Below are 72089 nucleotides of genomic sequence, written 5' to 3'. Positions count from 1 at the left end.
AGTCTGATTATCCAATTATATTCAAAACACTTCCAGTTAAGTTTTGATTCCAAGCATGTGACTGGAACATTTCCATAAACATAACTTGTTGCATCGCTGAGCTAGCCTGTTTTGCATCTCTCCCATGAGGTTTTGACAGGATGCCTGTCAATCAAGACTCGGAAGTTAAGTCTTGCAAGCTAAACAGACATAATTATATAAAAAAAGAGACAAAACAGACAAGCAAGGGCTCCTGATATCACTGTGGGTCATTTGTAGCATTGTTTCTAGCATTAGAATATGGCAGAGCTAATGTCAGATAATCAGCAGCAGATATGTTCCTTTTGAATGGCTTGTTTTCTCTTTATTAGATAGAGAGGACAGATAGACAGGAAAGGGGAAGAGGAGGAGGAAGAGAAGAAGACATTCAGTAAACGGCCATGGGTCGGATCTGAACCCGATGCGGAATAAGGACTTGACCCTGGAACATGTGGCGCCAGCAGGCAAGCCACCTGCGCCCCATGAATAATCTTTAAAAAGAGATTTCTGGACCATCCCCACCGAAATCCAGCCTCACAGTTTCTGAATCAAAGTGCATATGAGACTGTCTGATGTTTCTTTTTTTTATAAAGGAACTGGTTGTTCTGAGGGAACTACAGAGAGAGTTTGAATTGTTAGTTCCTCAGTTAACTGGGCTACCGTTGTGTGCAGGTATAGTCATTTTTCCAACTCCCAAATATTTGTGTTGCAAATAATGAGAAAGGTTACCTCTTACTGAAAATGAATCCAGTTTAATTCTACACCATATAGCTGCAATGTAATATTTACATTAATATATTCTGCAACATAGGGGAAGTAGGACTATTATATTACTATACAATACACTAAAATACCTTAAGCATTGTTGGGAAAATACTGAATGTACTCTTCCAATATCAGAGTAGCACATGATAACAAAGGCCCTACGTAGCTGTGTACGTAACAGGATGTATGATTACCTAGAAGAGCGTCAGGACACACTGTTTTAGGAATATGATAGCTATACGATTAACATGATGATTCAGCCTCTATGGAGATAGACATATGACAAGCATGATCATTTCTGACGTGGGCCTTAGCTAATCTAAACTAAACATTGTATACTGCTTTGAACCAGTATTCCTCCATCTTGTGAAGTGTAACACCCTCTCTTGTATATGAACATGTGAAGGACACTGTTCAGGAACTAGTTGTACCATATGCTCTGTATGTGATGACTATACTTCCATTCTTGCAAGGATTAATAAATACATCCTGATATTGAAGCTCAAGCCGGTGACGAGTGATATTTTTCTAACAAGCATGGGTACCATTTTACAATAAGACTACCCTTATAAAGGATTCATAAAGGGTTTATAATTAGGTTATGAATTAGGTTGTAAACACTTTATTTATCATCAAGAACCATTTATAAACCAGTTCTAACATAGTTTTCATACATCAACACAGGAGTGATTCTACAATTTAGGGTACATTCCATGTCCATTGATGTCCATTGATGATAATTATAATTATTCTAAGTATTTTCTTCAAAAATATCATATTTTGCCTATTATTGGAAAGCATGTTATAATATCACACAAACATTATGTGTATCCTATGCTTTATTTAGCTTGAAATGTGTCATGATGTTCTTAAATTGTCAATTTTTGCTCTGTCCGTTTTTCAGTTGAGGGTGTCTTGGTTTCAAAATAATGAATAAAAACCATTAAAGTAAATTAAAAAAAGTATTCATTTATTTCAAAAGTCTAAATACTAAAGAATAATAACATCTTTTTAATTGATTTCCTCCTTTAAATAATTTAAATATCTTAATATATGAATGTCCGCAAAAGTTCTGTCAACTATGTTACTAAGAGAACTCCCCCCTTTAACTCAAAAATGGTTTGTCCCAATACCATGTCACCAGCATCACATGATGCCATGTTCCTCTTTGGCAGACATTTTGAACACACTGTGGTGATTGTCCTCTAATTTTTTTACAATATTTTATGTATAATAGCACATGGTCAATTAATATACTCATTGACAATCAACAATGTTACGTACATTGTTATGGTTTACAATTGTTTAATGATTTTAATTCAATTATATGTTCAAATGTGATGTTAACCTGTTCAAGAAAATGACATGTGGTCATCCAAGCAAGGCCTACCATTGAAATGATGGGTCAAAATAGGGAAATTGTCAACTAAGTTACCTGTCAACTGAGTTACCCAGTACTGTAATAACTGTAGTAACTTAGTTGACAGGTAACCTAGTTGACAATTTGTAGGACATGTAGACATCATTACACATCATTATCAATGGAATTTTGCACTTCTGCCTTGAAATGAACATAGTGCTGATGGTTAATAATGTGTCCAGTCAACTATTTTATTTGCGTCAAATGTTTGACTTTCATTGTCAACTATGTTGCACCTCATTTTTTCAAATTTAAAATATCTAAAATAGTGCTTCTGATATCCTTTATAGTATAATGTATATCTACACAGGTTGGAGTTTTACATGACATCTCTTAAAACTATCAAAATGACCTGTATGGTAGTTTTATAATACAAAATATCCCTAAACTTAATGACAGTGCTGAACATATCACATGAAAAAACAAAACTTTAATACGATTATTTTTTAAACTTTAAAAAATCTTAGGATATATGGTAGAATAGACTCAAGAGCCTTTCAAATGTGATTTTACTTGAAGTGCAGGACTTAATCAAATGATTGTAATGACATCAAGTTTGTCCGTAACATAGTTGACAAACTGAGTAGTGAAAACATCCTTTCCCTTAAAATAAAATAAAATAAAAAAATGTTTAAGCTTTGCAACTAGTGGATATGTTACACTGAAGAATATACTAACTTGAACCACTGATTGTTCTATTGAGAAAGAACACTTTCTTTGTACTGTTTTGTTGATGTGAAATGCACCCTAAATTATAGAATCACTCATAGGCTCACTATTTGGCAAGATGACTAAGCCTTACATTGGCTTAGCGAGAATCAACTCAGTGAGCAACAGATACCAAGGATGCTGGCTGATGAAGAAGACAAAGTAAGCTAAGTAGCCAATATAAGACTTAGCAGTACAGATAAATGTGGGCTCACTATTTGGCAAGCAACCGGTCACAGTTGCCCTGTTTATCTCATGTCTTATAAAAGCTTATTAATGATTTATAAAGTGTTCACAACCTGATTAATAAATTAATTACAAACTATTCGTAAACTCTTTATAAGGGTAGTCTTATTGTAAAGTGGTACCCAAGCATACCAGTACACTGCATTCATTTTTGTAAAGTTGTGAAAACAGCTTTAAAATCCTCCTTATCGGAAGCCTCACTGAATCCTGAACGCTGCAGACATGCATGTTACATTCATATTGTGCTTTTATCTGTATGTGCGTCTGGTCATTTTGCCTCATTTGCTCTCTTTCACCTCAGAAACACGTGAGTCTGCAACCCCATTGGAGCTTCTGAGCGAGTGGTAGAGAAAAAGTGAAAGCCTGCTTCCCGCTCGTCTTTCCAGTCTCTCAGTGTGTTTACAATTCCACAACTGCTGGTTGCCTTGGAGACATGTCAATGAGCTCCAGATGCCAGATACGAGAGCCAACCACGGAGAAGCAGTGAGTCACCGTCACCAAGGCCCGCAAGTCCCGCCCTCCGCCTGTTCTCCGGGCACGCTCCTCCTGTTCCTCCTCCAGGCCTCCAGATTTACTGTTAGCACTCCACTTCCCTGTGCTCTGCTCCAGTCCTCGGCCTGCCTGTAAAACTATAAATCTGCGCCTCCATCTTTTATTATTTGATCCTGAATCCTTTGCCACTTCAGCAGCTCTTTTTGCAGACTGTTTTATCACTGTTCTGCGTTGCCTCAGAAGAATGCCTTCCAAGCAGAGAAGAGAACAAACTGATGGAGCAGGAATAAATATGAGGTAATGCTACAGTACATAATTAGAAAGCTCTGACGCAATTGTGCACGAGCTCTTGTGGCAGTTTCCAAAATAACCATGGCTATTTATGTCACAAGGATCCCGGATTTCAAGTTAGCATTACACAAAGAACATATAGGCAAGGCAAGTTCATTTATATAGCAACTTTCAACACAAGGCAATTCAAAGTGCTTTACAAAAATGAAAGACATTAAGAGCATTTAAAAACACTCATTTAAAAGCAAAGATAATAAAACATGAATAACAAAGGTACATGAATACAGATTACAGTGCAGTGTGAGATACACACATCTGAAATGTTTAGGTCTGACTCTCAATCATTGCTAATGTTTTAGCAGAAATAGTTTTCTTTGACCTCCCTTTCTTTCTACTTTCTTTTTTTAACTTATCCTTTAGTTATTTCAAGTGTTTCATGCTAAACGCCTTTGGAAAATTCTGATCTGCAACCCAATATTCTCGCGTTGCTCGCTTCAAAAGTTGAGAAAAGAACCAATCACATTAATCTCCCGCCCCGGACACACCATGCGGCTTGTATTGGCATATGATTTGATTGGCTGACGCTTCCGTCGAAGCTTGAAAAGTTGAACTTTTCTCAACTTTCAGCGCGAGCAACGGAGGCAAAGTGACGCGACGGAACCACAATGCAGTTCGGCAAAGTGTGACGTCACCCCATTCAAAGTGAATTGGAAGCGGCTCCGTTGAAGCAACGCGTGCGTTGAAGCTTGCTCCATTTTTTGGAATATGAGGAAATGACCTGCGGTGTGTCTCTCCCAGCATACACACGGTTTGATTGGCTGCATAAATGGGATTTGATTGGCTGACGCTTCCACCGAAGCTTCAGAAGCTTCAAAAGTTGAACATTGCTCAACTTTTGCAGCCTGAAACGCCAGCAAAGCTCCGCTCTGCTTCCCACAATGCAGTTCGGCGAAAAGTGAGGCAAAGTGACGTCACCCCATTCAAAGTGAATGGGCAGAAGCGTTGGAAGATTTTTTTAACGCTGCTGTGTGGACGTACCGTTAAGGTCCTTTCAGTATTTCTACTAATCACTTAAGCATACAATAGTGACTTTTGACTTTAGCTTTGTCATTTTTTTTGTTTTGTTATATTTAGACTAATATATATTAATTATCAAGGTCGTAGTTAGCATGTTTTTGCTATACTGAATGATGTATAAATATTTGACTGGAAACCAGCTTCACAAGTATCAACAGGCCACCTTGGTAATTTGACTCTTGTTACACAATTTGTTCTTTTAGGATGGGTTTGACGTAAAGATCCTACTTTGAGTCACACAATAGCCACAATCACTCTGCGTCACAGCGTGATACCACACACCTTCACAGTGATCTAACACTTGGCACATTCAGCACAGATATCCTCTCTGGGTACAGTGTGACCAGATAAGGCATTTATTTTGTTTCATTAGTACAAAGTCAGTTCAGGTAAATCAGTTCAGGTTTTTCTTTCTTTACTGCATTTCCTGAAACTGAAATAACAGTTGCAAAGCTTGTTATTGTGAAGTGGTGCACTGAAAAGTAAACAATGTCAGCTGAAGAGAAATCCCTAACAGTCCTCCTACTCTGCCGGGAAACACCCTCTGAGTCACTTCTACAAAAAGCTGCGTGGTTTAACGTAGCAGTACACAGAAACAGAGCAGAGTGACGTATTCCTGGGGGTTGGTTACTGCACTATATACTTAAATGCAGTGTGCAAACAAAGCCGTCATTATTTTAAACATAGGAGATAGCAGGACACCCATACACGTCATGATAAGCTACAAAATGCAATCCGATTACACTGAATAGCATATGTGATACACGGTAAAAAAGATTGGTGTGTTCTTCAACAAGTGTGTGTGGTGATAACCTGACTCACATCCTGCTCATCTTATCTGAGTGGGAAACACTTCGAACAATCAACATTTGTTGCACATCTCTGGTTATCAGTATACATCCAGACTAATAAGCAAAAGACTACTATGCAGGCCAGGATACTTTTATCTCTCTTCTACCTGTTGTGTCTGATGGAAATAAAAAAAACATAAATTTCTTCTGAGTTATAAACACTTTTATTGTAATACACTTTTTGGCTGACAACAGTGTTTATTCATTTGTTCTAAAATGAATACAATGTTTATAATGAATATAAACAACGTTATGGTTGCTTTTGTCCTTGAATGTAATAGGAAACCACTGTTTGTGTGTGTGTGTGTGTGTGTGTGTGTGTGTGTGTGTGTGTGTGTGTGTGTGTGTGTGTCAAATGATGGGAATAGTAATCCATCCCTGCAGGGGTCTAATAATCAACTATTCTTTCAAGGTCTGTGTGAGAAATCATGCTGCGTTGCTTAAGATTTTCTCAGAATGCGATTACAATTATTGCAAATTACAGTGACAAACATTAGAAGTGTGTGTGTGTGTGTGTGTGTGTGTGTGTGTGTGTGTGTGTATGTGTGTGTGTGTGTCTTTTATTGTTGGAACAGGGTCAGTCTCTGTCCCGTAATGATGCTTGACTCAGGTTGTACTGTGACGTATTTGAAACTAATGCTATCCCGGTTCTTTGTGCAGCACAGGTTGTTATCACCATGGAAACCAGGTAATGCAGTATGGGAAGTGCATGCTCTATGTTGAGAGATGTGTCCATGCAGTAAAGGTTCAGGGGTACATACTGCCCACATTTACCACAAATGGAATCTGTTTTTATTAAAAGTACTTCTCTTATTTGTAAAGAGAGAAGTGGGAACTTTTGCAGTTTTATTTGCATATAAATAGAGGGAAAATAACACAGAAACGTTCTTTCTCTTGTGAAACCTCATAGTTTGCCAAGTATTTTTACCTCAGAAGTTCGCAAGTACTTCCCTCAGGGATTTCTTCTTACTTTTCTTGGGTATCATTAAGGCTAGATCTTGTTCTGTTTAAAGATAAGGACCACCTCTACGTAAAGCATGCCCACACAACCCTAACGGAGAATCATACATCACACACTCCTGTAGCTGTCTGTGGTTAAACAGAAAGTAAAAGCTGGCAGATGTACAGTCATGACATGAGGGTTTACCAAGCTCCTCAGAAATTTCCTTTGAGTAATAATTCTGATCTATATCAAATCGTTGTGGCAAGTTATAGATTAACCATGTTATCGTCACTGTGTTTTCTGTAGCATTTCGCATGATGTGGGCTAATAAGTGTGTTGGGATATGTTACATTTGTACTGCCATCAGACACAAACATTTAATTCCAGTAAACACCAAAAAAGTAACAACTGTAAGTCGTAAACATATTGACACTAATCAGACATTACACTGAATCGTTCACCCGTTGCATCTTCTTATCAGGTGAATGATACACTATATAACTCTTCCAAGTAAGCGTCAATACTGAATAAGCGTATCCATTGTCAGTGGAGTGTTCCTCTTAAACTATCTAATCTCATGCTTTATGATAAAAGGGAATGATCATTAGATGAATGGTCTCAACTGTAAACCAGTCAGATCAAAAGCAGGCGCAAGTGAAGTAAAATGGTTTCACACTGTGATTTTTGGCATTTAAGACTCATCATTAATGTCATCAAACTATAGCAGCACTAATTTTTCCTCCTTAAAAATGTTGTCTTACAGAAATCAATTGATTTTTTCTTTATTTCCTTTTGTTCTACATTTCTGTGCTGACAACCCTTCTGATTGTCCAATGTGGAAATTGATGTTAAGATGCACAAAGTGACTCAACATTTGACATCAAAATGATCCAAAGCCACATTCTCGGAACATGTGTGGATCACAAGCCAGCAGCAGGAGCTTTACTGGAAACCCTCTAATCATTTGACACACAGTTGAGCCATTCAATATATCAAGCCACTTACTTAGTATACAAAGACAAGTGTGTGTGTGTGTGTGTGTGTGTGTGTGTGTGTGTGTGTGTGTGTGTGTGTGTGTGTGTCTATGTGACCTCCTCGTGTGTGCGCATTAGGCAAGAACTTTACGATAAGAGAACAAAACGCTGAAACCAGAGTCAGGTGGAGTGAACAGGTCTTTCCTGTAACAGAGGTCATCCGGTGACCAGAAGTGACCCTGAATGCCCCCGGGGAGTGCCGGGATGGTGCGTCAGCAACACAGAGCAGCAATTACTGGATCTCTGCTAAAAGAAAAATACACAAAACCAGAAAGAGTCAAAGCAGTCTAGTGTCATCAATGGTGTAAAAATGTTCATTTTATCAATTTGTACTTGAACATATAATGTCAATGCATTTGATTTTTGGACTATAATATAAATTGCCAGCAGCAGAGTGCCACATATTAATATTAAGACAGAAGTGTGCAGTGGTGGAAGAAGAAGCCAGCCTAGATTGTCTACTCATCAAAAGTAGCTTAGCAATCTAAAATAAATACTCTAACCCAATGAAAACATTTTTTATCCTCAAAATATACTTAAAGTACCAAAAATGTTTTAACTTGTGCTATCTTTGCAGTTTAGCCTGTCACAGTCATTAAAACTGCAAACAAACAACTACGTCAGAGTGTTTACGAATGTTCATTAGTTCAGTATAATAACAGAAAGGCAGAATATAATATATTATAATACAAAACAGTAATAGCACAAGAAAAATGTGCAAATTGTAAAAAGACCACTGGCACAGCACGATGGGATTGTTTTGCAATCATATATGCTCAGACTTTTGTGAAGTGATCAGCATATCTGCAAAACAAAACAGGGAAACATAGAGGAAGTCATATTCCATTTAAAGCAAACAATGGATGTTGTGGGTCACAGAGGACATTCATTGGAAATAGGTCGGTTTTTTTCATTCCCAGCTCTGCCTGTGTTTTGTTTTTGAAGAGTGTTGTGCTGCAGTCCGTTAAAAAAATACCTTATTGTTTTTCAACCATAGTGCATCCTGATTTAGTTTTAATTTGAAAGTGCTCAGCAAATAGAATCCTGCAATGCATGTGCTCCAAGGCTTGTAGTCTCTACTATTTTTCCAGAGGAAGTGTTGGTGTCAAACTGTGTTCATCACTTTCCATTGCATGTCCTCTACATACATTGTGATGAAATGTCCTCCCTTGTACTTTTTGGAAATCTGATGCAAATTAGCAGTTGCTTTGAAAAGGCACACATTGAAACCTGTGGGGCTTTCTGTAGAATCTGGGAATGCTTATGAAAATGAGTCATGATAATGCATCCCAAAGAAATTTTTTAAACACATTACAAGTGGTCCTCACAATAAGTCAAAACTCAGGACTGTACCCCCCTGTACTCTGTTTTCAGTAGAAAATTCCTGTCAGTACATGAAAGGTGTCCCAGGAAAAACAAGCGGCTGCCATGGAGATGTCTGCTGAAGACACTAAGATCTCTGACGTCACAGGAAACACTTCCATGGAAACGTAGCACAACGAGCAGGGAACAATCTGATACTATACACTGTACCAGCGGCCTCACACAGGCCACACACCGACTCCAAAGCACATCTAGCGGCATGCTGACTTTCACAACCAAACAAACCTCAAATGTCACTGCCATGGCAATAAAAGCCCTCATTATGGGCCTGCAGGCCTAAAGAGATTTGAATCTGCCTGTTTTTTTTCTTGATGGGAAAACCCTACTTTAAATGGGCTTCAATTTTGGTGCTTTCCAGTGAAATAAAAAGTGTGTTCGGTAATCAAAATGTTACCTTTAAAAGGGAAACAAAAGTTACATAAAGTTACCAGTTCTCCTTACAGTATATGTGATAGATGTAACTGCATTTTAGAATGGTCCTGGCCTGTACTACGAAGCAGGATTTCCGCTTAGCGGGCTAACTTCAGGGAAAACTCGGGTTTCTGGTCCTACGACGCTGGTTCTCTTTTTAGCGGGCTAGATCTCCATGGTAACTTATGCTGAGCTGCTAACCAGGGGCCTATACTACGAAGCAGGATTTTCGCTTAGCGAGCTAACTTCCTGGATTTCCGGTCCTACGACGCTGGTTCACTTCTTAGCGGGCTAGATAACTTATTCTGAACGGCTAGCCTCCGGAGCAGGATAGGTTCCAGGATAAAAGCACTGCCTGCTGACCAATCAGAGCTCAGTGTGCGGAGTTTAAAGCGATCAAGTTATATTACAGGAGAAAGGAAATACAGTTTAAACTGCCGTTGCAGGAAAGACGGCCGGCAAAAATCACCAACTGTGTGAACGTGAAAATTAATAGAATATCACCTCCCATCTTCAGAGCAATCTGACTATTATAACATTAGCGTTAAGAAAGCTTAATTAAATATCTGCCACAACATAAGTAACCAGATCAAAGTTACATTACGTACAGTCCGCGGCACTGTGAGTGCAGACGTCGATGTGTCCCATTATCATTCATATCACATCATATCACATCATAATGTATCATATATTTCCTTATCTGAGTCAGCTTATTGAGCCGTATCTGGCCGTGCAACACTCACAGTGTCACATACTGTATGCAGAAGTATTATTTTAAGCAACACATTAAGTTGACGAAACACTCGAGTCAAATTCTCCTAATTAAAGTCAGATCCACTCGTGTCTTGGACGGGGCAGTGATATCATAAACCTGTTAATGTACGCATTCAAACACTTTTTCTTTTACCAGCTGTATTCACCTTGCAGGTGCAGCTATGTGGCTTTTATCCTGGATAAAGTGTTTAAGTCATGGATGTTTAAAGTTTAACTTCTTCATATTTGACTAATATTAAAGTTCACTTTTCATTCAGGAAGTATGACGCGCTGCGCTGTCAGTACGCTTGTCCATGTTTGTGATTGGTCGAATGCTCCAAATTCCACCCCTTTCATGTGAACGTGCACCTAACTAGATAGGACACGGCTGGCTTGAGCGATCCACTTGATAACCCGCGTCGTAGTACAGCTTAGCGAGAGCGTGTATGTTTTGGATTAGGCCAACCGGCTAACTCAAACATATCCAGGTTATGTTGAACCGGCTTCGTAGTACAGGCCTCTGGTCCTATCCAGTAAAAGCACATATGTGTTGGTAAAACATGATGAGAAAAAGGAGGTTTGCGATCATGGTAATAACATCTTTGTCAGGGTTGAGAGAAGCAGGCAGGACCCAAATGCAGATTTAACATAAAATACCTTTATTTCAAGGCTACAAGTAACATACAGAGCTCTCCCCCGTGAACACAGTCAACAACAAACAAGGATCTCACAAAGACTAACAGAAAAAGCAGAACCTAAATGCACACAGGACTAATGAAACAAAGAAGACACAGGTGAGGAGGGAGGAGAAAACACAAGGTGAACACAATGGGGTAATCAGGTAGGAGGGAACACACAGACAGGAAGCAACAGGCAAGACGGGGGGTGAACACTTTTCAAAATAAAACAGGAAACCAAAGACAGATCTAGACAAGACAAAACACAACACAGACAGATCTTGACAAAGAAATCAATGCGTTCAAGATACATTTTCAGTGTAGGTAAAATGGGAGTTTTTACTTTGTTTAGTAATCTAAAAACAAGAAATAAAGTATTCACTGCATGATTACCATGAACGATTGAAGAGTGAAATAATAAATCATTCAAATGAATGTTATTCTTGTAGCCACATGCTAAAGGCACAGTTCGATATAAACATAACACAGACTCCTGCCAGGCATGACTTCAGGTCCAATGGGAGGGTTTAAGGAGTGTCTATACCATTGGCTACGTAAATGAGGCTCATTTGCATGTTAGCTTGAAAATAATGTGTAGGTCTCAGCATGTCATCAGCTCAAAAGACTCAGATGGAGACAAGCAGCTATCTTTTTTTATGATCACTGGCTTTGTTTTTCTCCAAGAGGTTGTTAACTCACCTATCCAACAAAAACCTCACGGCTGAGGAGGTATGATATATTTCGCATGACTGATCTGCAGAAAGGAACACAAGAACTGCACCAGCATTTCTGTCTCGGTGGCTTGTTTCTTTTCCAATTTGGTCTGTTCTAATGGGCAACATGGGCCTCATATTACAGTAAAAATATAGCAGTGAGGTATATTTCGTGTAATTATTCAATACTAAGCATAGTGCTAAGAATATATTTATTTAATGTAAGTAGTGTGTGAATTAATGTAGGAAATGGAATTAATGACTTGACTCAGTCATGGAAACAGAAAGTTCCGAAATGACAAAATGTTGTTAAGTGACGGATGACGGAAAATAAAAAACACGGATTGAATTTACGTGTTGAATATTTAAACTTTGCTGGATGTCATTTCCACACCAGTGTTGTCAATTAAACATCCAGTCCAGGGAAATTAGCTCACAGGTCAGAAGAGGACAGGACATACGCACGCACATTCATTCTCAGTAGGATGACTCATGTGTTTAATATGACGATTTGGAGTACAAAGAAACTTGGATTCAACACTGTCCCTCCCTCTTTATATCTCTCTTTCTTCAGCAGTGTATGAATAATTGTCTGGATTCATTACATGCCATTATTGTTAAGCAATTAGCGTAATGGCACAATAGTGTTTCCCGTCTTGCCACTGGTTTGTGCTGTGGTGTCAGTGGTTGTTCCAGCTGGCTAACCAGAACGGTATGAAGTCCTTGAGTTTCTTAGACAAACAAAACCACCTTTTACCGTGTATTTTGGCACAATACCATCCATCAGCTTTGGTATCAAGTCCCGCAAAACACCAGTGTGTATTGAGTGTTAGGTATACTTACAAAATACTTCCCTGAGGACACGATTAACAATGCTTCTAATGTTTGTCACTGTAATTTGCAATAATTGTAATCGCATTCTGAGAAAATCTTAAGCAACGCAGCATGAAAGAATAGTTGATTATTAGACCCCTGCAGGGATGGATTACTATTCCCATCATTTGACACACACACACACACACACACACACACACACACACACACACACACACACACACACACACACACACACACACACACACACACACACAACACACACACACACACACACACACACACACACACACACACACCGACACACACACACACATGTATACACAAATCCTCAGGAACTGAAACAACATTTTGTGAGTCACTCAGGGTCTGTTATATCTCGTCTGAGATAACACTTGGTCGTCACGATGAATATCCATGTGGGAAGTGCAACTGCAGAAAGACTGGAACTGTTGTAATATTTGCAATGATTGCTCAAAACAGGAAAATACATTGCTACATAGCATCTGCAGTATATTCCGGCTAAAGATGCTACAATGTACAAAACACTCTTGCAAAATGCGTCTCACTACAATAACACTTGCTCAATTTAGACGGCAGAGGATGTGCTGAAACATAGCTCTGTTTATTAAGAAGTAAGACATATCTTGCTGAGCAGCGGTGAACGGATCACTGAGAAACACAGCTGCAGTGAACTCAGGCACGAACACCCTATGTTGCAAATGCATCTGTGGGTGTTAGGTGTACTGTGCTTATTTTTTCACACCATGGACAGAGAGGGGGAGGTGGATCACTTTTACTGAAAAAACTACTAAAATAGTAATCAATGCTCACTCATTGTTGGAGTGTCTGTAATTAACTGGAAATGGACAATTGTGGTAAAACTATATAACCCTGCCATGCATCACTGGATGAGCTGGATAGCTCAATCTATATGAATTCATCTTGATGTTTTTTTTGTTAATTATAATTTGTGATAATAATTCGAAACAACAAAGCTTTGAAATCATTTAAATTAGTGAAAAGTGCAGTATTTGCTTAAGATGTGTGAAATGTATATGAGTAGGAGTATAACGTTATATAGAATGGAACTTCTTAACTATAATTACCTTAAAATGTAAAACCTGTGGTCTGGAAGTTAGACCTAATAGACACATTTTATGTAATCAAATCAAATCAAATCAGGTTTTATTTATAAAGCACATTTAAAAGCGATTTTTGGTCGAGCCAAAGTGCTGTACATGTAATAAAAAACACATTACTACAAAACACAATAAACGACAATAAATTACAACAGATATAACTTAAAAAACAAAATAAGAATAAAACACACGGAAAAGTCAGGAGTCATGCTCCGCTCTAATTAGAAAGCCAGAGAGAAGAAGTGTGTTTTTAATGTGGATTTAAAAACCCCTAGGGTCTGGGCCGACCTCACATGGAGGGGCAAAGTGTTCCAGAGCCTAGGGCCAGCTGCTGCGAAGGCTCGGTGCCCTCTGGTTTTTAGCCTGGTCTTGGGCACTACCAGCAGCAGCTGGTCAGCAGACCTTAAAGCTCTGGCTGGGGTGTAGCGCTGGAGCAGTTCAGCTATATAGGCCAGAGCCAGCCCATTTAGGGCTTTAAAAACAAATAAAAGGACTTTAAAATCAATTCTGAACCGAACTGGAAGCCAGTGTAGTGAGGCCAGAATAGGGGTGATGTGGTCGCGCTTTTTGTGACCAGTCAGCAAACGTGCAGCAGCGTTTTGGACTAGCTGTAAGCGTTTGATTGAGGCCTGGTTCATACCCACATACAGAGCGTTACAATAGTCCAGTCTCGAGGTTACAAAGGCGTTGATAACCCTTTCTAAGTCTTTAAAAGATAAATACGACTTGGTTTTGGCCAATAGTCTTATTTTAAAAAAGCAGGATTTTACTACGGTGCTAACCTGCTTGTCAAATTTTAAAGTGCTGGTGAATGTCACTCCAAGGTTCATGACCGAGGGGAGGATGTTTTTTTTGATAGAGCCCAGAATATCAACCGGAGAGGCTGGAGGTTGCGGTCCAAAAAAGATGACCTCAGTCTTGCTCTCGTTGAGGTTGAGGAAGTTTTTGCTCAGCCAGGATTTAATCTCTGCTAAGCAGTCCATCAGCTGCTGTAGTGAGTGTGTGACATTTGCTTTTAGAGGCAGATATATCTGTACATCGTCGGCGTAGCAGTGGAAGGGAATGTTATGTTTTGTGAGTATTGAACCTAGGGGCAGTATGTACAGTAGGAAAAGGATGGGGCCCAGAATCGAGCCTTGGGGAACCCCACAGGTAAGAGGAGCTTTGGCAGAGGAGAAGGCACCTAGCTGTACCGAGAAGCTACGGTCTGTCAGGTAGGACCTGAACCATGCAAGGGCAGAGCCTGTGATGCCAGCGGACTGTTCAAGCCGTGACAGCAGGATGCTATGGTCCACAGTGTCAAAGGCAGCTGTCAGGTCTAACAGCACCAAGACAGCTGGGCTACCTGAGTCGGCGGCTAGGAGCAGATCATTAAAAACTCTTAAAAGGGCTGTTTCAGTGCTGTGCATGGGTTTGAAGCCAGACTGGAAGATTTCATGGATTCCATGCGTGGTTAAAAAGGACTGCAGCTGGGCGTAGACTACTCGCTCCAGGGCTTTTGATAAAAAAGGTAGCTGGGAGATGGGCCTAAAATTTGCGAGAATGGAGGGGTCGAGATTTTTCTTTTTAAGGAGTGGCTTAACCACGGCATGTTTGAAGGCAGCTGGGACACATCCTGAGGTAAGAGAGGTGTTTAAAAGTAATAAAATACTTGCTCCAACTGAATCAAAAACATCCCTGAGAAGGCGAGAGGGAATGCTGTCTGAGATGCAGTTTGTCGGCCGCAGGTGCTTGACTACATCCGAGAGAGAAGAGAGGGATACAGGGTCAAAGTGGTCGAGGACAGCAGGGCACAGAAAAGGAGCAGGATCTGGGGTAGCACTAGTGTGGGCTAGCCTAAGAGCAGATACCTTTTCAATAAAAAATGTAAGAAACTTATCACAGAGAGTAGTCGATGGGACAATAGAAGAAACATCACAGGGATTAATGATAGAGTTGAGGACATTAAAAAGAACCTGAGGTTTATGGCTGTTTTTGGAGATTAACAGAGAAATGTGCTCTGTTTTGGCTGCTTTGACTGCCGTCTGGTAGTCAGAAAGGCAAGCACGAAGGATTTCTAGGGAGACATGGAGTTTATCCTTTTTCCATTTTCTCTCTGCACGCCTGCAAGCGCGTCTGAGATCACGAGTACAGTCATTGAGCCACGGCTCTGATAGAACTTTGGTGCGTCTAAGCGTAAAAGGAGCAACAGAATCCAGTATTAGTGTACATGTCGAATCAAACATGGAGATAAGCTCATCAGCATTAAAAGCACAGTTCACATCTAATTTACAGATCGGAGAAGCATTAAAAGCATCAGAGAACTGTGAGGCAGTCAAGGGGTTAATCGAACGCAGACGACGCGCCGGGGCACGTGATTCGACTCCTGCGGAAGGGATGGTGGTTGTAAACAGAACCGGTAAATGGTCTGAGATACGCGTTGCTGCACATATTTCATCCACAGATACAGACAGTCCAAACGATAATACTAAGTCCAAAGTGTGTCCTTTTTCGTGTGTTGGGCCAGCCACGGACTGAACGAGACCAAAGGAATCAAGGAGATTTAAAAAGTCCCTAACCAGAGGTTTGGACTCGCAACACACATGGACATTGAAGTCTCCGGAAATCAAAACACGATCATATTTCACCATGATCCCGGACAGAAAGTCAGAAAAGTCATTTATGAAATCCTTATTGCACTTTGGCGGACGATACACGACTGCGCAGAGTATAGGCGCAGTCTATGTAAACCCTAGGTAGTCAAATTAATTTCCATTTTTACTCACACTCATTTATCGTGAAGGAATGGGAATGAGGAAATGGGACAGGAAAGCAGTAACACCTTTGTCGGTAAAATACAGGGTCAGCCACTATCAGCATGGTCTGACACACTTTCTGTGAATGAGAAAATGACAACCATAGAAAGAAGAATGGGAGGAGTAGAGAGAGGAGCAGGGGAGGGGAGGGTAGTTGCTCTTAGTAACAATTCAAGGAATTGATTGTGGCCTCTGAGAAGTGTGACTCATTCTGTGGCGTGTCAGGAAACCCTTCACATGTTGCCTGAGTGCCTTAAGAAAATGCGGCCACATTTTATGCATAACCTCTCTCTTTTGTTCTCCTTTTAAAAAAGATTATTCTCGAACCTCTTTTCACACGCTGCAGTTTAACTCTAGTTCAAAACTCACGCAGGATGTTGGGAAGTTGCAACACAAAAACACAATTTCATTTCACACACTTTGGGTAACTTGTGTGCTTTTATTCTATTTTATCTTATGTTTTTATTGTGTTTTTATTTTTGTATTGTGTTTTTATTGTGTTTTTAACAATGTATTTTGTTTTTAGCACTTCTTCATTCGTATGATGAAGTCAAGCACTTTGTGACTATGTCTGTGAAAAGCGCTTTATAAATACATTTGACTTACTTACTTACTGCTGTCAGACAATTACATTTGTTCACAAACCTTGATCCGTCCTCCCGTATCAGAGACTGCTGAAGTTACTGGTAATCTAAATCAATAGGTAAATGGTGAGACTTAGTAAAGCATTTAAAAGAATGAATTGCTCAACTGAAAATGTGTTTGAAAAGAATAAATGGTTCAGGATTCAAGTTTTACTCAGCCAACATCTGATTCACACATCTGGAATTTATGAGTAAGCCGAGTGGAATCAGAAGCTTTTTACCGGACTTTCAACCAACCTAAAGATGTGACTTTTTCTGATAAAACATTAGTGTTGAAAGAGAGAGAGAGAAACCTCCTTCTGGTTTCTCACTGTCTTTCTTGTGCGAGGGAGCAGAAACCCCTCCTGCCCCCCCCTCCCCCTCAAGCCGCAGCGCTGATAGGAAATGACACTGCTGGGACCCCTGTGTTTCAACCGTGGTGATTATAACACCCCTCTTCTGCCAGATGATTAGTTTCCTCTAAACTCTATGTCTTTACCACAAATGTACAAGTGTCATGTTTACTCAGATTAGGGTAAAAAAAGAAGAAAGAAGCATCCAGTCAGACTGAATAATCCCATCTCTTTGTTATTGGGTGAGAACAGTGGATATGAGCCTTCTTTTCCTGTAAGATTCACACAATTCACTGGTACACAGGAACTCACTGTCGATTAGTAACTATAGACCGTCAAAGAGAGTTTGACTAATATTTAACGTATAAACACAATCAAAAAACATTCATCCCCTTGATGGAAAAATCTTTATTTTGCTTTATTTTTACATTGTATTCAGCTTTTTATTCCAATTTTGTTCAGGATGGTAAGAGTATATTTTATCCTTAGCTCACATGGGTATTTTATTTAATTTCCTTAAAATGAGACAGAAGATGCACTCACCACTACGTCTGGCATAGTTGTTCTCAAGTATGCTATTCAGTGTGTGTGTGTGTGTGTGTGTGTGTGTGTGTGTGTGTGTGTGTGTGTGTGTGTGTGTGTGTGTGTGTGTGTGTGTGTGTGTGTGTGTGTGTGTGTGTGTGTGTGTGTGTGTGTGTGTGTGTGTGTGTGTGTGTGTGTGTGTGTGTGCATGTGTGTGTGTGGTGAGACAAGTAGGGAACAGAATAGATTGAAACCCTTTAAAGAGATTGCAAAAGTGAGAGAGAACACAGCAAATTGTGTCGAGTAAGAGTGAAACCTTTCAGACTTTGGACATCAAAGCTGAAACATCATATCTTTATGCAAATCTGACTCAGGTGAGCTACCTCAAAGAAGCTGTGTCCCTGCTTTGCTTCCTGGAAATGTATTTTGCAAATACACACAAGAAAACCAGAAAGCATAAGATTCCCATAAACTATGGGCTTGCAACATCACAAAAAACCACTTGGCTCTCACGATAAGAAAAAGGCAGAGATTACATTTTGTGAAATGTAATGTAATGTACTTTTTACATTTGAAAACGATTACAATGGCTCAGAATTACTTCAGGATAGTGCTTCCCTTGAACTTCCTGGAAATCAAATGGGTAGCCTTATTTGGAAGCCAAATGACACAGGCCCCATTCAAATATCCATTTATTCCAGTAATTCAGATATGACACAAGGAAATGCCTCATTACACTGCAACTGCACACATCTTATTCATGCTACTTTACACAGAATTTCCTGTAATTCTTTCCCACCATATGGCTTTACCAGTTTTGTTTTTTTAAATTAAGTAAGAATTAGAGATGATCTGTAATTCATATTTAGAGTCACAGACACCCATACAAGGATATGAATGGAAGTGGAAAAGAAACCTATCATGTCCTGTCACATCATGTATTCATCATGTATTCATTGCTCTCATAAAGTCACCTATTGGTCATTTTAACTCTCTGTTGGATAGAGCACAGATAGAGCAGCTGCTTGTTGAATTTATCATTTAAGAGTGGAGAAAAATATGTACATGTTTGACAAAAAGGGCGCAAGGTTAATCAAGTTCTCATTCTGTCTCTGTATAAACACATTGCGATTATAAATCTCACATCTTCAAGGCTGTCTGCACCCTCGCAGTAGCAGCCTGTCTTTTGACTTAAATCCATGGGGAAGGCTTTTATACACTTTGTTTTATTACTTGTTGTGGAGAAATACTGTAATGCTATCCAAATATTGTTGAATTATTGACACTCTAAGACATATGTCTTCCACATGGAGACATAGTTTTATCTCTCCATGTGTAAGCAATAGAGTCAAATTGTTTCTGGGTCTCATAGACAAAAATTCCAAGTTAAATATATTCCCGATGACCGTACCCAAGAATGATGGGAAGTGCCAAATCACATAACACAAACGTTTTACAATGAAAAGTAACTGGCTCCTGTTTCCGCATGAAACTAATACAGAAAACTGAACATTTGTCTGAGGTACATGTTGAAAAGGGCACACTAAGACACACGATTTTCCATAAGGTATGAAGTATGAGGACAGATAGAGACAAGACAGAACAAAAATTAGCTTTGTACTGTAGCTATCATGAGGAATGTAGTAACAAGTGGTGTGCTGCTGATATGTTGCAAATAAGCATAATGTGTCCTGCCATAAAGACGTAGAAAATGGGGGCAATCGGGCTAAACAGGTTAAGATGAATTTGTTGGATAAATAAAAGACAGGTGGTAACTCAAAAGATACTCAATAAGTCAATAGGGATGCAAATACTGCATGTGGGCAATGGGTGCAGCTTTCTGTGGAACCGACAGCACTATTTACTTCAGTTTTTGTTATCAGGAAGAGACGTCCTATTACTTAGAAGTCACTGTCGTAATCAGTTATATGAGGTTGATATGCTTGAGTGCTCAAAGCATTACTTCATGGTACTTGTGAATGATAAGACAAACAGATACATATGAATTTTGTGTTAAGGAAGTGGTTTCTCTCATTAGAAACTCTTTGAAAGTGTCTTATTCTGTAAGTTTCATGTGAGAAAAACTTTTGATCATGAGCTTTTTTATTTCCATGTGAGCCACAAAAAGGTCAGTGTTTTTTTGGGGTGGAGCCCAGAATGAGGAAACAGGTGCCACACTTTGACCGAGTGAAAAACCTAAAATATTGAGCAACATTTACAGACAGCACAGTGTGTTAAGGCAGCAAGAGGTGCAATATTCACGGAAAACAACTTGGTGAAGAGAAAGAAAATGGAAAGGTAATAGAGAAAATGCCAGGCGAAACAGAAAACAGAAGAGAAAGAAGGAATGGCTAAACACAAGCCAAAATGCTCTGGGCTTTTTGCAATGCAGGGTATGGATCTGTTGTTTTTCACTCTTTACAGGAAAAACCCTGACCACACTATGGTTACTATGGCCACCAGGTGACATGGCATGCGGTGCACCTTACTCGCTCAGCATATAGGCCAGGTGGTCGGCAGCCTGACAGAGTATGTAGACCACAGACTGGCAGTGACGCCAGGCAAAGCCCCGTCTTCATCCAGCCGACATTATTGAGGCATTCAAGCAAATCCAGCGAAAAAATAACCCATACAATCACGTACACATCTATACAGAAAACAACAAGCACACTCAGACACACTCACTGGCAGAGAGGAGTGGAAGTTTGGCACAGTGGAGTGAAAACCTCCCGCTTGAGTGAATCTGGCTTAGTGCTGCTTTTCAATCAGAGTGAAGATCATGCCGTGGTTGGCCTGCAGAAAGAAACAATGCAGTCTGACAGCTGGGTAGGGAGTCAGTTAATCAATAGTTCACTGCATTTTTTTGGGCTCAAAAGTTCCGTTCTGACAGAGCAGTGAAAATAAACTTTGGACATTAGTTATTTTGACATTTTCCATGCAGACTTTATACCTAATAATACACTGTATGTTACTGTCTATTGCCTTATAAGGTAACACAATGGTGACTGTGCCTACTGATGAAGGCCCTTGCATCTGCACTAATATAAAAATAACTCCTGCAATGACTGCTCATCAATCCAGGAGCCATCAAAAAGAGAGAACTTCAAGAATGTAGGTTTAAATATGCTTTTACAATTACAAAATTGTCCCACGATTGATTTATATAAATACATTTGCAGACTCTAGCTTGCAATGGATTATCAGTCATGGTGAACATTCTTCTGGGTTTCATTTCTGTACTTATTATCAGAACACAATTGAAAGTATAATAACAACCTAAAGTTGTGCCAACATTTTGTCAGTGAATTTCCAGACCATGCATTAGTATATTTAGGTAGAGAAGCAGATGTTGTTTGAAAAAATACATCTCAGTGACCTTTTTGCCAAATATGGCAGGTGTACTGTTTTATTCAGATTGAAAAATGGAGCTGGACACTTTTGGCCACACTGGACCTTTTTCTGGTCTGGAAATGCAGTGGTTTCAGGAAGAGCTGCTGTGAATGGGCCAGACTCCATTTGTCCTGCCTGGTGTCCACTGTGTGAAACCGAAGCTGCCCTGGTCTGAGGTAATGCTATAGTGTGTGCAGACGGTTGCATGAGTGGGTCAGATGTCGGCAGTGAGACCAGGGAGAGGCGCTTCCATTTTTTATCACCTCACTGACACACACATCCTCTCTCTCTCTCTCTCTCTCTCTCTCTCTCTCTCTCTCTCTCTCTCTCTCTCTCTCTCTCTCTCTCTCTCTCTCTCTCTCTCTCTCTCTCTCTCTCTCTCTCTCTCTCTCTCTCTACCATGTTGACAGAGTTGTCTGTACCTCTCCCGGAGCTCAAAATAGCAATACAGTGCCATCAAAATATGTCCTGTGTCTAAAGATAAAAAACTTTACTTTGACAGGATGACAGCTCAAACTGTGAGAAGAATAGTGTTTAAAAACCTGCTTCACTTTGTCAACAGTTTCAAGAAGAGTTTTTGCTGCAGCATTGAGGGAAAGGAGGATTTGATTCAAATGTTCTATTTTTTACCTTTATGGAAAGTAGTTCAAAGTTGTAAAAAGGTATTCTGGAACAAGCTTATTTGAACTAGTTCATAAACTACTGAATAACAGATCACATGCTCTTTGTTTCTGGATCTGAAGGTATGTATAGTTATCATACAAATTGAAAAATTAGTCGTAGTAGTAATTCCCGATCTTACTTACGTAGGCTAAGTCATATTGGATAATTGTTTATAGCTTGATACATAAGCTTCACAGTTTATATATATATATCTACCCCACTACTAACGGCTTTGTTGTGAAACTGCAGTTTCACCAGATGTCATGATCCAACCCTATCAGGATGCATTCACCAGAAATTCAAAGGGTTAATCATTGACTTTAAACGTAATAACGGGATCTGTGAGAGCATGCATTTGTAACCAAGCTCATTGACTGAAAAGAAACGTGAGTCAGTGAAGGATTGGTACTGTAGTCATGTGTGCATAGCCTGAGGTAACCTTTACCCATTAACCTGTATTCTACTGATTAACCAACAACACAAAGGACTGCTTTGATTATTCTGTCTTTGTAGTGTTCTTAGCTCGCTGTTGTTATATTTCAGTGCCAAAGAATGCTGCTCTGAGGACAAGGAAATTGTAAAATTCAGATCAGGCTAACTTTGTTTCCTGGAAGAGGAAGGAAAATAAGACGTAAATAAGAGCAGATGGGACATATGTGTCAATAAAGACATTTTAAATGTTTTGATATTCATATTTCTTTATTATACAACAACATGACTGCGTGCAGATTTGAATACATTCTGTGACCATGTCATCAAACTGCCATTTCCAGCTTGGTTGACCTCGTCCCCCAAGAGAAGCAGTGGCATGACCTTTACATGTGGAGTTCAGGGCATCTTTGTTGAATTGCAGTGGGAGGAAAAGCTCTCTTGAGGGCAGAGGCAGAGTGGATTCAAAGTGTAAAGGGCACAATGAAACCATCCCACAGCACTGTTTCTTTTGGGAGCAGGCACATGAGTACGGGAATTAACACACAAATCAGATAAGCACACTGGACCGATCCAGAACTGGTTCTCATCAGACACGCTGTGTAAACGGGAACAAGTTCTATCCTTGGAAACACTGTATGATTGTTTGTTTGTTTACAATTTGAGTTTTTTAACTCATAGCAGATTTCAGAGAAGATGTTGTTCACTCCCACACACAGAAAAAATAACATAATATGGGCCGTTGTTCTGCACCCACATGAAGAGATCAAAAATGGGTCAAAAAGCCATTCCAAATACTAAACAAAGGAATTTTCCTCCTACAACTTATGGGCGTATACGGCTTCCACACAAATGCCAACAGACAATTTTAACTTGATGCCTCTGCAGGACAAATCTTAACCTTTAAGACATGCCCGTTCAATCGCGACAGATTTCATGCTAATTCCCCAAAAAGCTGGAAGAAAAAATGACTGCAGGTCCATTCAATGGCAGGCCAATAAACATTGAGAGGTAGTTTGCGGGTGTACGGAGAGGGTTTAGATTAGGAAGTAGACGATTCAAAAGCCTCTGCATCCAGTAAAAGTGTGCTGGATTCAGGGAACTTGCTCTAAATGCAAAATGCCAAACTTAAGGAAGTCATCATTTATGCAAAGAATACTATTTCAAAGATAAGAAAAGTGTTTGCATATGTTTCTACTGCAGGAAACTCAATTAACAAGCAGCCGGCACAGAACCATTCTCTTAATAAGAGTTGGAAAATACATCTGTGTTACTTATTCTACTGTAACAAAACCAAGGAAACATCCTAAACACTATGACCGCAAAAGAGTGATTTAAGTGTGTGTTCAGTTGAAAAAATACATTACACTATATGTGGCCAGTCTGTTCTGGGTGACATGAGATGACAGGCAAATGCTGACACCTAGTGGATTATGGGATACCACCTAACCACAGTGAGTCCAGGAGGAAGGTGGTTGGATCAATTTGACTGTTGATTAAATGGTGTGTGTATCTGAATGATTAATTGCTCACCTAGAGGCTTGCTGCATTCCTAATGAGTTTGTGATAAAGGTTGCGTTAGCTGCTGCTTAGCACAAAGAAACCATTGGGGCACATTTACCACTGTGTTCATTACACAATAAGTTCATTAATTGGCACTTCAGACTTTTCATTACTATAGTTGATATGATTTTTTTGTATTTACTAAATGTCGTCTGCCCTGATACTGTAGAAGCATGACTATGGCAATGTTTGTCTCTTTGTTGCAACACTTTGGTCAATTGAAATGGATTTTAGACATTCATGGTCCATAATTTAAACATCCTAAAGGCGTTGGTGAACCCTGTTTCTTCCATTGACAGGTCAGATTGAGTCAGTATTGATTTGTTCATTTGAAAGATGCTCAGATCAATGTTAAAGGAATCCCTTCATGTACCTGTTTAGCCTCTTTCCGCTCATTGTTTTGGTTTTTGGTTTCCGAACAGGCAGGGTTTTCTTTTTTCAGAAACCTCTGCACAATTCTTACCTGCACCAAATGGCAGAAAAAGAAAACACATCTTCTGGGTAAAATATGTCATTTAGATGCTTAAAGATTGGGATATCCCTCGGGGGGGGAAAAAAGAAATTGGACATTGTTAGGTTCAGGTTGCCAGAAACTCCAAATGATAGCGAAGGTTGCCCTCTGTCTGCTCTAGGTGTAAATAGGCAAATTGTTACTGTTTTCTATTTGCTGCTTGCAATTTTGTAGATTATTAAATTATAAATCAAACTAGGGAGTAAAGGATTCTGGCATCGAAGGAAGATTTTTTATGATTTTTTTTTACAGCTATTCAAAATGGGGAAATGTATCATTTTAAATCCAATTTGTCTTTGCTTTGTTAGCTTGCATTTTCTTTATTTATTATTTTCACTGCAGAGTCCTTTGCAACACACTGTGTTTTCATTACAGCACTGCAGTCTGCGCTGTTCAGGGGCTTCAGGGAATGCTTCGACATATAAATCCACATATAGAGAAATAACATTTTTTTTTGTCTTTGTTGGGTTGTATAAGCTTAAGCGGAGAATGTCATAAGGATTCAGGTGGTTTCTTGAATTAGATTAGCAACCATGTGTGTCATGGTTTATTGGGTTACCATGTCTCCTGAAAGCATGAAGCCAATACAGCTGCAACATCCACCCTCTGTGTTATTTCAAGGCAGGCAGACATGATGACAATTTCTCACTGACAATTTACTTCAGGCCCTACAGTATTTGCATTATTTGTTGGTTTCATTAACCTTTTTCGCCTCACATGGACTGTGGTTCCCGGTAATTTGGAATCGCTTAAGAAGGAATCTGCACAGCCGAGATAACAAAACATTAGGCTTCCACAGAAACACTTCTTCATTGTCCACTGAAATAAACCCAGTAATACAGAGTGGGAAGGAGAGAAGGTGATAAAGGTGAAGGGAAAGATAAAGCCATTTGTGTCCCGCTCACACACCTCTCTCTCCAAATCCCTTTCCCCTGGGTTATAGCTCACAGTGTTGTGCTGCTTTTATCAACAGGAAGTGGCACTTTACTACTCAGAGAGGAGAAAATGTGATTCATCCCTTCATATCCCTTCTGTCCACTCCTCTTTGGATCTGATTTCACACTGTTTACAATATGTGTTCACATCTTTATGTAAGGCAAGGCAAGGCAAGGCAAGTTTATTTATATAGCACCTTTCAACACAAGGTAATTCAAAGTGCTTTACAAAAATGGAAGACATTTTGAAAATGGCATTTAAAATCAGTCATTAAAAAGGAAAGATAATAAAATAAACATTAAAAGAAAAAATACATGGATAAAAGTTAAAAGTTACAGTGCAGTTTAAGATGTGAATAGTTCAATTAAAAGCAGCGGCAAAAAGAAAAGTCTTCAGCCTGGATTTAAAAGTAGTAAGAGTTGCAGCGGACCTGCAGGTTTCTGGGAGTTTGTTCCAGATATTCGGAGCATAATAACTGAATGCTGCTTTACCATGTTTAGTTCTGACTCTGGGGACAGAAAGCTGACCAGTCCCTGAAGACCTGAGAGTTCTGGATGGTTCATAATTTAGCAGTAGGTCAGACATGTATTTTGGGCCTAAACCATTCAAAGCTTTATAAACCAGCAACAATATTTTGAAATCTATTCTTTGACACACAGGAAGCCAGTGTAAAGACTTCAGAACAGGAGTGATGTGATCCACTTTCTTAGTGTTAGTGAGGACTCGAGCAGCGGCGTTCTGAATTAGCTGCAGCTTTCTAATAGATTTTTAGTGAGGCCTGTAAAGACACCATTGCAGTAGTCGAGTCTACTGAAGATAAAAGCATGGACAAGTTTTTCCAAATCCTGCTGTGACATTAGTCCTTTAATCCTAGATATGTTCTTTAGGTGATAGTAGGCTGATTTAGTAACTATTTTAATGTGACTGTTGAAACTCAGGTCAGAGTCCATGACTACACCTAGATTTCTGGCTTTATCTGTTGTTTTGAACATTGCAGACTGAAGCTCAGCGCTAACTTTTATACGTTCTGCCTTGGCTCCAAAAACCATTACCTCAGTTTTATTTTTGTTTAATTGGAGAAAGTTCTGACACATCCAGTCATTGATTTGTTCAATGCACTTACTCAGTGTTTGAATTGGAGCATAATCTCCTGGTGAAATTGTTACGTAAATTTGTGTGTCATCCGCATAGCTATGGTAACTTATTTTGTTGTTTTTCATTATCTGAGCCAGTGGTAGCATGTAGATGTTAAAGAGAAGAGGCCCCAAGATGGAGCCTTGAGGTACCCCACATGTCATATTTGTCAACTCAGATGTGTATTTACCTATAGAAATAAAGTTTTTTCTGTCCTTTAAGTAGGACTCAAACCAATTTAGAACTGTTGCCGAAAGTCCCACCCAGTTTTCTAGTCGGTCTAGTAATATGTTGTGGTCAACAGTGTCAAATGCAGCACTGAGATCTAATAATACTAACACTGAAGTTCTGCCACTGTCTGTGTTTAAGTGGATGTCATTGAAGACCTTTACAAGAGCAGTCTCAGTGCTGTGGTTTGGACGAAATCCTGACTGGAACACATCCAAACAGTTATTTAAATGCAAGAAGTTACTCAACTGTTGAAATACTACTTTTTCAATGATTTTACCTAGAAATGGCAGGTTTGATATTGGCCTGTAATTGTTCATTACTGAGGCATCTAGATTGTTCTTTTTTAAGAGCGGTTTAATGACTGCAGTTTTCAGGGCCTCTGGAAAAATACCTGAGTGAAGAGATGTGTTTACTATATGAAGTAGATCTGAGGCCATGCAAGGAAAAACATCTTTGAAAAATCCTGTTGGAATAATATCAAGGCAGCAGGAGGAGGATTTCAGAAGTTGAATAATGTCCTCTAAGTTTTTACCATTAATCTGATGGAATTGTGTCATGGTGTTTGAATTGATATTAGGTGGACATAGGGACAAAACATTTGCTGTACCTGATATAGAGGCACTGACTGCTTGTCTAATTTTCTGAATTTTGTCAGTGAAGAAGGAGGCAAAATCATTGCACGCCCTGGTGGATAGAAATTCAGAGGCTACTGACACTGGGGGGTTAGTTAGTCTGTCGACGGTAGCAAACAAGGCACGTGCGTTGTTTTTGTTTTTGGTAATGATGTCAGAGAAGAAAGACTGTCGTGCGTTTTTCAATTCCAAATTATAAAGGCCAAGTCTCTCTTTATAGATTTCAAAGTGAACCTGGAGATTTGTTTTTCGCCACCTACGTTCAGCTTTTCGACACTCTCTTTTTTCTGTTCTCACGGTCATGGCCTTTCTCCATGGAGATATTTTCTTGCTAATCACTTCCTTTACCTTAGTTGGAGCAATGGTATCTATAACATTTTTAATTTTTGAATTAAAATGATCTACTAGCTCATTTACTGAGATGTTAGCAGGGGCAAGTGTGGATGAGAAATTATGAGTAAACATTTCCCTAGTATTTTCAGTTAAATATCGCTTTGTGGTTACCTCTTTCTGAACATTTTTGTGAACAGAAATAGAGCTCTCAAAGAAAACACAGGAATGATCAGAGAGTGCAACATCAGTCACCACAACCTTTGAGATATTCAGACCCTTTGAGATAATTAAGTCCAGAGTGTGCCCCTTATTGTGCGTGGGCTCCGCCACATGCTGAGTCAGTCCATAGTTATCAAGAACACAAAACAGTTCTTTAGCCCCTCTGTCCTGGGGGTTGTCAACATGGATGTTAAAATCACCAACAATGATTAAACGGTCAAAGTCAATACACACTATAGACAGCAGTTCAGTAAAATCATCAAAAAAAAGCTTGCACAGTATTTGGGTGGTCTATAGATATTTAGGAACAGAGCTCGAGAGGAGCATTTCAGCTGAAGGGCCACATGTAGAGACATTATTTTATTTCTCGTTGCAAATGTCCAGACCCACTAAAGAGGTTTACCAGCTGTCCTTTTTCTCAGTTGAGTGGTGTGCAATACTATATAAATCAAGATACACATCATGCTGAAGGATGGTGATTATGATAAAACATTGAAACAAGTTGTTAGATTTCTTTTTTTTTGTAGCTGAAACACAGTTGTTTTAATGATTTTTAAATTGAACTTACAGTATATATTATATCGTTTCTGGTGGTCAAAGACATATGAGTGTATGAATAGTTAAACAGTGGCTACACAATATCTGGCACAGTATCATAGTTAAACATTCAAAATTAGTAATTGAAAGTATTATAGGGCAGAGAAAAAACACTGTTTCTGTTCATTTTTGGCACAAAATATGGCTTTAAAGATGTTGATAATTCTTAGTAATCTGAGACAAATCAATCAATACAATAAATAAAATCCAGAACTGTATAAATATCAATGATTGTGGCCTGTGACCTAAGATTTTCAATGACATAATTACTCTGTAGCTATGTTAGTTTGACAATAAAGAACCTTGAACCTTGAACCTTGATTGAAATACAGGTACATGCACTATAACAAGTTGTGTGTGATGCAACTAAAACATGACATAAAGCCTTCCCAACATACAGTAAGGTGAATAACAAATATATATATTGGTCTCTTCATGATTTTACTTAAGGCATGATAATGAAATATATGAAAAATGTGATTGGGCGGCCAGACCTATATAGGAGGTCTGGCTGACATTATGTAACTTTTAGTGCTCATGGATTTTTCTGGTAACAATAGATTAGGTATTTTCTTTGAAATCCTTTTATTAATCACATGCGTTACGTTCTGTCAAGTCTTGGGTCTCAAATCTTGTCAGTCCACTCTTCTCGACATTTCCTCTCTGTGATGTAGTACCGCGACTGTGCGTCATGATTTACGAATGTATCCTTGTGTGAGCTATTTCACCAATTCATCCCAGGAAATAAATGAACATGAGACACACTGATCTTCAATTTCTAGAATGATCCCATTACTAGTGGTGCTCACTGAGCAAGGGTTTAATTAACTTTCCAAGTGGCTCCCAGGTAAGAGAGAACACATTTTACACACGTTTTCTGTCCCTCTTCTGTTTATGAGACCACTCAATCCTCAGACATCACACACACACACACACACACACACACACACACACACACACACACACACACACACACACACACACACACACACACACACACACACACACACACACACACACACACACACACACACACACACACACACACAAATTAGCACATCATGAATATGTGACACAATCCCTAACAACAGCCGGTTAAACATAATATCAGGTTTTCCAAACCTAAAATGGCCAATTCATTTTATATCCTTCTTCACTACATAAATACATTGTTTTCATTGAAATGTTTTCATTCACTCAAGAAGTGTGTGTGCTCTGCATGTGTGACCATTAAAGAGGGGTTTCATCCCTCCGATTCTATTCTATTCTATTCATATCATTGCTCTCAACAAGGTCTAAATCTTACTGTGTACGCCATTCAGTAGAAAGATTGTTGCGCTTGGTGCAGTGATACATTCACTTTTTACATCTGTTTTTCAGTGTAAGCCCCATGGCTGATATCAGAATAGTCGTCCTTCAGATATTATCGCTTAAGAAAATAACATGGTTTATTACCTTTACATACAGTATTAGTTGTGCTTTGAATGTGGTAAAAGACCTATGCACATAAGGGTTCAGTTAGTTCTATGAACTCAGAGGGAGGATATGATATATATTATATTACAGTAACTCATAGCTACTAATGGAGAAAAAGCTACAGTATAATGGCCCGCAGAGGTTTCTTGAAGCGAGCTCAAGCAATGCCACTTAAAAATGAATAAAAAGTATTTGAAAAATCACACAGAGAAGCTAAATGCCTCATTAAGCTGGGTATTACATACAGTTCAAAAGGCTCTTTTACAGTGTAACATTGAACCAAAGGCAATTTAAAGAGCCTTCTTACAAGGCAGAGAATTGATGTATGACTGTATTGAGCGATTGCCTGTTTGGGAGTTTAAGAAATTGCAGCCCAAGGAGAAGTTGGAAAAAAGAAAAAGAGGAAATCTGATGGAAGCAGGGTTGTGCTCCCATAATAAATTCTTAAAACTGATAGCCTAGAGGTTGTCAAAGTCAAAATTACAGAACTCTGTCAAGGACAAGGGCAGAAACTTAAGAGTGATGGCTTAGCACCAAGTTTGTTCTTCTGCCAGAGTGGATTGAATTATTATGTTCCGTTAAAGTTTAATGGGATTTCAGCAGCCTTAATATAAAAAGGGGGACTGCAAGATGAGCCACGGTGCTTTACTCCTTCCTTTATAGTTTTCTGCTCTCTGTACCAACTGAGACGGGATTACAAGGCAGGTCGCTGCCAAATAAACAGCTGAGTGGACACAATGTTTCTCGGTTCAGTTTTGATTCACTGGCTGAGGCACGTTAAATCATGTTACAAATCACTCCCAGGCAGACATAAGCACACCTTTTAACGCAATAGCATCGCTGCCATGAGCAAAGACATTAGCACTGCTTTTCCCCATGAGGTTTAATTTAAAAGTAGTTAGTCCACATATTGGGATGAAAAATCCCTAAAAACACAAACTGTTGAAAGTGCACCTAACATAATGCATCACCTCAATATGTTCATGCATGATTACATTTATTTTTCCCCTGAGCCTTTTGAAAAGGAAAAATTGAAATGTTTTGATGAGTCACTTTTAAAGGCAGTTTATAGAAAACATTTTGATCCTAGATAAACACCTGCTGAATTGAGATGTCTAAGTTGTTGATAGGTGTTTATTTTTTATGAAACAGGAACACTCATGTGGTAGACCTTATCAAACATGTTCAATGGATAAACGATTTCTCATTTTACTTGTATAATTTGCTTCAACAACATTTTAAAGCCACAATGTGCAGACTCAGATACTATGAACAACTACAGTAATGTTAAAGCCTGGATGTCAGGGATGTTTATGGATGCCAACGTATTGGATGAGGATAATTATCTAATGATACCTATGGAGTTTTCCTCGAAAACAACAATGCATGTTTCTCACCATTTTAGATGGATTCCCCCATCAGATGCATTTTCGATGCTTTAGAGTCTGCATTGTTTGCACTGCCATGATATTGTTTTTCACCTCAAGCATATGCCCACATTGCTTTTCTGTCTGGCCTTACTCATGATGTGATTCATTAACATTCAGAGGCAGGCAATCACAATTAAACCCATGCTGTATTTGAGAAATTGAGTTGTTGTCTCACACTTGAATTGTGAACAGAACACATACAACACATAAATGGTCTTATTGTCTCAAAACACAAACAATCTTTAAGACATGTTGTACAATGCAATTACAGAGTGTGTCACTGACATTTAATAGCATTACATCAAAAATGACACCAACACAATACATTTGACATCAATACATATATCAATAATATATATAGTTATATTTCTTCTTTTTTCTTCCAGTATGCAGAGAGAAGTCTCATGCATATGAAAGGACAACACAGACAGACTAATACAACATCTGGCTGTTAACTACTGCAAAGCATGCAGCAACACGTGCATACATTAAGTACGGCTGAAAACAACTTGCAGCACCCTCAGGAGCGCACTTATCTTCAGCCCTGCTTCCATTATTTATGCATTCACCAGTAAGATGGGTATACAGTAGGAAGTTTGTTAAGCAGAAGGCAAAAACTAAAATGTTCAATAAAAGTCACAAGCCAACATTGTACATCAACCAAACGCCAACTGCTTTTCAAAAGCTGTAATATGCAAATTGGATATACCACATGGATCAACAATGCAACAGCTGTTCTATCATAACATACTATACCATTCCTGGCTGTGTGCCAGAGCCTATACAGTATGGGGATGAATTGCCTGTCTGGTGGTTATCTGCTGCAGAATCAGCAATGTTTTCACTTGAATGAAATATCTTTATTCACTGATATAGCCCATTTAAAAGCAGTATAAGTATAGAGTAGGTGTGGACCTTGTCCTCAAAAGATTTATAAAGCAAGTGTCAAAAAGGAAATTATCCCATACAACTTCATTCTCCTTTTAATTGCGTTCATATTGCAGGGCAGTGAGTTTGCATTTGAGTCGTAGGTGAAGCTGCTCTCTGTGATTTACAATCGTATTTCAAGACACATCTCACAGAAAACCTCCTGCTGAATTCAGTGTGATCCGTACACTCTGCTGTTTACAGTGTCATTGGCATACAAATGGAATCTAGCAAAAAAAGGTGGAAATGACTGAAAAACCCTACAAAGCAACATTCAAAGGTAAGCCTCTTTGTTATGTTTGTGCGGACACATTTATAATATCCTTTTGGACTGGCACAATGGACATTAAATAATAGCGAGAGGATGACAGGCTGTCTTCACAATGAGCCAGTGAAAACTGCGCACCTTTTCAGCATCAATATGGTTGCAATTATGTAAATCCAGCTTGTATCTTCATTGTGTTGCCTCTTCCCTTGACCCCCTGGTGATATTACAATTATCTTTTTAATTTGTTCAATACATTTCAGTACAACAAATAAATAAAGAACCATGTTGTTGGTTGCAAAATGCACATGAGCATTAAAAACATCTATCTATAACATGGCAATGGCTACACCAGAGTCCAAGCGCCCCTTCATCTGAGTGATTCGAGCAGCTAGCAGGAGCAGCAGGCCAGTGGCCACCTCCAGGCTGTAGGAGAGCCAGGCTGTTGCTAAGGACCAGCCGAAGGACACGTTCACATGGGCGAGGTTCTCTGGAGACACCATCTGCTGGATCTCCTCCATGGCCAGGTTTGAGTATTTGATGTAGATGCAAACCCCAGAGAGTGTACAAATACCTATGAGTGCACAGAGACAAACAGATGGAACCATTAATAAAACCTCACAGATTTTAACTCACCTGTAACATGGAAATGGTTCAATCTTGAGTAATGATGATGAAGACCCTTAAACTGCCTCGTCAATCACCATAATCCTCATGATGTATTCAACCTCAGAGATTCTACAATGGTGTCACCTAGGTGATAATGCATTAATAAGTAAATCATCTTTTCCCAACATACTTGACTCAATTGATGGTGTTAAATAATATAGACTTAAAAACCTTAATGAGTAACTATTAGTAATAATAAACTTTATGTGTATAATAATAATACACTTTATTTGTATAGCAACTTTCATACACAAAGCAGCCCAAAGTGCTTTACAGAAAACACAACAACAATATTAAAATAAATACAGAACAAGATAAAACATCTACAGTGATCCTAATGAAACGCCCGTGAATTAAAGCTGACAAGAAATTGAAATATGTTAAAATAAAACAATTTTAAAAAGAAAATAAAAAATGTAAAATAAAAGCAAAACAGAAAAAATACAGTAAAACATGGACAATGATACTAGTGAGAATTGAAAGTTAACCCAAATGAAAAGCCATATTAAAAGTAGAATCTCAAAGTTGAAGATTAAAGCCACTTCAAGAAATACGATTCTCATGGATGTGCAAATTAATCCAGCAGGGTACTTTTCAATTGTTACGATCATTTACTGTTCTTTTTTCATTTACTCTGTCTTGATTAAAAATGGCTGTGCTTTCAAAAACAACTAATCAATAAGATTCAACCCAACTTTATTTACATAGCACTTTAAACCTCCAGACCAAAGTGCTGTACAGTTACCGAGTAGTCACCACTACATGCTCACATGTGGCACCACGGAGGCCAGATCACAACTCTCATCTGCTGCAATCAACCCTGGGCAATTATAGCAATCGGAGAGAAAAAATCAACACTGAGTTTGTTTCTCAATGCCTCTCCTGTAGTGTGCGTAATTGGCATGTAAGCACAATTGGTAGGAAGGTAGAGAGGGGAAAAAAGAAAGAAATGTTAGCAAGTACAAATGTCATGAAAAGTGCTTTGGGAGGCATACAGGGTTCTCCATTTTTATAAATAGTTTGCCATTTCTTTTCACATAGTCTTAACAAGTAGCCTACCAAGGACAACTTGTATTTCAATAAGACCTTCTGGGTCAAATAAACTTTGGATACATACATCAGCATAGACTAAACGTAATGTTGTTAAACTACAGTGGTAATTGAAGTCTGCTGGTAGCAAATGAAGTAATTCCATCGATTTGTACAGACACTCAGGAACACTGTCTGTCTTACACTCAGTTGCTCATTGATTAGCGCTTCGTATGGGCGCATGCATCAGACATCAGCCTGGATTCTCAAACTCCACTACATCAATGAAGGTAACTAGCTGGAGGCATTGCATGTTTTTCATTTAAAAAATATATAATCTTCAATCATTGGCAGAGGGAAATTAGCTTCCCTAAATCACTGTTTGTTTTCTCTCTTGGCTAGTTTGTGTTTTGGCAGCAAGCTCTAATGAATTTGTCAAAGTCACTGATATAAAACCAGAGCTTATTGTCTTTAAAGTAATAGTATCATCTTGTGCAGGGATTCAAGTGAGATATCACTCTCATATTTGTCCTTCAAGTATGAAGCTAGACTAGAGCAAGAATATAAGCATAGCATTAAGATTATAAACAGAGGGAAAAGGCTAGCATTGCTCTGCCCAAATATGGTAGAGAATCTGCCCATTATCACCTCTTAAAGATCACTTATTGATACATCTTTGATATACATAATGGACGGATACAAGGGGCTTTCCTTAATTATTCCTTTAAATGTGTAGGCCCTTCAAGTCTTAGTATCCACACAAGATAACCTGTCTTCCAAGGGAAGGAGAGTTGCAGTGAATGGGCAAACCCATCAGGGAGAGAGGGCTGGATCTGCTTGTCCTGGTGCAAGCAATTGAGCAAAAGAGTCTGAGGCTGCAAGAGGTACCAACTGATACTGCTTTATCGCTGATTTTGCAAAAGCACTGAAGTCAACATTTTCCATATTGTTCTGATCCAATGTATGGAAATACATGAGGTAGAAAATAAGTGATTTATCAGTGTTAAAAGTTGAAAGTTATTTAATGAAACTCTAATGAATCTGAATTACTTCTCGTCTATTACCTCTCTTGTTGGACTAGATTGTAAGAGATGTTTTTCTGACGAAAGCAGGTCTCAAGACTTAAAGTTCTCTGAAGCACAGCACCAGAAGAAAGTTAATTTGACTTGGTATGACCACCAAATACAATGAACAAACCATTGGGGGGTTGTGAGCTACGACTACATCCTATACTGTAGGTTACTTCTCTCAATGCCATTTTTTTATATTCCTTTGCAGTAGGACCCTAATCTAGAGGTAGAGAGAGATATGCATGGGGGATTGTTGCATTATTCCACACTGAGAAGGATGCCTTCTTTCCAAAAACCTATATGAGAATCACTTAGTTGGAATATCCTTTTGATGATCTACAGAAATATATCAATTTGCATGCTATAATGCTTGGTGTGTACGTTAGACATCTGTTTGTCTGGTTCTGGTTAATCTTAACACTTTGAATTTAAACCTCACCAATGTGGATGTTTTTAAACATTGGACCAGCCAATATGAATACACTTTAGGAGTATTTTGCTTTGCATTACCCTTTTTTCTTTTAACCATGGATCGAAGGCAGCTAAAGTTGAAGCGTGTGGATGCTTGCAGGTGCTTGGATGTACAGATGTGGATAGGACATTTGGTTAAAAGATTAAATAAGCAGTCTCTGCTGTGTGACATCAAAGGCTCGGCCTGTCAGCAGAGATGGCGAAGTATATAAAATAATACCATCATCTACTTCTGTGACAGATTCATGCATTCGACTGGATCGAGATTCAAACTCATTCCCTTGGAGCTTGGACCTAATCAAATGCTTTCTTTGATGGATATTCTATTTATCGTGACGGTTCAACAGCTGAACCCTTCAAAGTGAAGGAGAAAAAGCGCTGTTTCTATTACTGTATTGCTGATTGAAAGCATAACCTTGGACTGCCATTTAAGGAACGGTTGGGCAGATTGGGTCTCCCGACTGTGGAGACCAAACGTAGGACATTTTGGTGATTTGAGATTAACGGGACAATGCTTTGTGTGATGCGCTTAATATCTCTAATTGAATGTTTATGTGATTAACAAAAAGGTTTGTGATATTTTTTTTATAGGGACACAATTTGGAGCAGACTGAGACAGGATAATGTGCCCTGATGATCCAAGGGCAAAGTCTGACTGAATCTTTTAATCAAGAACAAGCGCTTCTGCAATTTTGTTTAGCAATCTATCCACATGCTGCGATCAGTAATGATAATAATGTCCATGTCCATAGTGAGAATGTTGGATGGTTTCATCTGAAATCATGTTCAGGGTTATTAGGAACAGGCTTGCAATTATGTTTTATACTATGCAAATCTGTCAAGATAATACCAGGAATTCATTGTCAGTACTGTAGATCATACATACCAACGGTTTTCATTCACACCTTTCTAGTGTTAGATAAAGGGTGTCACAACTGGGATTTAGCAAATGGGAGTTTAAGCTCTCACAGTCGTTTTTGCTAGTATACTGTGATTGCATCCTTTGTCTATTCACAACCTGTGACAGATTGAATACAACGTCTTGAATCTGTCTTGTCTTTCTCATTATTTCCCGATAAAAACACCATTTCCCCCTTCATATAACAGTTTGATCAGAAAGATCATTACCTGACTCCGATGGGATTTTAAATGTCGGCTCCACACTGAAATATGTATTAGAAGCTGCAGATTCAACTTATAACAAACCTCGCCAGTCCACTGCAATATATAATATCGACACAACACTAATCATTGTTTTCTCATTGCCCCTTACTGGGTCAACTCTGTGGTGTGGTTACAAAGATTTCGAGACTTTTAAAAGGAGATATGCACGTTATACTGTTTTGAAAACATGGGATCTTCAGCCTCCAGAATATGTTAAACTAACTGTATGTTGTCCACACTGTCTTATAAGAAGTATTTTGGTATAAAGGTGGCTGTATTAAGGCACTCGCACTATCAAGACATATATTGTTATATTCAGCCTGGCTTTATAGCATGAAACTTCAGTCATGCATAAATATTGATCCATTTCCTTTGTTTTTCCTATACTATTTCAATATCCTAGGAGATGTGTGTTATTTATGACATGGCTTTATGGAAATAAACATGTTCTGTTTTAAAACTGCCATTTAACGGTCAACATGGAAACGGTAAACTTGGCCAAAACACATATTCATAAATTGTATCAAAAACGGTTTTCATCTCATTTACATTTACAGTTGTAGTAAAAAGTAGAAGCCATTCAGTTATATCATCATCCATCAAATAGTTGTTATGGGGATATTGAAGTGAGTATACAAATCAATTTTTTCCTTCATTGTATCTCCATTCACTCTGGAATCGTAATAGCAATAGGCTTACTAACAATTAATGCAGAAAAGCCTTACGTTTGACGGCCATTCCTGATCAGTTTTTGGTTTGTTATTGTTTTAAGTGTTCATTAATGTGCATTGTCCCTGCTAAATAAATGATTAAATTGTAAAAAATTGGAGGCCATGCCTTAAGAGATTAAGTCAAACAAATAAAACAACAGAGCAATCAGTTAGAATTGTCAAGGTTAACACATACATGCACAAATGATGTGCAAATTGTACTGCCCACACAATATCTTATGCTTTACATATTACATACTGACAAAACCGTCAGTCACCCCACACACAGCTATGCATGTAATTGCCACAGGCTCAGAGAAGAAAATAAATCTGTGGGGACTCACTGCAGAAGAGAAAGTAGGAGGCAGACCCAGCCAGCAGGTTGGGACTGCAGGCCAACGAACTGACGAGGCCAAAGATCCAGCCGAACACCAGCAGCACCAGGCTGAGGGGCAACATGATGACCACCACCTTGTGCAAGCCTGCAAACACACATTCATGTACAACACATAACCTTTTACTGTGCCTTTATGACTTTTAGACTGTACTGTGTCTTTGTTCTGTACTGTGTCTTTGTTCCTGGCGTTAAAGTGCCTTAACGCCAGGTCTACTAGATATACTGCTGAGTGCATGCAATCAATTTCACTCAAAGCAATTTTCCGATTATTTTCTACCATTTTGGGGAGCAATTTGGAGTTGAGTATGAAAATCAACAAAAATAGTCTTGAGACTTGCTTAACATAGCTTCTGTCACTGTGGACAATTTATTTCTCTATTTGATTTTCAAAGTTGCAAACAGGGACTTACAAATGCTTCATCCTTTGTAAAAGAATATTTGTGTTTGCTGAAGGTATTTCTTGTTGATTGGATTTTCCGACAGCTTATTGCTGCTTGAAAATGTCATTTCTTCAGCAGCCCCCTATAAATAACTTTTGTCAGGAAAAACTCATTATATACTGCCATTTTACAAACAAAACCACTCACCAAGAAGGTGCCTTTCCGCTTCTGACAGACTGGACATGTTTGCTGTGAAGGAAGGGATGACGGAGCTCTTGTTCGCCCCTGAAAAAGTCAAGGGAAAAGGTTACACATAACAAGACATGTGGACAAAAAGGTCTGGCAAGAACTGCTACCAAACACCAGCTTTATCCAAGAATTGTACAAATAATGATCAACATATTTAAAAATTCAAAACATTAGATTTTTAAATAAAAATAACCATTAACGATGTCTCTGTATGACACATATTTACCCACCCCCTGCATATGTGACAGTTTGGCACGTCTTCGCAGTTTCTGCTTTTGTGAGCTAATCCAGTGCATACCATAACAACAATTGTGTCAGTGCTTGTTCCAGGGTTATTTCACTGGTTTAATTACTTGGCATTTAGTGTGAACTATGGGTGGCACCAGCAACACATTGGACACATCTGGGACCTCAAACAGTGCAGCCAACAAGCAGATTATATTGAAGCTGTGTCAAACTAATTACCGTAAAATATATTGGAAGTTTCCTGCATGTTCGTCTGCAGCTGTCTGTAGGGGCGTCTACAGATTTGAGCTGGGTCGCTGGAATAAACACTCTATGAAGTTGATTAGAGCCACTTATTGAGGAGGGTCACATTGTGATTTTCTCTGTTTTTCACTCATTTTGTGATTGTTCGTTGAATCTGATTGAATAAATCTCACAGTCATTTTTCCAAAAGACAGAAATGAACGAATATATTCTGAAATGCATTAGCACACGCATGTTTGTGTGTGTCTGTGTTGTGTATGTATGTTTTGTGTGTGTGTGTGTGTGTGTTCATGTGGTTATGAGCATTGTGTATGATTTGGTGGTTGGCAGTGTATTGGGGCCAAACAAAAAAAAATGTTTAGGACAACCAAATCAAAAGGCATACCAAATTCGTGGCCTGTCTTTTCTTATTTATTTTTCCAAGCTAAAAGCACTGGCACGTCAACTCTTCTGTCCCTTAGTGTCACACAACTAGGATTCACTGCAAACTGTTTTGTCACTTACAGCTGATTAATCAGGAAGAAATCAAGGATAATTCTGCTGTGAACTGATGCTGACAATTGACATGGTAACCCAGCAACATGAGAAAGACACCTATCCATGAACAATGTGGCATCACATGTAATAAATCCACAGTATATTATTGATTTCTATTCTTTTTTTGTCAACAGCAGAGACACTGACAGTGTCATCAACTGTGAGAACAAGCGGTGTACGCACAGCAGTGTCAATGCCACATAATAAAGGTATCTCAAAAGGACCTCAGGTGAGAAGCACCGCAAAAGTTATTCTGGAAAAATTAGGGCACAATCAGATTTTACAGCTCACACATAAACCTGCTTGAGTATAAGGATTTACACAGTCTAACCTAAAAGCTCTTAAAAACTGTAAACTACATACGCTTAAGGAGTTGACATACCTTCATTAATTCTCCACAGTCCAGAATGGGAACTCATATCGTCTGGACATGAGCAGTTGGGTTTATTCACATCGATAATGTACCAGTAATCAGTCCCAATAGCCACAGCGAGGAGGCTAAAGCTTAGAAAAGCTGTAAATCCAGCAGCGAGAACCACCAATCCGTACCTCATTGTGTACAAACCACACGCCGAGCGCAGTTTCTCTTATAGTGTCCAATTTTTATATTCGTCTACACTGCATTCCGTCTCGATGCTCTAAGATGTGCGATGCGTAAAACCTCTCCCGGTGTAACCTTCCCTGTAAAATGTTGGTTTTCCATGGCAATCACACTCGTAATACGTAGTTCCAGATGTAAACACAGCAAAACAGAGTTCATTAATGAAAAACTTAAAAGAAAAACTAAAATTATGAGAAGAGAGATGCGTCTCTCCCCGCACGCACACAGACTGTAGTGCCTTGCACAGTGGCGGAGCCAGGACATTTTCAGTGGGGTGGCCAGGATGGAACCAGTGATCATTTTTGGGTGGTATTGAAATCACTATTATATGAACATAAAATAAGGGGTTATTTAAGGCACCTACAACACACCTCTAAATTATTTGGGATTAAGCTAGTGGTGGAATAGATCAAATAATATTCAGTATATCTAACTATTTTTTTCGTATTTCCGCAGGCAAAGTAACAACGAAGCTTACATTATACAAATGTAATGCAATATACAGACTGTTTAGCTTATGGTGATCAGCAGCACTATGAGCTCATTCTCTCAGTGTATCATCAGGAATCCAGAGACACACACACATCATTTAAATAAGTTAAAATTATTATTAGTTTAAATTATAGGTTAAGAATAAACATCTTAAAGTAAATCACAATAAACAATAGCCCTTCACCCTGTAAGGCCCCCGGTTGTAATTTTACAACATTACTTTAAGCTATCCAAAAATTTAGTAAATGTTTTTGTTTTTTTAAAAGACTACATTTACAAAGTCAAAAGGTCCTTTTGTTCAGCCTCACTGCTATTGGGTAGTAAATGTGTTTATAGGTCCTGCCCTCTGGCCATACATATAAGACTAACATTCCTGACAATAGATCTCAATAGTCATCTTTTATGGTGTAAATGCCTTTTTAATAATAACATTTTTGAATGAAATGAGATGTTAGCTTTTTGATTTATATATATATATTGTATTCCAGTCTCCCTTCAGATATGTTAAGTGGCATGTCATTCAACACAATGCTGCTCACCTCCTTCAGTTGGGAGACAAGCTGGTTCAGGTTCAGCATTATGGGGGGACAGGGCTGTTGAGCCTAAAGATGGATCTGTTGGTACTGGCACCAGGGGCAGGGACAACTGATTTAGTATGAATAGCTGCTAAAAATCAACGTGCATTTGTTAAAGGTAGGGTAGGTAAATTTGAGAAACCGGCTCGAGATCGCTAGAATTTGAAAATACACAACCGGAGAAAATCTGCCACTTCCTTATAGAGCCCCTCCTCCAACACACACGAACGCGCCATGACCAATGAGGGCACGAGATAAGTTTGTGCACAGATCGAAGGCTGACAGGCAGTTAGGCCATCCAGTTATTTTAGCCGGGCCGGCTAAAATGATTGGTCGTACTTTTTACAGTACTACGGCTTCCACAGATGACATTTTTTAATGGATTTTTTGTCAAAGCACTTAAGATATTCATTGCTATCGGGATGTTAAGAGCATTCCATGGAATATAACACAAAGTATTATGATGCAAACTACATCCGCCCACAGTTAATGTCTAATTATTTGGTATAAGAGGAAATAGAGGCATGCTGCAGTGACAACAAACCATACACTGTGGGGAGTCCAACCTTTCACTACCCATACAACAGTAAGCTCAATGAAACAGCAGCCACCGATGAGGTAAAAACCGAGGCAAACAAATAAATCTAAGCACATTTCCATATGTACTAACACTCAATAAACAAACACAACAGTACTGACATACTGAACACAATTAAGAATTTCGGTTGGCATTATGTCATTCAACAGTCATTTAAAATACTTACCTTTTGTACTTTATGAGCACTTATTTACCGTAGACGTCATACCGAAAATGTCCGGTAGGAGGAGCAGCCATGTGGCAGCTTGGATAGTTGACGTTACGCACATCTGAGTCCAAATGAAAAAGAAAATACAACATGAGCATATTGCTGTGTTGGAAGCTATCCAAAAGCGACGGGACGTTAGCCAAGCAAATGTTTAAAAGTCCCGAATAGATCCGGTATTGTGATATGAGGAACGATACCGTAAAACTGTGGAGAGAGACAGTTTGTGAGACACGCACTGATGGAACTGCCGAACTAGCTAATTTAGCACCAGTCTTTCAGGTAAGTGTTTAACATAAAACCTCCAGGAGATGTTGTTCTTTTTCTCAATGAACCAAGTAATAACAAATAATAATCTTAATATCAAAATGCAAACGCACTGATAGTACAGCTGAGTTCAAAACATTTAGCATTCAGCTCTAAGTTAATATACCGTAGAGGCACCGTGTGGATAGGTCCATCTGCCTGGCACATTTTAAACTATCCATTGAACCCACAGTATTTTTGGTAAAACTGCCCATGCTCTGTCAAGTTGAATGGGGACCTACAACAAGGCAACCAATTCTCATTGGACTGGACTCTGACTTACTCCAGGATATTTTGAAGCCTTTCCTGTGTAGGTTTATGGCTTAAAGTTTTATGGTGTCCTCTTCCTGAATAATAAATCTTGCCCTGTTCTCTTGCAGACTGCTTCAGGGTTTCCTCTTCCTCTCCGCTAGAAAATGATGTATTGACAATGTTTTCAATTGCAGTAATATATTGATGGTATTTGATTTAAAACTGTGATGTAAAAGGCACACAAAAGAAGAGTAGATTTCAACAGCTAACCCTTTTAATTGATCATGTTCAGTGAGGTTTCACACTTTGAGGTGTAATTATTCTTCTTGTTTAATTGAAGCAAGCGGATGTTTGAACTGAACTCGCAGTGCACAGGTGTAATGTTTTTTTTTTAAACTGCAATGTAAAAAACCTTTCTACTACAGCTGGAGAGGTGTAATAGGAACAAGCTGCAATGTCTGCAGATTGTCTTGGAAATGGCCATAACTTGTATCACTTAATCCAAGTAGTGTCATTGTGTTGGTTAATTATTTGAACCCTAGTTTAAAGTCATCCCTGAACATATGGTAATTTAAGTGAGCTTTATATAATGTCATTCAATTTGATAGGGATGGGAATCACCAGGCTCCCCACGATACGATACTATCGCGATACTTAAGCCACGATACGATAGTATTGCGATTCTACGATATGCTAAGTATTGCGATACAATATATTGCTATATATTTACATCTTTGTTTTGATTAACTTCCTGCCGATCCCACTTTCTTTACCCATGGCCATGACCGCACAAGAAAAAGCTCAGCACCATTTAGTGAATTGAAAAATAAATTGTTACCAAAAACCTGAAATTTGGATTTGCAATATGAGTAGTTTATATAATAAAATATCGATACTTGGCGTCTGTGTATCGATACAATATCGCCACGCAAAGTATCGCAATACTATGCTGTATCGATTATTTCCAGCACCCTTACAATCTGAAAAGCTTGTGTGTGCAACCGGACGCAGCAGGATGAAATATTTGAAATGTAGTTATCCTTGCTGTGTTTAAAGTATTAGCACTGTGATGCAATTGGAAGTGGATGTGCGGCTAGTTTAAAGCAACCCTCTAGCATACATGCCCATAAAGTAAATCTACACATTATCATTTGACAAAATTCGCTGCCCAGTCCTCTTAAATTCTTAATGTTGTGTACTACGCATCATAAATAAAGTATGACTTTCCAATGTCTTTTCCAAAACCTGTTTACAAATGCGAACACACTTGTAAAGCTTGGCCAGCCATGTGCTCAGTGGATAGAGATGGGATATAATCTTACTTTTGTCCATACAGAATAATATAATAATACAAAATAATACAATAAAAAATATATATTTAATGTATTTCCCTAAACATCAAGGAAAGGGAAAGATGGAACTGTCAGTCAGTGGATAGGAAATGGAAGTGTTTTTCTGGACCAATGCACTTTTATAATTTAATACAACTTTTGTGAGCAGGCTATTCATAGTTGAATTGCCTTTCAGATTCCACAAATGCATCTGCTTTTACATTTATTAAAAAGAGAAGGGCACATTGCTTTACACAATCAGTGCATTGAAATATAATTCATGTAATACCTTGGTTTAGTTCAGAGCACGCAGACAAACACATGTGAGAGACAACTAATCATGTCATTATGCAGAATATATCTTTGGGAGAATCCATAATGATAATGAGTCTTTACAGAGTATTGCTGACAGTTGTGTTACAGGATGGATCTTTGAAAGTGTATGTAAGGGAATGCTTAATCTAAAGTACAAAAACTGCATGACAAAACAAAACCCCCTTTATTTTCCTTAATGACATGAATTGAATTCAAACATCATATCCGGATTATAATTAACCACCAGAAATGGATTTCTCAGAAACACAATTTAATTGTACCTTTTTTTTTTATGCAAAGGGCAGTACACAAAATGTACAGTACATAATGTGCCATACATATGAAAAGATAAAACTGGGACAACAAAATGAAACAGAACAAAGAAAATAAATGAAAAAATAAACATAAATAAAGGGAGTCTGAACAAATAATAATTATAAACACATAATATAAAAAGCATAGAGGTACATTCTTATATCTGGCTCAGGTAAATGTGATAACTTTGGAATATTGTTTTATTAAGTTGGTAGCAAAAAAGACAGACTGCACACTTTCAATTGAAAACTAGTTATCCTACAAAAATACAAGTCCAGTAATACTGTATTAGAAAACTATCGGAGCGTGGCTACACTGAACAGATTATGTCTTGTGACGATGTGTCATAAACATTTCAATGACACTGTTTTACAAATGTACTAATTTAATTTCCAATGAAAATACCTATTAGAGAACCATTACAAAGATGGACCATAGGCTTGTATGTCCACTGCTGCTGTAAACCATTAAAACATTCTTTCATCAGCATACTTCAAATTCCATTTTGGGTGAGAATCAGCAAAGATGTACTATGATGTGTTGAGTTGCGGAGGCACAAATATGCTGTCTTTTGAAGCCCAAATGAGTATTTTCACCTACAGTACATAACTGACCTCTGTGTTTGTTATGTTGCAGGCTGAAAACCTCCGCCATGTTTTTTTATTTGATGATAGTTTACCGCTTCTGCCAGATTATGATTATTGTTTGGAAGATGAACAAGAAATGTCACAGCAGCCAGTTAGATTTTTATTTCATTTTATTGACATTTTTGCACCACCTTTCTACAATTCAAGTCATTCATCAGCACACACTGTATAGGGGTCATACACATTTAACAAATGCACATTTGCAGTGTGTTTGAACAGAGGTGGACATGTTTTTGCTTGTGGGATTAATTTATTATGTTTGTCCTCATTCATGTGTTTTTGCAGGTGTATTAAAGAGTGAAAGAAAAGGGATTGACTCAGCCACATTAAAGTTAACCTGGGGATGGCAGACTGAAGATGCAAGAGCTGCAGGAGGAACCAACAGAGTGCCGAAAGGTAGGAAAAGTTCAAAGTGAACCTCTACTTATTTCTGATTATAGACCCAGTTCTTTCTCCAGGAAACCAATTTTTCGTTTGTTTTTTTCATTGTTGGCAGAACTGACTTTGGCAACTGGCTTGCCACGTTTGTCTGAGTCCACCAGTCTCAAGGGGCGAGGTTGTTGTCGTTTGAATCTTTCTCAGTTGCTCGCTGTTCTCAGATAATCAGCCCTGTTCTTATCTGGTCTGTGATAAATCTCCATTGTTTGATATCCTCCTCCTTTGGTTGGTCCTCTTGTGTGAGGTCTGAGCTCTGTCGATTAGCTGAGTCTCATGTACAGCTTTGAAAGGGTTGGAGCTGGGCTCATTGGCTTTAAGGTGTTTGTAGAATTTGTATTGCTGTTTTTTGGATTCTAATTAAAAGTGGCAATTGGTTTATTTCAGCCCAACATTGAATGTGTGCTGTATTTTTGTGGACACTTTAGTTTTAGATTTCTCTTAGTGTTAAACCTAATTTAACTAGCATTGCATTGTCAGTGTCCCTACACATCGCTACCTATTTTTGAGTTATTGATTTGAATATTCATAGCAAGGTTCAGGTTGGAATCAAAAGATGCAGTTATTGACATCTGAAGGGAAAGTTTGGTTTAAAACTAGTCAGACTTTTGTTGATTAAATTATGTTGAATGTTGTGCAGTTGGATGATAAGAATGCTTCAGAATAATATGTCCTGGTGATTATTGCAATCGTATGCCTCACACTACTTCTTTGGGTTATCTTTGTATGACAACAATATCTTTACAATATATTTCCATTCTAGCATTGAGTACTCAAAGGTAAACCGGTGGCACATGCATGTCTTTAGGACAAAGTAGACTCATCTCCATTTCCCCAATATATTCTGGCCTTATCAAACAAATAGGCTAACTATTCAACATGGTGGCCTCATTACAGCATGAACAGTCTGAAAGACAACTTTCATTTGTCTCTGCAAATCCATACTATTGTTATGAAATTCCTTTTTGAAAAATCTCTTTCTTTCAATGGCTTCCATGTCATATGGCCAGCAACTCAAAATCAATGCAGCATTGTATTGTAATTGCTAATTTGTGCTCTTTAAAATGTTTCAATATCTTCCATGTAATTTGACCCATGGACCTCCATTGCATACCAGATAATATAACTATATAGTGAACATGAAACACACCTCTTTTTATTGAATTTTAATCCGTCTATTTTGTACAATTATATTTTAAGGAAATTCACTTTTTTATTGAGAAGTCAATTTCTTTTAACAGTTGCCAATTTCCTATGACCCAGTTACTCCAGATCAATGCAGCATTGTATGACTATTGACTACACTCAACAGGTGGGACACCTTTTTTTAATGGATCAGAATTGTACCACTGCTTTTGACAAGTAGTACTCATCTCTTTTTATTGGATTTATTTGTTTTTTTCCTATTTTATATAAAAATCTTAATGAAAAGATCTGCAATTGTGAGCTTGCCCTCTTCATCTGAAGAGAACCTTTATTCAAAAGCCATCCACCAGTGAATCTACACTGATTCTTGTGTATACATTGACATTTTGTGTATTTATTTGTCCTACTGGAATGTAAAGGCTGATCCAAGGAGTTGTCTGAACTTCATTTAAACGAGATTTTATCCTGATTTGATCAACCTTAGGGGATCTACTCCATCTTTGTATAACAATCACTTGCCTTTTATCCTAAAGAAATCGTAATTGGATTTCTGTCTCATGTTTGACCTGATGCAAGCACAAATAACCCAATTTTAGTATTGTTTGTCCAGAACAACACTGGCTGCAGGCAGAACTTGCCAGTGTTGCAGTACAACACACAGTGCAAAACAAACAAAGAGTGGCAGTTATACATATTGACCTCTAGCCATTCATTTTCACAAAAAATGAACTTGTTTTCACAGTTGTCTGGTTTAAATACTGACAGAAAGAAGGGGAACACAGCTAAGATGGATTTTACTTGGTTGTCTGCATTTCAAACGTTTTTCTTTAACTTAAAACGTTGGTGCGCCCACTCTCAGTGCAGACTTTGCACAGTTGAAAAGCCTGGCCAAAAGCAGAGTCCGTCCAGTTTATTAAGTTAATCTGATAAAACTCCTTCAGTTCAGTGAGTAATGATCTGGGCTAGTGAGCAGAGCAATTATGGGGCTGTGATGCTCAAAGAACACATTTGCTAGAGCAATTATAGAATTAAACAAGAGGAGGCCAAGTGTCAATGTGAAATGTTCTGGTGTTGAAAATGGAGTGTGTGTTTGTGTTTGTAAAAGAGTCATTTGAAATTCTGAAAAAAAGGAAATACAATACTTTGTTGTGGATAAACCATAGACTGTATATACAAAGAGATAAACATTATTAAACCATTGGAGAAGGCAAACACGTTACTGTGAAATCCTGTCCAGTTCTCTTCGCAGTAAGTCAAATACTGTTATTGTTGTGTACTGCAAATGACAGCTGATGCCAGTTCCAATTTAAACTCTGGAGTTGTGGACAGTGTAATTACAGCTTTCAGGTGACGGGGTGCAGTGTGCTGGATTGCTAACAGGTGTGGTGCTTATGGTGATTGCATCAGGATATGCTCCTTTCCCGGCACTTGTCACAGACATTACTTTAACAGAGAGTGAACTAGTAGAGGTGCACACTGCCACCCAGTGTAGTGAATGGGAACATATTTGGGCACACTGACATTTCATATACTTTCAATGGAAAACCATAATTGATACTTAAGTTCCATTAATGTGCCAGCAAGCACTTTACCAGGAACTTGTAGCCAGCACACCTAGATTGTGTAGTCATTATTTCCTCACCAGTGTATGTATAGCCTACTGCCTTTCTCACTGTGTCCTTTCTCTATAGGGAAGGACTTATGCTATATTTTGTGAATGATAATTCATGTTAAATGATTGAGCCCTAAGCCCTTTGTTGTTGCTTTCGTCCTCATTGCTGATACAGCATTCCAACTACTTGTTATGCTACGCACAAAATTCTTTATTATTCCACCGGGTTATTTTGCACCTCTTCTTCTCCCACATTCCACATCGCAGAAACTACGTTCAAACATCAAAACGTTCAGCTCGGTCGGGAATCGATGGCTATTACTTTTCTTATTCACGACTTTTATAATTCCAGAGATACATCTCATAATTCATCAAATTTATAACATGGAAGTCGATGGAGAAACTCTTCAGACTTGAACAATCTTCATGCAACTTCAACTGCTAACTGCTCCTTCATACTTTCACTCAGAAACCTCATTCCAACTTTAAAATGTTACACATCTTTCTGACATTATTCGTGTAACACAACTTTTAAATCTGATTCGTACTTTTAGAGATATTAAACATTGTTCAGACCTTGGTAAAGAGGCCTTCTTCAGATTTTAGAGTGTGTGATGTCACAGCTAGAGTGGAGGACAGATTTAATTTTGCCTTCATATTTTCTTTTAAACCTGCCATAATTCCCAAACCCTACATTCCTGAGACATAATTCTTCATGAGAAACGTAGGAAAACATCTCGTAGCTTGAAAAATTAAAAATAATTAAGAAACAAAATGCCTCTTGAGGGCATGAAGTGACAAAAACTTTCTACATGTCTCCATTAAACCCCATTGTAAGTTCAGCCTCATCTTTCCCCACCACAGCAGCCGCACACCTTTAGTTAATCTGCCAAAAAGGCAGCATTATTAACCCGAAAGTACACAAAAAGTCCACTTCAGATGCTCAAGTTCCTTGACATGCTTCACGCTTTTAAATTTCACCGATATCTGTTACGGTTCTTCAACAAAACGTTCACATGTAAGAGGTTTATCTCTCATTCAGAACAATGAAAATGCTCTCCTCTCACTGATTACTGCACATCACCATGGAAACCTTTGATCTCTAGACACGTCGTTAGCTCAAATATAAACACCTGTGTCATGGAACACGATGATGTCATAACTCCAACTGACATGCTCAGAGCAGCAGACTTCAGATAATGGTTAATGGTCCTGCCCTCAACAGCTCTACGTCAATTATGGGGTTTCCATGGAAACGCATCCCTCTCCATAAAACACGATGTCGCTGTAACTCCAATGGACACGGTCCGTTCGTCCCCCAAACTTCGCTTGTATATCACCGGTCCATGCCTCAACAGCTCTACGCCAAATCTGAGATCTCACCATAGGCTGTTGCCATGGAAACGCATCCCTCGCCATAAAACACAGCCCAAAACTAAACAGTTTTGGTAACGATGCAGCCATCAACATATCTAAGCGTATTATGGAGTGCCATCAAATTCCGTTGCCACGGCGACAGATCATTGCCATCAAGTTAGTTCAATAGTTTGCAGTTCAAATATTCTGCTGCTTTTCCAAGCCTTTTTACTTTATTTTCTTCTCTTATCACACATTCAAGCCCCCAGTGTTCATGTATCATTTCAATCTAAATTCTTCACTTTCTTCTTACACATTACATTTCAGCATAGCAATTCAGCGTCAGCATAAAGCATTCCCACTAGCAATTTCTTCAGGAATTGCATTCTCTAGTTATTAATACTGTTACTAATAATAATAATAATAATAATAATAATAATAATAATATAAAATAAATCAATAATAAACAAGCAGTTTTTTCATCATTATTATCGCCTCCTGTGTGCGGGAGCGTGCGTGACAGCGGGCGGACAGCTTGTGCTTTGTCCGTAAAAGTAGAATGGTATATGTACAATCCAATTACCATGAACTGTTCCTACTATAAAAAGTAAAAATGCCATATATATAAAAGGCCTTTTGAGTCATTTCTGCTCTATTGTACTTGAGCTGAAACATGAAAGCACCAGACTGAATTTATAGTACTTTAATTTCTTACTCGCATAATGGACATTATATTGAATAAATTGGCAGATAACCTTGTCCAAACAGATCATTTGCAGTGTCTTGCTCAAGGTCATTTGACATGCAGAACGCAGGAGACATGGTTCCTTCTCTTAGTCTGGCATACAACTGTTGTCCCAAAGTCAACAAGGATATTGTGAAGTTTTTATTGTCATCATCATTTTCAAAAATCATATCAGAAAACAAAGATAGTTCAACAATACATTTCTACTGTATATATATGTTTTTAAATACATTCTAAAATATGTCTGAAGGGAAGCTGTTGCAGGTTGCATGGGTGACCAAGCCTTTTAAGCCCTGCTTTCTAAAAATGTCTCTCTAATGTTTGCAAATTGCACAGAGGTTAGGGGTTATAATATTGATTTAGACATTATACTTGAACTATTGCAAATAGTATTTCTTTCTGGGAATAACTGTCAGAAATCTACAGGATGAATTGTGTACATATTCAGATTGTACACCGTGTGGTCAAACTGACAGAAAACAAACAATCATTGTTTGGACACACATTCAAACACATTAGATTGTATTATAGCATTATGTCAGAGCTGTAAAGGCCTTATTTATTCCAGTAAGAAACCTTTGCATTTTTCTATTCCATAACATTTTATAATCTTATCTAAACCAACTCTGAACACAGAACAGTGTATAAAGGGATGTAGAGTGCAGTATAGTTTAAGGCCCCTAGGCAGAACATCAGAGAAGCACTTTCTGTGTTCATACCTGGTACATTAAAAATGATGTATAGTTTAAATGTGCTCCCCCTTTGGTTTTTTGCTTTTCTCCGGTGTGGTTATATGGAAATTCTACTGATATCCTCTAATCCTGAAAAGCTCAACTCTCTGTATCTCTGTGTTACACACAAACATATTTCAGTGTTTGAAGTGATGCTTTGTGATGCTATTTGCTCCATTACACTTCATTTTCTTCATATTTTTCTCTAAAACAGCCGTCCATTTAGATGAATCAAAACACCATTGGCACCAGCCATTTGTTGTTTTGAAGACAGTGGTACATTAGCATTGCTCAAAATGCCCACATATTTCTAATAAAACATTTTAAAATATTGAAATAACTTAAAAACAGTGAAAAAACGCAGTGGGATTGTTGACAGGAATTACAGAAGAAAGATACTAATACAAATATTTGACTAAGGTCTAAACAAATATAAATGAGTATCCCTGTAAAAACAGCACACCTAACAATGCAGCCACATTGATCCTACATTGTGTAGATGGAGAAATCGTCAAAGGTTTTTCCAGCTTTTGGTGGAATTTTGTGTTTTTTTACCAGGTTAATTCAGCAGAATTACTAATCGGGCCTTCTTTGCCTTTTATGGCCAAGCTTCCTGAATAGCCTAAACTGAAAATTGCATTAAAGGCAGCAACAAGCAGAGGCAGCAACCCTTACACATATCTTTGTTCAGTGACTGCTCATTGTGTCTGCCCTCAAAGACAATTGGTTGTCAGTGTACCTATGTATACTAAACAAAAAGCCTGAAGAATTGATACAGCTGCTTTTTGTTCTGGATTTGTGAAATTACATGTTTTAACCAGTATGTGTTGTTTGATGTTGGCATTTAACATTCACAAAAAATAACACGCATATCGCCCTTAGTGTTAAAAAATAACAACAAAAAACATTGGATCGGGCACCTGGCAGCTAGTAAAAAAACAGGAAACAGAAAACATGTTACCCTCTCAGTCTGTTCCATTTGAGCTGATAAAAGCAGGTCCTGCACCCCACCTTTATGCTCCCTCTTTAAGGGCCCTGATTGAAAAGGATCAATACTCCCAAAGAGAAGATACATCAACAGTTGTACCATCACCCATAAGTGTACCTCCCTGGTCTCCACGGAGGTACTTGCCATCAGAGCTCTTAATGGCAACGCGTCCATGTTCCAGGAACTCAAGGAAAAAGTCCTCTGGTTTTTCTCCATCTGAGCACACTAGGCCACTCCTAGAAACGTACCAGAACCTTCCATTCACACCTGCAGAAGGGCATATGGGTGAATTATAGGTTAGCTGTTAGCTGTTTTTCATCAATATATTATAGTTTTCAGATATATACAAAACATGTCTCCCAACGCCCCTCTGAGAGATATTTGGTTAAAAAGAACACAATGGAGCTCTAGGAAGAGATTAAGGTGATAAGGTGTGTGGGGGGGTCACCTTGGTTGGTGATTGGCTAATGGTTACACAAGCCAAAAAATCGTTATGACATCATAAAGTGGCCAAAATCTGATCAGCTCATTTTCAGACAGGTTTTTATATAAATTGATCAGGACAAAAAGAGAGAGAATCTCTTTTCCTGAAACTTTCAGAATCTCTTTATACAGAGGGGACACATGTTTATGTATAAAATACATGAAAAAGTGGATTTTACCATAATAGGTGACCTTTAAATTAACAATTGATTTACTAGATGCTGAATATCTATCAAAACAGAATGGTTGTTATGTTGAAAGATAGTATGTCAAGCACATCATGAGAATACTTACTTTTTACATGGTAGGCGCCATCATTGAAAATCAATGAGAAAATGTCATAGACTGATCGATTTGCGTTCAGAGTGTTGGAGTTCTTGTGGTGACACACAAAGCCATTCTCTCCACGAAGGATCAACATAGGGCGGTTGATGAGTTTCATCAGGAATAATTCATCAGCACCTACAATGCAGGAAAATTACTGTTCACTTTGTGTGCATTTAATCTACAAGGCTTACCCTGCAGCAGCGAATCTCAAGTGGCTTGGCTGAAAGGACTTACCGACTGCATCGCTGACTGCTGAGAGCTGACCGTTCTTCTTTGTACATACATACTTCCCATTACTTGCTCTGAGTGCCACTCTCTGTCCTCGCCACTCTATGTCAAACATTGTGTTGACCTCCCTGGGAAAAATGCATGAAGACGTAAGGGAGAAGTAATTGAAAACATTAAAGAGAGCTCACCTTTTGAAATCTGTAATAGCTACTTACACTTCTGTGGCAGTGGACTGTATCTCTCCGTGAGTCACGAGAGTCCAGTAAGATCCACCATTGGTCCGGAACATAGACTTTTTGCTCTCTTTATCAATCTCCATCTGGAAGGTCTCCATGTCTGTTTCTACGTCCTGATTGGCGGAAATACTCACTCCTGGTAATAAGGGAAGAAAAGACAGCCATAATTATACCTTTTGTTCAATATAAATGATTGACTTTATGGTTGCCTCCTCTTGAATGTAATTTGCTCTCTCAGGAGACATGTACTCAACATGGTATTATTTAAGCACTTCTCTTTTGTTGGCCTTATTATACAGGGTGCTACCTTCAATGACTCATTCAAGGCTTCTGCCTCCTTATATAGGATGCATGTATTGAATGCTAGGTCACAAATCATTTTATTTGGCAGATTAATAATACATATTTAAGCTGTGATTACGTTTATATTTACATTAATGACTTGCCGTGTGTTTCCTTACTAAATTAGGTTGGTTGCTTGATTCAAGGTCTAGTTGCATCATTCTTAAAATTAATCCACTCTAATGGATTACACCAACGGAAAGTTCTGTACAATACATGATGCTTTGGCAAGGTTTGCGGGAGACGTGGATAATAGTAGCAATGTTTTGCCCTTTTTCCACCACCATAACAAACATATCATTGTGTGTTTTATACTAAAAAAATACATTTTGAAGAGAGAATCACTTTAAACAACAACCTGCTCTGTCGCTATCTGTGAGCTGCGGATGTTTTTATGCATCACTCTGTTAACTATTAAGCACATCTAATTTAATCAACTCGTGATGTGTTTTTGACGTCCAAAATAAAGTAAAGAAAAGCTCAATCTAACAGAGTAGCATTACATTTTTGCATAAAATTGTGCACATTTTTCCAGATAGTAAATGATTGCTCCATTCTGTTAAACATGCGGCCTGATTTACAGCCAGTGTAATTTTGTACACTTAATCCACATGTATTAACACTGTCTGGTGGCGTGTGTTAGGTGGTGGAGAATACACAGACGCAACTGAACTGTGTCTGCTGTAGTTCAAATTAGACGCCACAGAAATATCCTTCAACCTTTCTCTTAAGCCTGTAACAACCCTAATCCCCCACAGTAACCCCTCCACCCTTCCTCGTTCATTTGCTTGCTGTAATTCCCGGAGTGGTGAAATGCAAATCTGCACTGCAGGGCCCACTAAGCAGCTTTCAGTACTCGGTTCCTTTAAAAACGTGTATGCCACAAGCTAAACACTACAATACAAAATGTAATTGTTTATTCTATATTATGAGACTAGAGAGTGCAAGGTTGTACAAATATTGCCCTGAAAGGCACCTTCTTTATGCAGCATTTTATTCATTCATAAGCATAATGATGACTGCAGTCTTATGTTTGTTTGAGAACCTTGTTCCTCCGATATGCGCTCATATTGAATGAACATTGTACAGCTAGTTAAATAAGGCTCTTCATTGTAATTGAATTTTAAAGCTTTAACTACTTGCAACAGAAACACAATTTGTTCCGCTGTCCTCCCACATTGTTTGCTGGAATTGTTTTACAGGACAGAGCAGAACACATTGTGCTGAACATATATCTTGTAACTCTGTACTGGCTGTAGCTCTGTTTTTCTGCAGCCACTACCCACATATTTAAATAATTTTCAGACCAACACTCGATGGATGATTGTAAATAGCGAGTAACCGCTTAAAAGGCTTAAAGTCCAATGATAGTAATTGACACCCGTGGGGCACAGACCTGCCCTGAAGTCATTTGCACGCTGCTTAATCTTCAATGGACACGCAGTGGAAATGACAAAGCCCATTACCACAATTACGTCCACAGTACGGCTGTCAACCTTTCTGGATGCAGCGTGTAGACAATACAAGTAAAACCTTCCCTACATTAGCGGGTAAATCTTGCTAATTTGCCTGTAAGAAAGAAATAATACAAATCCAGGCGATCTTGGGTTATCAAGGTCTCTAGAATGTACTCTACTGTGCTATTTGTTCAGGTGTTTTAAAAAGGATATAGGCTAGGCTATGAGCTAACATAACAATACGTACATTTGCTAAATTTAACAATTTGCGAAGTCTGTTTCAGTTTTTCAGCAGCTTTGCAAAGAAATGCAGGTAAACTAAATACTGAAAGGAGACAGAATAGAAAACTAAATCAAAGAGAACCACTGATATGAAATCAACAGTACCGGAAAGGTGACTACTACATTTAAACGTAATAAGAATAACACGTGGAAAAAACATTAATCTTATTGAAAGAAATATATTGGGAAATAGCTATCAGTCTTTTAAAATGTGATAATTTCTTACTTCCCCAAGCTTGAATTTAGCATCTAGCTACGCCTAGCCTACATATTTGCCATATTGTTTTCACGCCCATCTGTTACCATACCATCTGTTAGGTCTTTCACCTTGCCTTATTTTTGGAAAAATCAACTTTTTTCAAACAAGGAACTTGCAAACAATCATATCTTGTCTTTTAACTTCCTTTTAGTTTCCAGAATAAAAATCATTCTGCTGTTCGGGTAACAATCCAATCAATTTTATGTAGGAAACTTTTCAATTTTAGATCATGTACTTTTTAACTCAAGACTGCATTAGGACTGATTACCTTGTTTGACAGAGACAAATCTTTTGTTGGCAGCTTGAAAAACTACTTGTGGATGACTCTCTTCGAGATCAAACAGCTCATCTTTTCCAGGCTTGGAGCAGCGGCCGGACCGCAGCGTCCCTGTGGGGCCCACTGGGGTCAGATATTTCCCATCACTGTCCTTAAAGGCCAGCTTTCCGGACTTCAGCTCCAGTGTAAAGCTTGTAGTATTGGTGTTCTCTTTCACCAGTTTGCCATCATTGCTGAGGAAACGACTGTCACAGGTCTTCAGGCTGTACTTGCCATCGAGGTATACCAAGGTGACCAGGGAGTGAACTCCCCAAGGAATGTTACTGTCCACGGAGATCTCTCCATCTGAAGCAGACAGATGGGCATAGCGCTTACGTGCCACGCTGAGCAAGCTGGCCTGCGGGTGTAAAGCCAAATGGACGGCCCACAGCTCTTGTTCCCCAATGGCTTGAGCAAAGCAGGACAGGTAGTCAGCCGAGCCTCCAAAGTAACGCAGGTAAGGCTCTGATTGCAGAGCCCAGCGGCCATCAGATTGAGGCACAATAAGGAAGCGACTGTCAGGGTCAGGCTTCTCTGCCCCACATGTGATCTTCCCATCTTTGTCAGAAGCCAGATAGCGTCCCAGGTGGCTGCGGAGGAAAACTACCTGGCCGTCTTTCTCATCCTGTTCTAGGGTCCAGATCTGTTTCTTCTTCATGCTGACGCCCGAGGCATTCACCTTAAAGCCAAAGGCCTCGGCTGTCAGGTAGCGGCTGTCATAGTTGATAAGGCCGAACTGCAGCTTCAGAGCCCTGTTAAATCCGTTTGTGGGCATGCTTGAACAGTAAAGAAGTTTAGTAAAAACAAGGGAAAGGGTAATGAGGGAAAGCAGGCATGAAACGGAAATAGACAATGCTTGATCTATTCCGTCTTATGTCTCTCAAGCTGTAAATTAGTTCCACTTATCTCCTCTGATGGATGGTTTAGTGTTCCTTCCTTCTCCGGTCACTTTCTCTCTTTCCCCAGAGAGCTTGCACAGGCACTTGCTCCCTGTTCCTTAATGAGTTAGGATTAAAATCAGCAGGACGCACCACCTCAATCCAACAAGCCGCTGACGTCACATACCAGTGCACCAACCGTGAACCTCCCCTCCTCCCTCTCCTTTCCCAGTACAAGCTCAGCACAGATTCGTTCTCGTTATCTCTTCCATATCTTCTACTTTCTATCGCCTCTTTCTTTTTGTCATCCCCTGCCCTTGTCGTTCTTTCCTGTAACTCACACTAGTACACTTGTCTTTCTTGCTGACTGCCTATTGGTTGTTACTCTCATATTTAGGTCCATTTACTCGTAGCCAGGCCATCCAGCTTTAGGATTATCCTAGCTTTGATCTGCTGGCGAGCCACAGCCTAATTCGGAAATGTCCAGAGTTAAGGTGCTTTTGCTTACTCCCCACTGCTTCTTTTTCCCTTTTTGATTCTCTTTTCAAAGAATAAATGGTTCATGTTCATGAGTTTATGTAAATACGAGCACATGTTGAATATAGTTCACTTCCCATGAATGAACCTTCTGCTTTTTAAAGACTTGATGTAAAGATTCGAATTAAATTCACAAAGAGCCTTGTTCACATTTCATGAGAACAGCGATAATGTACAGGCTGACTGAATTAAAAGAACAGTCTTAACTTTCCACATGTAGAGGAGCTATAAAGCAACACTGTTTGCTTCAAGTCTTCAGAGGCATTTACATTTGGGAGGTGAGTTTAAGAGGGATTTGAATAGCATTTGAATGTGCAAGTTTGCACATTTGCCTTTGCTCCACTGTCATCTCAGATCAAGTGACAATCCTTCCAGACCCACCTCTGGTATTCTGTCAGTCAACTGATAATACATGACGTGACTCCATGACCTTTGTCACAGTGAACACGAAGGGCAACCTTTTGTAAGAGCATTACCACCGTCTTTCACTAAGGTTCCTGGGGACGTTGAGGGTAATACCAAGGAGAACTAATTGTAACTACCAAAGCCAAACGCTTTTAATTCAAAACACAGCACAACGTAAATTCCTTGGTGTATGATTTCTAATTGATAATCATTAAAGGGAAGTTTTTAATGAAGGGGATCTATTAGCGTTGACAGTTAAGAGTGATCCTCGGCCACCAGAGGGGGTTCACGCTCTAATGTTAATCTAAAGACAAAGGTTGTAAAAGCCCAAAGCTTTGATTTGTGTAGTAACTTGAGGACAGTTATTGTTATTGAGGTCACACAGGGTAAAGGGCATTGGGTCGATTTTTGTTGAATGCCAGTTTTTTCTCTGAATGCTTCATCAGAAGTGCTTGTCACCTGGTTTGAATAGCTTCAGAAACCTCCTTCCATCACACTTACCTGAGGCTTTTCTTTCTAAATACGCATAGTCTGACATTCAGTTCAATCATTTTGAGTATCTTTCCTCAATGGCATTTAAAGTGTCACCTTCGTTTGTAGTACATACTAAAAGTGTATACAAGTTAGTTGGAAGAATAACAAAGGGAGCATTAGAGGATTTTAAATGGAGATCCGGGCTCAATTTCACCACCAAACATATATTACAAACAACATGCATCTTTTTAAGCTTCAGGCGAGTCTACTATTGGTTGCATTAGCTTTTATTCCTTGAAGCTAGCTGTTTTTATTTGATTTCAATAAAGTCGGCAAAATGGTAACATTTCATTCTTCAAACTTGACCAAAGCAATGGTTATCCTGCTCTTACTTGCCTTCAATTGTGAGGACAAATCTTTCACGTTAAAGGTGGGGTAAGTCATTTTGGAGAAACCGGCTCGAGTGCGCTAGAATTTGAAAATACACAGCCGGAAAAAATCTGCCACTTCCTTATAGAGCCCCTCCTCCAACACACACGAACGCGCACATGACCAATGAGGGCACGAGATAAGTTTGTGCACAGATAGAAGGCTGACAGGCAGGTAGGCCATCCAGTTATTTTAGCCGGGTCGGCTAAAATGATTGGTTGTGCTTTTTACAGTACTACGGCTTCCACAGATGACATTTTTTTATGGATTTTTTGTCAAAGCACTTAAAATATTCATTGCTATCGGGATGTTAAGAGCATTCCATGGAATATAACAAAAAGTGTATCTCGAGCCGGTTTCTCAAACTTACCTACCCCACCTTTAACCGATCACATCTTTCACAATTACAGTCTAAATATTCTGTTTGTGTTTTCAGCCTGTGCTCTCTAGGTGGCGGCATTGCCATGTACTAGTACACAATTGGTTATACTGGGACAGATGGCCAGTAAACATTATTAGAGGAGAATGATAATATAATAAGATTGTCATATTTCTTTTTTTAAATGGTATCGCAGTTTCAGAAATACAATTAGGTAATGTAATCCTAAAACCATTTCTCTATAAACAAAACTTGGTTTTCTTATTGAGATAGTGAACATTAAGGTATTGATAATTGTGTCAAATAGTGTTGTGTATCTTTGTAATGTATGCCATAGCAGTACATATAAAGTAGATCATTTACAAATACTCTCTGAGCTACTTGGTGTACCAGAGGAAATGTGGACTTTTTCAATCAACATACAGTAGCAGTTCTGTGCATACACATAGCAGTGACTCAGTGGTTGGTAAGATTCTTGACCAGTAGATGGCAGTGTTGACTATGAGTTGTAGTTTGTTTTCTCTCACAAATTGGAATTCCTTTGATCAATGGATTCACTGGACTAGATGTCATTTCTCATTTTATCAAACTTCCTCATGAAAAGAAGTTCTTTGGCTGGTTAAACACAAAGCAAAAGCTGAATCAAAATGTTTTCAGTATTAATTAATGTACTTATGTTTCATTCTGAAGTAACTTGAGCAATTGTGTTTATTGATAAATAATGGACTATATAAAATGTAAAATACATAAATCACTAAAACAACATTTTACAAATGTTAAACGATTTAATGTTATTTATATTTGCCATAAAATAACTCTTAAATGGTAGCAAAAACCATGGAAAATAGGGAAATGACCAGGCAACAATGAGTTGTGACACTGTAAAACCTATTATAGTTTAGTCTTTAGGCACAGTTTTGTACCCAAATGGAATGATACAGAAAGTGTAACTTGAATTATAGGGAAAATACAAAGTCATTAGTATGCTGCTGGTGTGAAGTGATGAACTGCTTGACATCTTTAAATCAGCTGAACACCATTTCTTGCGAATACAAACTGAAAAAAAAAACTTTTGTGAGGAAGAGGACGTACTGTTGCTAATATACCAGGTCTCTTATGACGGAAATAATCCTCAACAAAAGAGGACTGTCTCTCTCCTGTCCTTGAGATGCCCTAACTCCCTCTCACTCCAGGAACATAATGAGCAACAACTGCATGTCATTTCAACTGTAGTGGTCCAGTGGTCATGCCAAATTGCATATTGTGACCTAAATGTATTTACTTTCTCTCCTGCCCGTTTTGTTGGTTGTTCTCCTGTCTGTTTTGTACTCCTCCCTCTGTTTTCCTGAAACATCCGCTGAAAGAGTTCCTGGGTAAAAGCAAGTCAGAAAGAATAACGAAACCTATACTGTTAGCTCTAAATGAGAATGATTGAAGGAGGGGGGGGGAAAGTGTGAAAGGGGTTTGTTGGTCGCATGTGCACACGCATACCCAGACTGTATACATGCACCCACGCACAGATCAAATAGTGAATGGAGGTCTCCCCCTCGGGCATGAACATGGATTAATGTGCCCAGTGCGATTATTTCATTTATAACTGTCCTGAACCTTTTCAGATAAGACAATTTTTCAGGTTGCCATCCACTAGCACCTTTACACTGTATCTATTAGCCTGCCAAGCACTCAGAGCTCCATTTAAAGGGCCAGCACCCTCCCTGTTTAGCTTGCATTGTAAAGCATTTTCATAGAGGAGTCAAGGTTTTCAGCTGCAAATTGAGCCCAACTGACTCCTAAAAGACATTCAAATGATTTAAGTAATACAAAAAATGGCACCCAAGAAAATGATGTGGATTTGAAGACAGTTCATCTCTTCACTATGAATTATCTTAAAAACGGTGCATTTACCAATTCAGATGAGCTCAGTTCCTAAAAGACTCAAAACTATAACATTTTCTCACGATTGTACAAATGATTGTAAACCAGCATAACCTATTGGGTTTTGTCCTTGAAATGGCTTCATAAAATCATTACTGTATAACTCGCACCCCCACTACTCATGTGATATATGCAGTACAGCACAGGTTCAAACTTGTCCTTTCTTTGCTCCATTGTGCCCCCGTGGGACCTGCTGCCCCCCCCCCTAAAACCAGCAGAGGAAAACGGTCCATGAGACATGCAGTATAGTAAAATGTAAAATGGCTGCCTTGGCTGGGATTCTCCTTCCTCAGCAGCTTGGTGCTCACTGACCCCATTAATCCAGGTGTTCATTCATCTACAGGACCGTCCTTCCATCGGCCGTAAACGGCTCACCCCACTGTGTTTGCCCGGCCCAGCCTCTCACTCCTGCTCTACCAGTGTAATGGGGGCTGCCAATGAGCTAAGTATGGGCAGCCATATAAATGAGCCTTGGTAAATGTCAAGCCTTTTAATTCTCCATTGTAATGCCACATTTGTTTTGTAGGCTGTCATTTGTTTTTAGAGTGAGCCAAACTTGTTAAACCATCCCTCCCCCCTGTCCCTATTCTCCGAGGAGTGAAAACGAGAACTGGTCATGCAGAGAAAGAAGGTGGTATAACTTAATTGGAGGTTACATCGCTGTCAGTGCAATACATTATTGACAAAGATAACTCAACTCTCAGTGAAAGCGATGTGTAAATAGGTAAGCAATAAAAGCAGTTCTCTTATTGATTAAACTGCAGGCTGACTGCGTACAGCTGTGCACTGACTGGGCTCTTGTTCCGATGCAGACGGGGTGAGCTTTAAGGGACAGGATGCTCATGTTAATGTCATCCTTTGCTCTGAACAGCAGGGCTAATATGAGGCCTCCTCTTATGCCATTCTCACAATTTCCTCCGTCTCCTTTGTATTAAGAGAGTGATCGTGTGAATTACAATTAAAGGTATGCATCTGTTGTGTGTGAGCTAATATCTGAGGGGATGTGAGCCTGCATGCGTGGCTAACACTCGCCATCCTTGTGTGTGTTCTTTGTTTGTTGCCTGTGCGTGGGTGTGCATGCATACATGATCATTTATGTGCAAATACATGTGTCCCAGCGTCTCCACATGTTGGTCTGTTCACTCAGAGGTGTATACACAAGCTCTGCCATCCTGCAATAGCCAGACATACGTCGCAGTGCATTTCGGCTCCCTGACTTTTTACTGCATTCCCACACGCAGAGACTGTAAAAGAGTGATTTACACACAAGTGAATAAATACTGTGAGCTGGTGATACAGTCCATGCACTATAACCCTCCCCATGCTGATTCGAAAGCTCCAGTTAGTCCTAGGTTACTTTTAAAAGGGTCAGAGGAGCATGTTTGTTTAGCATCCCAGCAAAAACGGTCAGTGGGAGTGTTAGTATAGTTGCCAAGGGGAAAGAAAAACAAAATTATCCAAAACAGTGCAAGTGCCAAGACATTACAGGGATCAAAGTCAACAAGGTAACAGCTACTCATGGCGACATGTAAGGTCAATATTAGCACTGATAACTAATTAAACTAAGACAACTGCCTCAGCCAACAGTTGTAAATAAATGAGACAATATTTTGGAGGAAAGAGTGATGAGGAAAGGAGAGAGGCCTTATTATGTAGTTTGAACTCAGCCAAGTTGTATATCCAATGTCTGTCACACACACACACACACACACACACACACACACACACACACACACACACACACACACACACACACACACACACACACACACACACACACACACACACACACACACACACACACACACACACACACACACACACACACACACACACACATTCCCTCAAATGACTACGGTATAGCTTGTCTGACAAATTGAGCACATTTGTTCACAGGAGAAATTTTCATTGAGCAACTGGGACTTCTCCCATCTCCTGTTGTGTCTCATTCAGAGGTTTCCTCCCCTCTTTCTCTGTCTGTGGGTAGATTGTTTACAGCAGGAAGTGCCTGGCATCCCCTTACTTGGCATTGGGAGACAGTGACTTGGCTGGTGCCCGTAGTCCAACATCATTCACAGTCCCAGCGCCTGCTTCAATGTAATTCATGTGCTTTTGGGAGACATCCTTACCGGAATAGAGAGCATTTTTGTTGATTATTCCGTCTGTTTTTGATTACATCCTGGCTGGCCTCTGAGAGCTTGTGGACAATTTAGCCATCATTGCTAGATGGGTTAATGGGGCCTGAGCTGGAGGTTTATGTTGGAGTTCAAAACAGTAGGTTGGCTGAGATTTTTTGTTTTTACAGCAATGATTACTGCACATAAATGTTGGTGTGCTATTTCTCTTCCCATGTATGTGTGCGAGCATGCATGTGCCTAGAGGTTGACATTTGTAGTTTTGAGTTATTGAATGGATTGCATTGATCAGTTCATTAATATGTGCACCAAATTTCAGTCTCGGCTGTCTTTTATGTTTACTGTTAAATAGCTAATCGTAGCTTCTAAACTACGATGATGATCTTGATGAACATTAAATAGCATCAACATGTTAGCGATTTCAAGTTAAACCACTGACATTTGCATTTAGCCTAACAGTACCTATCATAGTTTTATCCTTGTAGTCTTATTCTAGTAAAGCTATAAATCATCAGATGTTTAATCCATCTCAGCTCATGCCAGTTTGAACAGACCAATCCCTGTTGTTTGCAGCAGTGATGTCGGACACACTGTAAAATAAAGGATATTGGTTTCTTCAAGGTACAAACAGAATTTGTGCCCTTTGATCCTTAAGATGGATGTTGCATGGTCTGAATAGTGCTAGCTTCTGCATAAGTACTCCAATTGCTCTCTGCTGATTTGCTAAGCCTACTGGGCCTGTTTGTGCTGGGTAAGCTTGTATTTCCTTGAGCATGCACCACCTGTCAGCTAGCAACACAAATGTCTGTGGATGTGTGTTTGTGTGTGTGTGTTTATATGTTCATGCATGGACCTTACAAGCCTGTCACAAGCAATGACTAGTGGCACAAGCCAAACCCATATGTTGTTTTTTCTACTGTATAACAGTATGGGGTTGGCACCCTCTTACTAAGGAGCTTTTAGACTGTGTAATTGTATTCCTAAAGCGTTTGTGCTAGTGTACTGTATGCTCATGTTAGTGCATGCAACTTTCCCATGGGGCTACCTGATCCTATTACATTATCTAACGCACATAAAAGGGTTAAGAGCCGTCTTCCTCTATAGTCATTAAGCCTTTTCTTAGTCACAGTAAATCATCACGGTGCCGGCAACAGCTGCTCTGATCACCTATTAAAACTTCCATAATGTGCCATGTGTTCAGAGTGGGGAGTGTAAGCGGACACTGGCAAAAAGACCCCAGATAAAGGCCATCCTGATTGAGCCTCTGATCTGGCTCCTATGGTCAGGATAGTGAGGGAAGTAGTGTGAGATGACAGAAAAGCCTTGTCATTAAGGACAACTGCTTCAGGACTTGAAACCATGCAGGATACAACACTGATATGCCCTGGACTACATTACATTACATAACATGTTACTTGTTAGACGCTTTTATCCAAAGCGACTTACATACTCAATACTGTGGACAATCCCCACAGGAGCAATTTGGGGTGAAGTGTCTTGCCCAGGGACATGCTGACTGCAGTGGGGTTTGAACCTGTGCTCCCCTGATCCGAACACCAACGCACTAGTCCACTGCGCCACACGCCCCCACATAGATATAATAATATCTCAAGGCACCAGACTGTAAGATTTTATCAAGCCTTTAGCCCAGTTGGTTGAAGTCTTTTAAACGTATTCTATTCAGAGCTGAAGAGTTCCCCCACAAATGCCTTTTAGCAGCTGAAAAAATACTTTACTGAATGAAGCCATATTAGAGTGTAGTAGAGGAATGCAATGTGCACATGTGAAATGTCTCTTAAAATAGTCAATGATCAACTGCATCCAAAATGTGTAATTAATCTAAACCTTAACAAGATTACACAGCAGCTTCTGCAGAGGTCCACACCAACCCGGTTTGCAGCAGAGAATTTGACCACAGGCTCGTTTATTCCCCTGAACTGTTGAGGTAAAGTGTGTGGAAATCAATAGCAGGACCAGCTAGCTGGACCACTGTCAATGTGTACAGAAGCGCACACTCAGGAGGCCCGTCTCCATGGAGACACAAACAGGGCATGATACTGCCCTCAGGTGAATTCTCTGTGTGGCTCCGCCAGCTGAATTGGTCCATTTAGGTTTCGTTTTTTCTTGTCTACATCTTTGTCTTTCTCTTTTACTTTCTCCCCTACTGTTCCGCAGCATGAGCTGGGGCCGACTTTTCTATCTCTTTCTTTTATTCACTCACTTTCAGTTTCTCTCCCACCGACAGGGAGAAAGGCAACAATGCAGGAGAAGATACAAGGTGAAATTGGCTCTCTGTACATAACTGTCACAAGCCATTCAGAGGATGGATGCTGATTTGTGACTGCCAAGGTTGCAGATATGTTTGTCCGTTGATCTCATACCACAGCCCATGCATGCTATGATCTTCCCTTCCCTCTCTCTGGCTACATTTCTTTCACCTTTTTTGTCCTCACCGTTCTTTAACATTTTCTCTACTTCTTCTTCTCGCTCAGAAAAGAAGATTGTTTATCAGACCTCTCACCTCTTTATTGTACACACTGTATATGTCTGTGCTTCTGTTTTCTGCTATCATAAGGTACATTTAGCGCTTTGAGCTTATTTCAAATTTAGCACACCAACCCCAATGGATTTGTTTGAAGAAAATGAGAGATGTCTCCAAAATGTCTGATCAAAGCCTGGCATAGTTGCCAAGGGGCTTCAACTCATGTTGATAAGATGTCCAAGTGCCAGTCATGGAGCTTATGACTGCCTAGTATCTAAGCAGATTGTATATTTTTAAAGTGCTAGATATATTCGAGAAGGAGAAGAGAGCGAAGCCATCCATTAACGGACATGGATGTGTTTAAGGACTCTGGCAACCGGCACTGGGGGCCTGGCAGCTGAGCATAATTATTTTATATCCTGCTATGACTGGCACTTTTACACACACACACACACACACACACACACACACACACACACACACACACACACACACACACACACACATATATATATATATATATATATATATATATATATATATATATATATATATATATATACACACACACACACACACACACACACACACACACATAGGCATGCCTGCATGAGTTCATGGTCTGTCTCTCCCTCTTTATGTCTCTCTCTAATATGCTCGCAACTTGTGCTATTATACATGCTGAGATCCCTTTTCATCGTGGGTAGAGGTACTACAGAGCTAAACAGGAAAAAAGTGTGTGTGTTAGTGTATGTGTGAGTGTGTAGAGCTAAAACTGCTTCATGCAAGTGTTTTCATCACCCTGAGACGTCTACAGAAAATCTGCGAGTATTAGTTTCGACCACCTGCATCCTAGAATGTGGGAGATTATTATTTTCTTCTTTTATTATATATATGTATATATAAAAGCTTCCACATTTGTATTCAACCGAGTGCATTATTCAATCTGGGTGTTTGACTAGCATCACAAGTCACTTATATATCTATTTGTTGCAGGAACAAATGCAGGGTAATGGGAGTAATAATTGTATCTACACTATCAGATCGAAAACATTCAAATAAAAACAACGGAGCGTAAAAGGGTATTAAAAGGGAGTGGGATCTCTAACCCTATGATCACTGTACTCACTTGTCTGATACAATAGCAGCATGAACTGTCATTTTGTCATTCATATACCTCGAGTCTGAATTGCACATTCAAAGATTTCACCAGTTATTTTAACATGGGACTTTTAACGTATTGCCAAGGTTGATAATCATTCATATTTAAGGAAATACTGTGTGCAATGCTATGTGAAACACCTCTAATCATGCGTCCTGGCAAAACTTAAAAAGGAAGAGACGAGGTAGACCGATGCACATATTAGCACTTGTATGCACGTGAAGGAACGTAATGACACAGACAGGCGCATATTATATTGGCCTCGAGTGGTAGCTATTGTATTGTGATAAATGGAGGGCCTCCTGCCCCTATATCCACAGGGCCCTGCAGCGGTCTACTGGGAGCATGGGGATGCTTGGTGGCCTTTCTTCCAGGCTTCATCCCTCCTGACTCAGCACCAGCTGTGCACACCAGCAGGGAAAAGGACACGCAAAGGGTAAAAATTATTCAGTCGAGATTCATGGTAGTATGATCCAAAGACACAGTTTGACACCCGTCTTTTTTTCCCTGACAGCTAACCAGGCAAAGCATTTCAGAGGAAAGACCATCATGCTCTGTGGGATAATGGACCTATGGATGATGTCATGTAGACGCAAGATTTATATGGGGTACTTACAGAAAATGTGCCGAAATGGTAAAAATGCAGAATGATTTGTAATGACAAACCATAAAAGCCCTGTTTCAGTGTAAAGATGTTTGTGGCCGTTTATTCTAGATCATCTGGATATAATTGCTGCTTGTTTAAATCACCGCAGAACTGCATCCTGTACAGACACACTTAATCAAAAGCTGAAGTTGGCAAATTTGTCTTGCGGTTTGAAGACAATCTCTGACAGTTGCTCTGGCTGACTCTATGCCCAGAAGCCACTGTGGCATTAAAGGAGACTGCGCTTTACGGCCACAATGGCAGGCGTGCCAGCGGAGCCAGGCAGTGATCATGGTAGCGCCCATGGTGGGCTGTCAGAGAGAGCTGTGTGGCAGCACTGTGTGGTTGAAGTGCCTGCTCTCCCCATAATGGAACAGCTGTTTGGAGCGCCGTGCACTAGGGCGCTGGAGCACAGAGTAAATAGAGGAGAAGAGCAATGTAAACAGAGATGGGATGGCGGGAGCTGCTACTGTGAAAGGGGGTAAACACCCCAGAGAACTAGACGGAGAGGTTGTCGACACAGGAATGCACAAACACCACTACACAGGAGGGTGTGGAAAGAAAGGGGGGTGTAATGGGGAAAAAGGAAACAGTGAAGCTCTTCTCCAGCCTCAGGTTCCCATATAATACCTGGCCATAATATTTTTATTTTGATGAGACGGATAATCATTTGAGTTTATATAAGAATTTGAAGTCTTAATACTAACCTGTGGGTTAGTCATCAACCCAACGCCCTAATTTGATTAGATTGTGGTTGTAACTGATTAATTGAGCTAACAGCTGATCTCCTTCCTAAGGGGGGCAAAAGCCTTTCTTTGTTATTTATGAGATGAAGAGCGTTTCCAGCTGTCCTGCACTTACAACTGGGATAGAACGAGAAGGCGCCTGACCCCTTTTATGACAGGCTGTAACTTTGCCTGCTGCTGGGTCAATAGAGTACTGTGGACAGTGAGAAAAAAAAAACGGTGGCTGTTGGCAAAGTATCGTTTTAAACAAGGAAGACATCCATACTTGTGAGATCAGCCCTTGATTAATGCCGGTGTTGAGATCGGAGATGGGAGCAAGAAGCCACACCCTCTGACTGACCGTGCAGACAGGCTCAGTTTGGTTTGTACACAATTATGGTTGGTACAGATAAGATACTTTTGATTTTGTGACCCTTTTAAAACGGAGACAATCCCCTGATTACACACTAGTATTCTGTGATTGCTGCTGTTTAAATACATATCTGAGATAGCTGGAGATGGTGTGGCTTTTAGATCATTTGTTTCCCTTTAAACTATAACGCTCATTGGGAAATTACCCGCAAGCGGACAATCCTCCTTAAATGTATACTCGCACAGTGATTTCAGCTTTCTGAACATCTCCTTTATTTTTATTTTCTACGTTTATTTAGTCATGGAAACACTACAGCTGTATCACACAACAGAAGGAAAGTATGAAAAGTGTTTTTTTTTGTTTTTGTCTAAAAGAGGACAAGACTTTAAGCCACAAACAACAGGGCCAAAGAGACTATGATATTGAGTCATTTATTTGTTATGCTGTCGGGGCCATGTAAACAGGGAGGCAATATTACATCAGAGTTTTTGAGCAACATATGTAGCGAGGAGCAACCGTAATCCCATGTAATACTTTGAAAAGCTCTTTTAGCATCGCTGATACAGAATCTTTACAAGCCACCAATAATGAGCAACAGAGAATTGGATTAGGGGTGGCATGGCTGGATCTGGGCCATGGCAAGCAGCACACAGCACTTAGTGACTTGGCTGTGTGCTGGCACATGTGTCTATACAACACAGGAGTATACGTATTAGTCCAATGTATCCCTATGAGGAAGTGTAGGCATTTGCTAACAGCAGTTAGCACAGCATTGAAGCCACCTCTGAAAGCCTCCTACTAAGCATGCTGTAAACATGTGCACAGTTTAAGCTTTTGGAAACCTTATGCACTTAATATTGTAAAGTCTCCTATTTGTCCCTAAACAACATGATGGAGGACTTATTTAACATCAAATGCACCTAAATATTTCAGACTTATCTGAAAGCCCCTCTCTCCAATATTTGTATGAGTCCAAAATGTCACGATCAAAGATGTTTTTCCCGCCGAGGCAGCACTTTTGCTTTACTCCATAAAATAAATGCTTGAAAGCTTCTGTGTTACTTCGGCATGCAGTATAGTTGAGGTATTATGCATTGGCCGTAACTGAATTGATATTCTCAAAAACGATCTTTAGGGCTTTACTGCCCTTTGAGAAGAAGCAGCAGTCAGCGTCTGAATGATCTGTTTGTCCTGCTCTCTTCTCCCAGCACCTTGTTAAGACCCAAGGCCTCACCTCAACCCTCCTGCTACACACACACACACACCAGTCTGTCTGTCTGTCCCCTGAACAACCCCCTCACAGTCAGAGGCCAGACAGGGTCGAGCAGAGGGCGAGACATTTATGAGGTGTAGATATTTGTGCAGGAAAGCATTCCTCCTGTTGACACTGAGCAACACAGTCTGGATGCTGGGCGAGCTGAACCAGACAGGCACTGAAAAGTAAGACAGGCAGAGCAGTCTGTCGAGTGAGAAGTAACAGAATCCAGGTTGTAGACTTTAAAAATCTGGTCGCAATGAGGAAAACGATAAAGAATTTTGGGGCATTGACCTGTTTTAGTGACCTTATCGTTCCCATGCAAAGTGAATGTTTGATTGGCTTAATTCAAAGCATGTAATTGGTCAAAAAATGTCCACTGCAACTGAAATTATCTCATTAGATCCCTGATGAATATTATCTTGACTATGTATCTCTTAGTAAAGGGGTGTAATGAAGCAAAACCTTCTCAAAGCATGAAAATAACCTTAAGGCCCCCACCCACCCTTAACCCTATCTTCAGCTCCAGTGGTGAGTCCCTCCCACCCCCATGCTGATGGTGCAGGAAGGACCATGGCTCCGACACGGGGCAGTGGCCATAGTCAACACAAAAGGTTGTGGTCATAAACAGAGCTGTTTGTGTTCACTGGGCTGCTGTTGGAGATGACTGATGTGCCCATTAGCCCCTGTCTGGGCATTAGTGGCACTCAGGCTCCATGCAGGACAAAAACATCCCTGGGCCTGCATAGAAAGGTCACTGACCCATATTGTGTCTCCTTTAGGCCCAGCCAGTGGTTATATCAGTGATTCAGGTTACAGAGATTGGCTTCGTCAAAGCTGATGAGCAAGTATGCAAATGTGCAAATGCTGTAGGTTAGGGATGATGTTGTGTGAAAGAGGCATTTACCTGCTGCTCCAGGCTGTGGATGGAGGATGTGTATATTGCAATTGCACTATTGTAGACAAAGAAGTATGGAAATACTACACTGTGTCTTTAAGTCAAACTACACAAATAAGCTGTTTTCAGTGTAAAAGCTTATTGTATGAAATGTAGTATTCTTATTCTTCCACTAGATAGCGCCCTCCTTTACATCTATTCTTTATTAAGGTGATGTGAAGAACGCATCTAAAAATCCCTTTTATTTTGATCAGAAACAAATATCTAATTTAAATAAATTGTTACATTTCTGTGTAATCGCATTTATTTTTTATATCTATAAAAAAATCTTCATCCTATACAATACATTTGTAAAAAAAATGCAGCACAAATACAGAAATTACAAATGTACAATTATTTAAAAACATTAACACACTCAACGCTGACCGATATGTTCAGGGGCGACTTTTTCTCAGTTTCCTATCACACACCAACAAGAACCAGTTCTTTTAAATAAAAAATAAAATAAAAAAACAGGCACATGAATCACAAAAGTTCACATCTATCTCTGAATCAGCCATCATCTTATTTACACAGCTTGGCAGCTAAACCCAGTAGGCTTTATTTGATGCTGTGACAGATCTGTCGCTATTTACTAAGGAACTCAAATCTCATATAAACTTAGTTCAGCCAGAGACACTTACATCAAAGGATTTATCGCAACAAATACAATAATTTGTCAGAAAAGGGTCTTGTGCTTTACAAATGATTCCAAGTAGCCTCAAAAATCTAAGTAGCCTCACAATCCTAAAGGGAGCACATTCAAACTCCCTCAGGGGTATAGAGAACAGAACCTGGCTCATGC

At 39.3% G+C, this 72089-nt stretch overlaps 2 protein-coding genes across 3 annotated transcripts; both read right to left on the bottom strand.

Moving 5' to 3' along the window:
• Positions 1-31510: 31510 nt before the first annotated feature.
• Positions 31511-42524, bottom strand: LOC117492756 (transmembrane protein 235). Of its 2 annotated transcripts, none has more exons than XM_034143138.1 (4): positions 42413-42524; positions 38885-38962; positions 38245-38382; positions 31511-33361 (listed from the first exon to the last, which is right to left on the bottom strand). In XM_034143138.1, the coding sequence occupies exons 1-4, from the start codon at positions 42522-42524 to the stop codon at positions 33117-33119; spliced, it is 573 nt and encodes a 190-aa protein (XP_033999029.1). In that variant the 3' UTR covers positions 31511-33116. The 2 variants fall into 2 exon arrangements, with proteins under 2 accessions (XP_033999029.1, XP_033999028.1); XM_034143137.1 differs by lacking the exon at positions 42413-42524 and adding an exon at positions 40335-40631.
• Positions 42525-52663: 10139 nt separating this feature from the next.
• Positions 52664-57307, bottom strand: fscn2a (fascin actin-bundling protein 2a, retinal). Its single transcript, XM_034143136.1, has 5 exons — positions 56485-57307; positions 53856-54012; positions 53647-53768; positions 53380-53547; positions 52664-52869 (listed from the first exon to the last, which is right to left on the bottom strand). Exons 1-5 carry the CDS (start codon positions 57305-57307, stop codon positions 52664-52666), a joined length of 1476 nt encoding a protein of 491 aa, XP_033999027.1.
• Positions 57308-72089: the final 14782 nt, after the last annotated feature.

The sequence above is a fragment of the Trematomus bernacchii genome, unplaced genomic scaffold (genome assembly GCF_902827165.1).
Source record: "Trematomus bernacchii unplaced genomic scaffold, fTreBer1.1, whole genome shotgun sequence".
Taxonomy (NCBI): domain Eukaryota; kingdom Metazoa; phylum Chordata; class Actinopteri; order Perciformes; family Nototheniidae; genus Trematomus; species Trematomus bernacchii.
The sequence above is the reverse complement of the archived record's forward strand: the minus strand, read 5'-3'. Positions and strand labels throughout refer to the sequence as shown.

What these genes read in the sequence shown, in the direction of transcription:
- fscn2a (XM_034143136.1), bottom strand. Translation starts at nt 57,307, where the DNA reads ATGCCCACAAACGGATTTAACAGGGCTCTGAAGCTGCAGTTCGGCCTT. An exon ending in CAGTCCACTGCCACAGAAGT is followed by an intron (nt 53,769 to 53,855) that starts GTAAGTAGCTAT and finishes CATTTTTCCCAG; the next exon opens with GGAGGTCAACACAATGTTTG. An exon ending in AGCAGTCAGCGATGCAGTCG is followed by an intron (nt 53,548 to 53,646) that starts GTAAGTCCTTTC and finishes CCTGCATTGTAG; the next exon opens with GTGCTGATGAATTATTCCTG.
- LOC117492756 (XM_034143137.1), bottom strand. Translation starts at nt 40,506, where the DNA reads ATGAGGTACGGATTGGTGGTTCTCGCTGCTGGATTTACAGCTTTTCTA. An exon ending in ACTGTGGAGAATTAATGAAG is followed by an intron (nt 38,963 to 40,334) that starts GTATGTCAACTC and finishes TGACTTTTTCAG; the next exon opens with GGGCGAACAAGAGCTCCGTC. An exon ending in CTCCTACTTTCTCTTCTGCA is followed by an intron (nt 33,362 to 38,244) that starts GTGAGTCCCCAC and finishes GTGCACTCATAG; the next exon opens with GTATTTGTACACTCTCTGGG.